General features: G+C 37.5%; 1 non-coding gene across 1 annotated transcript; it reads right to left on the bottom strand.

Annotated features, from left to right (window-relative positions):
• Nucleotides 1-50,061: 50,061 nt before the first annotated feature.
• On the bottom strand, nt 50,062-50,168 carry LOC133820545 (small nucleolar RNA R71). Its single transcript, XR_009886952.1, has one exon. It is a non-coding gene; the product is annotated as a small nucleolar RNA R71 (small nucleolar RNA).
• Between the last annotated feature and the right edge of the window lie 21,921 nt (nt 50,169-72,089).

The following is a 72,089-nucleotide window of genomic DNA, read 5'->3' as shown; positions in this document are numbered from 1 at the left end:
GTATTTTGTGTTCACTAATTACGTGCTTAATATTTTATGGAAATGCTGAGCTTATTTATGTAAGATTGTTATTCCCCAAATTTGATCTTTATGTGTCTTCAATGTAGACTCTTTATTATTTTTTTTCCAAATCTTGTTTCTCTTTCTTGATGCACCGTCAAATATGCATGCAGGTTTCTTCTCCCAGTCCAGCAACACTTATAGTTATCAACGACATTGCTGCATATTTCTTTGGGTTCTTTTTTGGAAGAACCCCATTGATCAAATCATCTCCAAAAAAAACTTAGGAGAGATTCATTGATGCTTCTGTTACAACTGTCATATCTGCATTTTTGGTAAGCTTATTTTTCCTATGCGATGCACATTTAGCATTCTTGTGCATATTCCTGAGATTTAGGAACTGTAGCATTACAAAGTTAAATTTAGTTTCCTACTCAGTTATAAAGTGATGGCTGTGGTCCAGCCTCGGTCACCATCTTATTTGTTAAGGATTGTCTATGTGTAGATCCACACTATAGTTTGGTTGGTAATGGGCTCGATATAAGTATCTGCTGGCCCTAATTTCTACTGTTATCACACAGCCATATCACATTCTGTTTTACCTAAACTTTGTTAACCTAATACTATACTCAATTGTTCTTTATGTACATAAAGTCCTAAGTCCTCTAATACATAACAGTCGTGTATCCATATATACACTAGTCATGTTATCTTGCTTGTATGACTCAAGTAGCGTGTATTAATTATGCAGTTTTGAACTCACAAATAAGAAAGATTGGTTGATGCATGCCAAAACCTGCAGCTTACTATGTATATTAATATCTTCCAACCACCTAATCAGACGCTGAAAGGTTGTCTCAATTTATTTCTAATTCAATTATTATTTTCTTTCTTCAATATAATAATAAGGGTATGGCCCATGTTATTGTCATTGTAAGAATGAGAGTGTTATTAGTGTTTACATCTACATAGTACACCATTGTCATTAATTTCCCAGATCACATTGTTGGAATATCTAACTTAATTAGTATTCAAGTTGGCTAATCTTAATATAATCTCCTAATTTTTATTTATTTTTTACTGAAGACCTTAGATTAAAAGTCAGTGAATGTATGCCATTTGTGATAACAAATCTTGCCCCACGTGGCTTTAAATGAAACTTTAGTCTACCAATAATTATACCACAAGTTAAATTATATATATATATATAGAGAGAGAGAGAGAGAGAGAGATCCAATTAAGGTAAAGTCAACCGTTGTATAGAAAATACCACATTAGCCTTACAATTAATCATCTTCTCATCTCACCAAACTCAAAAGTTTATCATCAAGACATATTACATGTCTTGTAAATTTTGTATTACAAGAGAAAAACCATTAGTGAAGCTTCTCTTTAGCTTCTAATAAGTTTAAAGCTATCAACCAAAGGACTCAGAATGACCTGCACAGGAGAAAAAACCAGCTTTCATTAGTACAAGTTCAAAGATGAGTAGATATGCATATAGTAGTGGAGGGGACAAGGACATTTTAGAAATTTATTTAGCTACTATGTATAATTTGTTGACTTAGCTACCAACATCTGAAATATCATAGAATGAGTGATCACAGAGACAGTGGTTTCTGAGCATTGAAATCTATAAGATTGTTTAGTTTTCTTTGTTCAAAAAAAAAAACAGAATAAGAGCTGAACTAAAGGAGGTTATTATATTTTTTAATTAATGATCATTTGAGTATGTAAATAATATCTATGTCTTTGTTCATGTAATTTTTATTTTGATCTTATAAGCATGTTGTTCTTTCAATATGAGATAATTGTGACATGACTTTTTGATTTATTGGGTTCTCTACACAAGTTTCTAAATTTCTTTAACTCTTTCAGAAATTCAGAATTGGAGGGAACTTTATTTGCAGCAGTTTGCAAGAGGTATGTTTTCTTTTATTTTTGTTAAAATACTTTGCAAAATGTTAGAGGAGTTTGAATATCTTAGATATTCATCCATAGTGAAGTAGGTTATGAGATTATTATTATTGTGTGCTGCGGTGATAACGGAAGGTTGAGAACTTGTGTGTATTAGTGAAGTAGGTCCTGAGAAATTTGTGTGCTGCGGCAAGATAAGGAAGAAAACTTGTGTGTTGATTGAATATTTTGAATTGATAATGATTGATGGTTGGTTAATAAATATGGCTGGAATGTTTTCTGATTTTCTGTTAGTTATTTGATGTTTATCTAATAAACTTCAAAAACCATAGAAATTTGAAAGTAGAATCGAAACCCATGTGGGGAAATATATTAGAATAATTATAGAAATAGCTTCTTGCAATTCAAAAATATATTAGAATAATTGTTCGAATATCAGGAGAAATACCACCATGAACACAAAGTACCTGGAGAGAAAAATAATATATATTATTACATAACTGAAGCACCCAGGCATCTATGCAACCAAATAACATATGATAAGTGCGTGTATAAACTATGCATATATAACAGGAAATATTAGAATGTGACATCATGTGAGTGTGTGTAAAGCAAGAGAACCTTACAGTGCCATCTATGATTGCTGAAAGTGTCAAATAATCAAAAACATATGTACAATACCGCCATGCATTAGCATTTCCATACTTCCTCTGGCACTCGTCATAAAAACCATACACCTAGCAGAGATGACATGATCCATAAAAAAAAAAATCAGTGATAAGAACTCCTAAAAGCTTCTAAACTGGTATTCGGAGACATTAGCATCTCTATTTTAGTCATAAAATATCAAGAGAGAAAAATAACAGTTGATAAACTTTATTTTAACACACCCAGCTGCCTAAGCTATCAAGTTGAAACAGTTGAGAAACTGTTGAAGTGTGACTAACAGTAAAGTCTTCCATTTTTTGTGCACAAAGCAAAACTTTTTTAATGAACAAAAGGACAATAGGAAAACTCAGAAGATAATTGATAATTGTTGAACACTAAATCCTTCCAGCTAAGACAATAAAACAAGAAAGGAAAGTCGTTGAACTCCTTAACCATCAACCCACGAATAGAAGCTAAAAGCTTGGCTCTACAATAAAACGTAGCTTTATCCGGATAATGTGAATTACAAATATGAAACACAACTGGCAGACAAATTTAGTCATCAATCAACTAAATACAAAGTGAACTTGAAAAATCTTAAGGTGAACTAAAACCATAATCCATAACTACTTAAAACAACTCCTTTTATACTTTGCATCTTTGTTATTACAATAATAAAATACATTTAATCACATTGTAGAAAAATCGGCAAAAATAAAAATAAAATAATCACATTTAAATATGATATAGGAAAACATGGCTACCTTTACTTATCAAAACAAAGATTTTGTTTCCAGCAAGTTTTGCAATGTATTGCGTTCAACAATAAGGGGTAATAATCATATCAAATGGAAACAAATTGAACCAACCTTTCCAATCAAAGAAGGACCCATAATAGCATTCACATTCTCAACATCCTACATGTACCACAGAAACGAGCAGATTAAATACACATAAAAAAAAACTATCAAATAGATCAGTTAAGTATGCAGTGAAACTAGGAAAGTGTTCGTCACCTTAACCACGCCTTTTCCAAGGTAGTCTTATCCTCCATCCCTTAGCTCAAGAGTCTCGTACACTCCTAGTTAAACAAAAAAGGAACACAAAATAGCTGAATCCCAATCCTAAGAAACGTTTATCTGAACAATAGAGCCAATAAAATTAATTTTACAAACAGAGCATATCAACAGATTTAGTTCCAACAACAATTAATTTAATACAAATAGCATATCAAACATAAAAATATAGAAAATAAAAATAAAATACCTCACTTTTCTCCTGTGTTCTAATAGTTTTCCCTCCCTTAGTTCATAAAATAGAAATATCGTATGAACTAAACTTGTAAGAAGAATCATATTAACAATACTAAATACAAAAATAATTCATAGAAAAAAAATAGTTACTATCACTGAGTGATCTAGGTGTGTAGGACCATATGGCTTAGTGTACAACAGGAATTATTTGTTCATTTTTTGTCTCTTTCCCTTAGTTGCCTAAAAGCAAGGCAACACAGAAAGTAGGATCAATAGGAAACTTCAGAGGCTTTTGATGTTTTTTACTTTTTTTTTTATCTGTTTTTACTTTTAGAGATTTAGAATCTGATATAGAAAACAACACAATCTGAATGGTCTAAGGGAAAACAAAACTGACCTCATAATATGGTATCAAAGTCTTCTCAGCTAAAGTCCAAAATTAAAATCAAGATGTCAACAAATTTGAGCAACCTTTTTATTTTTTTTATTTTTTTTTATATGGTCCCTCATCTATGATATTGATCAACAGCTGTGTTTGCATTACTCAAGTCTAAAATTCTCCCTGTAATACCATACAAGTAACAAACATCAATCAATATATCTTCATCTAATGCTTAGAAAAGAAATTATGCATTACTTAAAAGTTATCGAACAATTTTTTTGAAGTTCTCACCTGGTTGTTTTGTAAATGTATCCCATATACTAACTCCTTTATTTCCCTCATCAGAAGCTCCCTCAAACTACCATATTGAAATAGATATCAAATTCTTGAACTGACAATACTCTTTATATATATATATATAAATATATATAATATTTCTTTGAGATGAGGATTGGAAATGTCAGAATTATCTCAAGTTTAGCAATAAGACTAAATAAACAGCTTAAATTCATTTCTGAACTCAAAATCAAGTAATTTTAAAAATCAAATCATATAGTATATTTTGGTTGATACAATTTTGTATTTACCATTACATAGACTTATCAAAAAATTTCTTTTTGTTGGTTAGAACAGGACAACTAAATTGGTGATCATGTTGGATAAAAATTGGCTACGCTTCAATAGGTAATAAGAATTAGGGATTTAATTAGTGCTAGCTTAGTAAAATTAGTAACTTACTGTATTTGTTACTATTATATTATAAATATGAACTTGTCTTTGAATTGTAGAGCCTCGGATGAGTATAGAGAAGGCGCTAAGAATTTTGTAGAAATGTCAGAAAAGCTAGCTGGTTATCCAGAAAAGTTATTGTGTCCATGCAAAGTTTGTCAAAACTTAAGTCACCAATATATTAAGATTTTGTATGAACACTTAGTCATTTATGGGATTGATCCAACATACAAAATCTGGTTTCATCATGGGGAAGAATTATCAAGAGATGATGATGTAGAGACAATGGAAACATTTGATTCTTACAACTTGTTTAGGGCTACAAATATTGATGGTTGTGATTTTGAAAGTCATCTAGAAGGTCATGATGACACTTTTATGGAAAAAATAGAAGATGCAGACACTCCATTATATCCACAATGCACTAAATATACTAAGTTATCATCAATTGTTGCATTGTATAAGGTTAAAACTACCAATGGATGGTCTGACAAAAGTTTTGATGAATTGTTAAGACTTTTGAATGATATGTTTCCTTTAGATAATATGATCCCCAAGTCTATGTATGAGGTTCGAAAATTTCTTCGATTATTTGATTTAGGATATGAAAAGATTCATGCGTGTGTTAATGATTGTTGTTTGTTTAGAAAAGATAAAGAAAACTTGCAAGAATGTCCAACATGTGGAACTTCACATTGGATGTCAGATAAGCTAACTAAAAAGGTTCGTCATGGTGTCCCAACAAAAGTTTTGAGGTACTTTCCTATAATCCCTAGGTTGAAACGGATGTTCATGTCTAAAAGAATTTCAAAGGAATTAAGATGGCATCACAACAATAAAAGTTGCGATGGAAAAATGCGTCACCCAGTGGATTCAGCAGCATGGGAGCTAGTCAATGATAAATGGCCATCATTTTCAAATGAAGAGAGAAATATTAGACTTGGCCTTTCCATAGATGGATTTAACCCATTTAGTAATTTAAGTTCTAAGTATAGTGTTTGGCCTGTTTTGTTGGTCATGTACAACTTACCCCCATGGTTGTGCATGAAACAGGAGAATATTTTATTATCAATGTTAATTCCAGGACCTAAACAGCCTGGGAATGATATTGATATATACTTAGAACCCCTCGTAGAGGACTTGAAATTATTATGGAATGAGGGTGTTGATGCTCATGATGCATTGGACAATACAAATTTCAAGTTGCGGGCTATTTTGATGTGGACAATCCAAGATTTTCCAGCATACGGGAACCTTGATGGTTGTAAAAATAAGGGATGTTTTAGTTGTCCCCTATGTGGTTATGGTACTCATTCAGAGTGGCTAAAACATAGTGGGAAGTTTTCATATCGAGGTCATCAGAAATTTCTTAAAGAAGACCATCCATTTCGGAGTAAAAGAAGTTGGTTTGATGGAGAAGTTGAGCATGGAAATCCCCCAAGAATCATGAATAGGACTACAATTGCTGAACACCTTAAAGATTTTGTGAATGTTTGGGGAAAATCCACTTCAAAGAAAAGGAAACAAAATGATTCAAAAGAAATGTGGAAAAAATGATCCATATTTTTTCAGTTACCTTATTGGAAGGTTAGCACATTCTTACTACTCTAAAAAAAAATTTGTGTAAATTATTGTTTTTGGAGGAATTTCATTAGTTATTTCTTTTGCAATTTTTTTAGGAATTGTATGTTCGTCACAATTTGGATGTGATGCACATAGAGAAAAATGTTTGTGAAAGCATCTGTAATACATTGCTAGATGTTGCTGGAAAAAGTAAAGATGGACTAAAAGCTCGCTTGGATTTGCAACATATGGGTATTAGGAGTGCATTACACCCATAAGAGAAGGGGACTAGAACCTATCTTCCTGCAGCTTTACACACACTATCAAAGCTTGAGAAAGAATTATTTTGTAAAAGGTTGTTCTCATTGAAAGTACCTGATGGATATAGTTCAAATATTCGAAATTGTGTTTCAATGGAACAATGCAAGCTCATGGGCCTTAAGTCACACGATTTCCACATTTTGATGCAACAATTACTACCGGTGGCTATAAAAGGATTGATGCCATTGGGTCCAAGAGATGCTATAATAAGATTATGCACGTTCTTTAATCGAATATGTCAATGTGTTCTTGATAGAGAAAGCATAATGACATTAGAAAATGATGTTATTGAAACTTTATGCTTACTAGAGAGATTCTTTCCACCATCATTTTTTGATGTCATGATTCACTTAGTGGTTCATATCGGACGAGAAGCACGACTATGTGGACCAGTCCAATTTCGATGAATGTATCCATTTGAGAGGTGAATCACTAAGACTTAATTGTTTTGTTTATTCTTATTAGTTTATGTGAACATTCTATTAATGATGAGCAATTGTGTGATTAATAGACGCATGAAGATATTGAAAGATTATGTCAGAAATCGAGCAAGGCCTGAAGGTTGTATTGCAGAGTGTTATCTTGCAGAGTGTTATCTTGCAGATGAGTGTGTGAGCTTTTGTAATGAATTCACTGACCATTCAATTGAACTAAACACAAAAGAAGGTCGAAATGAAGAGTGGTCAAATGATGTGATACTTGAAGGTCGTCCAATTTCTAGGAGGAAAGAAATTATATTGACAGATGAGTTGTTAGAAATTGCACATCGATACATTTTGTTAAATACATCTGTTGTGGAGCCTTTTCTAGAGTAAGTGTCTGATATTAGAAATTATTTTTTTTTTATTAAAAATGTAGTAATACTAACTCATTGGTCCTATAAATTAGGATTCACTTAGAGGAGTTGAAAAAAACAAACAAAATATATGAGAGAAATAGTGGATTACTTTGGAAGAAACATATACAAACTTTTTCAACATGGATGAAGGAAAAGGTAAATTAATGCAAACTAACTGGTTCATATCAGTTGTTTTAAATATCATTAAGAAAATTAACAATGTCATACTATTATTTGTATAGGTTCCTATGCATTCCTCAACTTGTGATGAAACTGATTTGTTGAAATGGCTAGCATATGGACCCAAAAAACATGCTGCTTCTTACACTGGATATATTATCAATGGTCAAAGATTCCATGTACATGACATTGAGAAGTCCACACAGAATAGTGGTGTCTCAATTGAAGCTACAACTATGTGTAGATCTAGTGCCAAAGATGTATCTCAAGTTCCTAATTTAGTTTCATACTATGGGGTTATAAGGGAAATAATCTTGTTAGATTACTATATAGTTCAGATTCCAATTTTCAAATGTGATTGGGCAAATGTCCCTAACGGTGTTAGGGTGGAGGATATTCTTACTTTAGTTAATCTACACAAAAGTCAATGGTCTGTTGGTAGAGACCCTTTTATTTTAGCCTCACAAGCTAAACAAGTCTTCTACTCAAGAGAACATGATTCTTCCAATTGGTATGTGGTGATTAGGGCACCCCCTAGAGGTTTTTATGACATGGAAAATTATGATGAGCAGGAATTCATGCCTGTAATGTCTAAAGTTACTGAATCTAGGTTATATAATGTAGTGGAAGATGAACAATATGTTAGAGATGATTGTGAGGGTATATTAGTTTGATTATTGTTGTGTTTTTTGTAAATTGTAGAAGATGTTGCACTTGACATTCAAAGTTGTAATCAATGGAAATTTCAGTTTATACTTTAGCTCATTAATTGGTTGTTTCTTATTTGTGTATTTTTAGCGAAGAACTCTTGAAAACATATGTCTTTGATGCCAAGAATGACTGTTTATTTCTTTCTTTCTGACTTTTATTATATGTTTTTTTTTGTGATAATTGATAATATGTTGTTATATATGATTTTTGCAACTCATCAAAAATCTTACTAATTATAGAAACGGTTGATCAGAAACTAGTCAAAGAGTTTGCCAAGTACAAGATATGTCACCTCCATCTACAAAAGGAAAGAGGCCAAAACACATACCTACAGGAAAATTAGTTAAACTCCTCAATGAAAAGAGGAAGAGCTTTAGACTAAATTTGGAAATGGATAAGGTTGTTGAAGAGAGATATACTAAGGTTGTGTCTCCAAAGAAAAATACACATAGAATGATTGTAAGAAATGACTCTTCTGATGAAGAAGAAGTATCCATCTCCCCTGTGACAAGGAGATCTCTTAAAAATCTATTTGAGGTTGAACAACCAATAGACTCTCTTGAAAAAATAGTGAGACCACCTACTAATGACCTAATTTCTCCATTCTTAGCTTCAATGACAGCCACTAGGGGATCTATTAAAAGAGTGGTTGAAGTAGAAATTAGTCCTTCAAATGACCATGCCATCTCACCAACAGCCACAAGAAAATCACAACGCCTACAAATCCCAGAAAACCCAAATGAAACAATTGTTGAAAACTTGCCAGACACAATTGTTGAAAACTTGCCTGACGAACAAGAACTACCTGAAGAAGTTGTTGCACCTATTACCTAAAAGAGAACTAGAGGCCCTAGTAAAATGAAGTCTATTGCAATAGATAGTGATGGTCATTTGGAAGTTAAGTTTAACTCAAAGGGACAACCAATAGGTGCAACATCAATATCTTTGTCTTCATTTTTGGGTGCACTTGTTAGAGAAATTGTACCAGTAACAATAAAAGATTGGAGGAAGATTCCTCTAGGAATGAAAGAGGTCTTATGGAAATCTACTCAGGTATATATACTCAGGTTTTATGCATTGAACATGAAATTTGTTGAAATTCATTTACATTAATACTAACCTATTATTAATTTTACTAGGCAAGATATAAGGTTGACAAAGATTGGCAAAAGAACTATATATTCAAAAGTATGGCAGATCTTTGGAGAGCTTCGAAATCAAGGCTAGTTACTAAAATAACAAATGCACCAAATGAAGAAGCAAGATTGAAACTAAAGCCTGATAATATTAAATCTATGATTGAGTGGAAAAGTTTTGTTAAGGAAAAAAATAGTGTTGAGTTTAAGGTATTTTATTCTTAACATCTTATAACCAAATATATTTATGATTAAAATTTATAGTTTAATGTCTCTATTAACTTTATATTCTTAGGCTACAAGCGAGAAATTCAAAAAAATACGGACAAAGCAACTACCCCACACTTGTAGTCGCAAAGGTTATGCAAGATTGATTGATGAATTGGTAAAGCCAAACATATTTACAGTTGTTTTATTATAGAATTTGGTTTAGATATTTTTTTAATTTATTTTCTTATTTTGATAGATGAACCATAGAGAAACCAATACACCACCTTCTAGAGTTGATGTTTGGACCAAAGCACATAAGAAGAAAAATGGTGAACTAGTAAATTCAGAAGTGGCTGAAGCTTTTGTATACACCTTGCCCTTTCAAAATCATGTGACTTTAGTTTTAACTTACTCATTTGTTTGAATACATTTATTGATACTATTTATTTTTGAAGGATTTGGTTGAAGAATATAAGAAAGATCCTGCTATGTCTTCAACTACAAGTGTTAATGAAGACATCCTCACAAAAGTCCTTGGTCCTGAAAAAAATTCATACATGAGAGCTTTCGGAAGAGGAGTTACTCGGTCAAAGTTGCAAATTGTGTCAGAAAGAGATGACCATTTGATGAAGATAGAAGGTCAATGCAAAGATTTGAAAGACAAAATGCAACACATGGAGCAACTCATTGTTTCTTTAATGAAAAATCAAGTAAGTATTTTGATGCTGAAACTATATTTTCATGTGGCTGAATTGCAATAATAACTAAGATTCATGTTTAATTTTTTGGTTAGTCTTTACTTTTGTATTTTTTTTTAATTTTGATGTTGAATTCATGTCTTTCTATCTTACTTGTAAATAGAATACATCTACTCAGAGCGAGGAGCAATCAAATGTCAATGTTCAATCAAATTCTCATGTTCATTCCACTCAGGTAATTATGATACTAATTATATGAAAATGATAAAATCTAAAACATATAATATTCAATATAAAATCATTTACTGCTGCTGAATTTGTTATATTGATATATTGTTAGAGTGTCAAGAACCACACATTTGGCTCAAAATGCAAAATATTAGATTGGATTGGATCTGGAGAAATTATTGCAGAAGGTTATTTTATCTCAAGTGACCCAAAGGATGAGGTTCACCATGTTCCTCTTGGGCCTAGTGCTATGAAAGTGGGGATAGATCTTGTGAGAAAGAATGATGCATTTCTGTGGAGGCCTTCAACAATTATGTCTACTATAGAAGATGCTGTAGGTAGTAAAATTGCATGGCCAGCTAATAAAGTTATAATTAGGTAATTAACGTTTTTTATGTACTCTTTTAGTTTACTATAACTTTAAGTTGAAGCATTACTTATTTAAATTTTGTTGTAGCTAAACAAATGGACTCGCAACAAAGACAAGTGCACAAAGGATGATGAATTGAAGGATGGAGCAAGTTTCACGCATGGTTTACTTTTGTGTATCTTGTAATGTTTCTATTTTTCATTTTTGAAGTAAAAATTGTTCAAGATTATAAAACTTTATTATGTTATGCTTTCAAACTTAAGATAGAACTAAGATCTCATGAAGTAGACACATTCATGGTTTGAATTAGTTATTGTTTAATGTAATACTTATGGTTTATCAATCTATTGAGAATTACATTTTATGATTAATTTTGAATTTTTTTTATCAAAATACAATAATGAAAATCTTTTAATTAAAAAAAAACCATATAAGTATACTTATCAAAATAAAATTTAAAATTTTATAACTATATGTTATGATTTAAAAAAATATTATAAGCGTAAAAAATCGTTATGGTTTATATAATATAACAAACTAAAAATGTTATCAAAATAATCAAATGTAACAGTTGAAAAGTGTTAGGAAAAAAGTACAAGATTAAACTTCAAATTTATAATCAAAAACTCTATCTAAATGTTATTATTTGAATATTATAGCACCTAAAAATGTGTTATTGAATAGTTTAAGATAACACCGAACATAACATTCAAAAACTGTTATAGAAAAGACTGGACTTTTAATAATATGGGCTACGTTAGCATTTTCAGAAGTTCTATCAATAGTCCCGGTTAGCAGTTTTTAAGTGTTATGAATACTGTTTTTTCTTGTAGTGAATCCCCTAGCGATAACCTAGTCACAACCATAAACGGTGTTTCAATGAGTTCAAGTTCCAAAACCAATCTCGCGCTCTCGGGACCTCCAATTCCACCAAACAGGGTGGTGTAATCATCCCCTGAGCCCTCAGGCCAAAACCCCAAAAAGGCACCAAAAAATCAAGTTTTGAAGACTATGTAGTGCTACAATGCTACCTATTGGGTGCTACAGCGCTATAGTCAGCACTTCAACCCCCCCAAAAAGATAGCCTAGCACTGTAGCACTACCAACCTAGCATTACAGCGCTGATACCAGAATTTTGAATTTCTGGGTTTCTCTCCTCGTGTTCTTCGAGCTTCAAAGTTCCAAATTCGACCCCAACAGGTCCCTAGCCCCTCAAATCAACATTGTAATCACCCAAACATATGACCCAATAGCTTAGCTACATTAAAACAGCAAAAAATACCCAAAATCCCCATAGGAACTCATAATCCAAGTCTTCAGTTTGTAAAACTCAAGAACACCAAGAACAGAGTAAGAACTCAGGAATTCAAATCTTAAATTACCTTTGATTATGTTGTTTCTCGCTAAATCCTCCAACTAATAAGCTTCTAATCCTTCTTAGAATCGATATAACTCGATCCTTGCTTGAATCCAAGTCCTAAAACTCGAGTTTCCTTCTAAAATGCTAACGAATGTCAAAAAGAGAACGAGAAAGAGAGAGAACGTACTGAATGTTCTTTTATGTTGCTGAAAAGTTACCTCAAGCTTAAGTAACCTCAAGCAAATCCTAATTCTCGAGGTCCCAAAAACGCCCCTAGGGTAAAATAGTCAAAATTCCCAGAATTCCCTCCTAATCTCACTAACTCCCAATATATCATCAAATAATCATTCTCATTATCCAATAACCCAGTAATGTGCTAAATACCAATATACCCCTTGACTCACTCTGAGTTAGGTATTGATCCCGTTGTGACTTTCCCACTAGCTTGCTCTCTAGGATCATCTTGTGCTAAGTAACTCAAATATATCCACATAATAATGTGGTCTCACACACATATATCACATATCTGCCAAATATACTCATAAATGGCCAAATTACAACAATTGTCCAATTAATCAGAAATGGGCTCACATGCATATTTAATACACCAAAACATGCATATCAAGTCATATTATAATATAACTCACATAATCACATAATTTCCATAATTTGCCATCCTGGCCCCCTAATCAAGGCCCTAAGCCTTATTAGGAAATTTGGGACGTTACAACTACTGCAGACAGATACTTGCTACTAATCAAAGTAGCACAAGTATTTTGAAGACAAGAATGGAAGATGAGAAGCAGATATTTGAAAGAGTGTACATCTGCTTGAAGGCCTGCAAAGATGGTTTTCTCAAGGGTTGCAGACCCTTAATCGGTTTGGATGGATGCTTTTCGAAAGGTTACTGCAAAGGGATATTACTAGCTTCCATTAGTATTGATGGAGATAACAACATGTTTCCAATAGCTTATGTAGTGTGTGAGGAAGAGAACACAAAAAATAGTCTTGGTTTTGTCAGTTACTGAAAGAAGACCTCAATGTTGAAGATCCTAGCCACTTTACAATGATAAGTGACAAACAATCAAGCCTTGAGAATGCAATCGCCTCAGTTTGGGAAGAAGCTCTAGCAAGAAACTATGTAAGACGCTTGCATAACAACTTCAAGAAGAAGTCATCTGGTTCGCTAATGAAACAGTTATTGTGGGTTGTAGCAAGTGTAACGCCCTACTACCTTAGAGTCGTTACTAAGTGAGTTTAAAAGTGAAATTAATTCACTATTCGAGGTCTTAAAACAAAAGTGTAATTAAATCATAATCAGAGTCATAAACTTGAAAATTAGCCTTTCATTGAAAATTATAAGACATATAACATTTGGGATCCCAAAATCATTGTTTAGAAATATTTACAACTCAAAATTTAGTTAGAGTTAACTAAACGACAAAATTCAGGTTTTGTACAATCATCTCCCAAAAACACCCCTGGCCAAGGCAGCCAGGCAGACCGAACATGTACGCGCCGCTCGTCTCGCTCGCCATACTCAGGGTTGATCGACTCTCCCTTTGCATTTACCTGCACCATAGAGCACCCGTGAGCCGAAGCCCAGCATGAAAACCCTCAAAAGCAGATAATAAACACATATCAAACACTTAATATGTAATCAAGCCAACACCAGGTCATACAAGTACGGCCATGCCATCCCAGGCACTTTACCAGGCCCTGGGTTCATAGTCTAAACCGTAAGGATATCCCAGGTATCCCTTGGGGTCTCACCCTGGCAACTTGCACTCCACATGTTAAACGCTGCACCCGGCCCCTTGCCGTTCTCGGCCTTCGTCGTTCCCGACCTTCACCATTCCATCATTAATATACACATTAATTAACTAAACAGACATTTAAACACATATAAAATCAATCAAAGGGTCGTGCCCCGCAACACAATCATATAGGGTCGAGCCCTGCAACACTAGCTCTATGGGAACCGTAATTTTCTTACCTGCGTCCCGAGCTTTCTAAGTACCAATGACCCGAGCATAGTTCCCTAGTCCGAGCCTCGCTGAAACCCTAGTCACAACACACCAACAATATCCATCCATCAAGTTCCAATCTATTAAATAGCTTCGAGCCATAATTCTAATCTCCGGGATCTTGAATTTTATCATTCCGGGTGATAAAATCCATCCCGAGCCTTAGCAATTAAGTTCCCAATTCAAAACCCACAGGTCACCCTGCACCTTGGGCTAGGGCCGCGGCCCAACCCCTCAAGGGTCGCGGCTAGCCTTGAAACAGAGGCTAACACCTCCCTGGAGACACACACGAGCCGTGGCATGCTTGGCCAAGCGCCGCGGCGCACCTCGAGCTTGATGGCCTCCCCAAGCCGTGGCATGCCCCTTCTAGGGCCGCGGCCCTCGCCCCCAGACCCAGAATAACACCATTTTTCCCTGCATTTCCTTCAAGCCAACACTTCCAAAATCACTTCAACCCAACACTTAAACTCAGAATTAAGCTTGAACCTCCTTACCACACCATCTAAGCTTCACAACAAGTTCAAACAGCCATAAAACTCAGCCCTCAACCAAACTTAACTCAAGATTCTAGGGCACATGCAGCTCATAGTCCCTGCTATAATTCAACTAAAACTCAAGGGGTTTTAAGGTTAGACTCCTTACCTCAATTGATGATTTCTAGCTTTCTCTTGCTCCTCAACCTTCAAAGCTCACCCACTTCAAGCTCCAAGCCTTAGATTTCTGGTTAGAGTCTCCCAAACTCATACACCAAAGGAAGAAATGCTGAACCGACCTAGAGAGAAATACTGAGAGTTGTTTCCTTTACTTAATTCCAACAGTTTCTTAAGTTATCTAAATCTAATATTATTCTTACAAAATGACCAAGCTGCCCCCTTAAGCTTAGCCTCTATCCTTAATTGACCCAAGGGCAATTTAGTCATCTACTAAGTCCCGCTAAGCCCTCGAGGCCAAAATAATAATTTTTCCCAATATTCCCTCCTAGACATTCTAACCTCAAATATATCTCCAAATGTTTATTTCCATAACCCGATAACCCCATAAAATGTCTAATACCCAAAATACCCCTCGACTCGACCCAAGTCAAATTCTCAACCCCGTTGTGACTTTCTAGCTAACAGCTCCCAAGGACTGTATCGGATTGTGCTATGTAGATATATCACAAATATATCGCATTTATGACAATTATCACATTTATGCCCTCAACGGGCTAAAATTATAGGCATGCCCCTAATATCCGAACGGGACCCACATGCATATTTAATTCAACTAGACATGCATTTCTAATCACATATTCACATAAATTCACATATTATATCAATAAATCACTTATTGCCCTCCAGGAACGCTAATCAAGGCCTTAAGCCTTATTAGCAAATTTGGGTCGTTACAGCAAGGGCAATGTAACGTCCTAAATTACGTAATAAGGCTTAGGGCCATGATTAGGGGGCTAGGATGGCAAATTATATAAATTTATTGAATATATGTGTTTATGTGACATACATGTGCATCATTATATGGTTTTGTGAGTTATATTATAATATGAATAGATATGCATTTTCAAGTGTATTAAATATGCATGTGGGCCATTTCTTATTAGAAGGGTAATTTTCGTAATTTGGCCCGTTATGGGTATATTTCGAATATATGCGTATATATGTGATATATGTGTGAGACCACATTATTATGTGGATACATTTGGGTTACTCGACATGAGGCGATCCTAGGGAGCAAGTTAGCGAGAAAGTCACGACGGGACCAAATAGCCGACTCGGGGTGAGTCAGGGGGTATTTTGGGTATTTAGTACAATACCGAGAATTATCTGGTAATGGGAAATTGTATAGTAACTATTTGAGGATATGTTCAACGTTAATGATATTAGGAGGGAATTCTGGGAATTTTGACCATTTTACCCTCGGGGACGTTTTTGGTACTCCGAACCTCGGGATTTACTTAGAGTTACTTGAACTCTAAGTAACCTCACAGACACAAAACACTCAGTAAACACTCTCAGATTCCTCTCTCTCTCTCTCTCTCTCTCTCACTCACTCTCTCTCTCCCACTCGTTCTCCTCTCTCTCTCTCATCTTTGTTGGTGAATCTCTTAGGAAACTAAGGGAATTAAAGGCTGAAAAGTTGGGTAATTGAAGGCTTAAGTCTAGAGATTGCTTGGTTGCATCTAGGAGGTCTTGAATCACAGCTAAGGTAAGCTTTAATCCCTATTTTAATTCAATTTTCTTTTGGATTTATAAGTGTTCTTGAGCTTGTGGCTCAAGGTAGGTGGTTTGAAGATTTGTGGGGGGATTTTATTGAACTTAAGGTTGGGTTTTGTTGCTGATAGTATGTTGATGTTGTTATGGGATTGAATTGTGGTTTTGGGGATTGTTTGGGATGATTTTTTAGTAAGAATTGGCTTGAGGAGAAAGCTAGAAATCTGGGTTCGTAGGGTCTCCCTGCGACCCTGTTCTTGGGGCACCGTGACCCGCGTGAACCTAGGGCCTGAGGTTTTCGATTCTACATAGGCGTGCCGCGAACCTTCAGGGGACGAGTCGCATCGCATGTCGCTGGAGTTTGAAGGAGGGGATCTCTGACTTGAGGCACACCGCGACCCATAAGGGGGTGTCGCGGCGCACATAGGTAGAATTGGCCAAAAGGGTTTTGAGTGACATGAACTCAAACCTAAGGGCTCGGGATCGATTCTACTACCCAATTTAGTAGAATTCGACATCCCAGAGGCTAGGACTCGGTCTAGAAGCCTTTATTCGCTCGTTATTGACGAGATTTTTGTATTATGGTTGTGACTAGGTTATCGTTAGGGACTCAGAACTGGGATCATGCTCAAGGGTCGTTCTTATTATACATTGCACTCGGACCTAAGGTAAGAAAATTGCACCCAATACGTGATATATGTGATTAGGGCTTGGCCCAGTTGTTAAATATAATTAAGAATAGAGCTCGGGCCCCTGAGAATGAACATAATTAAGATTAGGCTTGTGATTGTTGATTAAGCATGCTTGAATGCTCTGTATCCGGATAATTGTTAAATGATACATGCTTGTTGCATTATCTGCGTGATTAGGACTCGACCCCGTTAAGGAACATGGTTATTACTGTGTTTGTATTTAATTGGCTGAGATATATGATTAATATTTATGCATATTTGTATTGTCTAAAGTATGCTTATTTGTATCTGTATCTATATCTGTTTGTCTGGTTGTCTAAATATCCGGTTAAGGCATTAACTTATTAGTCAAGGGCGACAATAGCGCACTGTGCGCTGGTCGAGAGGCTTAGGCCTAATCAAGGATGTACTATTATGTTGGCCGACCCTATGGTCGTTTGGAAAGAAACAAAGCACTTGGCTAGCGCTATGGCTAGTTACTCAAAGCTAAGGGCAAAGGGCCCCAAGTGACTCTATGGTCACATAGCTAGGGCATAGGGCCCTGGGTTGACTCTATGATCACCTATTCAGGGCAGCGAGCCCCAGAATGATCCTATAATCAATTATTTGTAATTGTATGCATGCATGAGTAGGTTATTACTGTTGGGCATGCTAGATATGCATCTGGAATCTGTATTTACTGTTCATGCACATGTTTAAGTTTTCTTGTTGAGCCTTGGCTTTAGGGTGTTGTGTGGTGCAGGTAAAGGGAAAGGGAAGCTGGACCAGCCATGACTTGGAGAGCTTAGGTGGTGGCGTGTACGTATACGGCTGCTCGACCACCACGGTCAGGGATATCTTGGGGGAACTAGGGTTGTATCCCTTATTTTGCCGCCTAGGTCGGCTTGGCTTGTAACTTTTGAACTGTATTACCCTTTTAACGTTATTTTGGGATCCCATGTATGAACGTAATTATTTTAAATGAAAAGTCACCATTTCCTTTTGACCAAAATTTTTTACCTTAACCATTGTCACTAACCTTAGATACGCGTTTAAAACCAAGGGACTTGATTAGCAAGTTTGGCACTATGTAAAGTACACAGTGTAATGGTCCTGGATTAGGAGGACGTTACAGGCAACCACTCTTGAATAATTCAAAAGAAGAATGCAAGACATACAAAATGTCAATCAACGTGCCTATGATTGGTTAGCTGGTAAGTTACCTAGTCTATGGTCAAAATCCCATTTTTCAACACATGTTAAATGTGACATGTTAGTTAACAATCTATGTGAAAGCTTCAATGTTGCAATCATTAGTGCTAAGGATAAACCTATTGTGACATTATTGGAGAAGATTAGATAATTGTTGACATGTAGATTTTATGAAGAAAAAAAAAAAGAGTATTTCCAAGTGGAATCAACCAGTTGGTGCTAGAATTTTGGAAATCATAGAGAAACAGAAACAAGTTTCAAGGAATAGTTTTGTTACTAGGGCTGACAATTTTAATTTTGAAGTTAGACAAGGAGGGAATAATGTGGTTTCGGTAGTAAATCTACAGAATATGACTTGCACTTGTACGAGGTTTAAATTAACTAGGATAACCTATGGACATGTGTTGGCATGTATTTGGAGTATGAAAAGATATGTCATGGATTTTGTTCATGACTACTGCAAGAAAGAGGCATTTCAGAGAACATATGCAGGGGCAGTAGCCCCAATGCCAAGCACAGACAGCTGGCTTGAAATAGGCCTGAACCATATTCAACCTTCAAGTGCAAATAACCTCCCAGGAAGACCTAGGAAAAATAGGAGAAGGGATGTTGATGAGCCTCCTCCAACAACTAAGTTAATAATATACAGGGGAGCAAGTTAGATGTAGCAATTGCAAGCAAGTGGGGCATTTTAGGACAAAATCTAAAAATCCAACTGTTGAGCGGATTATTTAGTGCCTTAGATGCTATATTTTGTTTGCCATTTGTCCTGATTTTCATTTACTTATATATGCATTTTTTTAACTTACAGGCTCCATCTAAGAAAAAAGGTGGCAGGCCACCAAGTAAGAACCCATCTAAAAAAACCAAAAGAATAAGATAAATAAGGGGAAAACAAAATAAAAGAGAATCAACTGTTGCGAGAACTACTCCAGGAATTGCTTAAGGACCTGATCCAAGAGGTAGAGGTCGACCTAGAAGATCCGCAGCAAGTTCTTCTACAATAACTAATTCAGAACCAGGTCCAAGCGACTAGATTAATGTTATGTTATGCTATCTTGTATCATTTTGAATTTGCAATAGGGGTACTTTTTGATGAAAAAATTATTAACCTTAGGTGTTGATTGTTAGATTTATTTTGTTGTAACCCAAAAGCTTTTGATGTATAGGTGTAATTGCTGAACTCACTAACTTATATATTTTGATGTAACTCTTGCTGAAGTTATTGCAATATGGGAAAACAATAGAGTTATGTTGCTCAATAAAAAAAGAAAATGAAAAGTTGCATTGAATGTTGTTGTCTTCCATTCATTTGTTTTTCAAAAATCTCAACCATAGTCACATTCAGGATTCATAAACAAAATTGTTAAGCCAAGCTTCATTAATAATTTCACAAAATCACATACCAAAGTCCCATTATCAACCAATACATAAAATAAATTACAACTACATAAATTATGATTTGATTCAAGTTGTAAGCCCACGAGTGTTCAACCACATGCTCATCTCTAAATCTGCTTTCACCACTATTGTCACCCTCCCTTGCATTTGTTATGTCAGCACCATGCTTTGCTGCTGCTCATTACCCGTCCATGATCTGGAACCTGCAGCTATCGAAGAAATTTCCCTCTCTAATTCTGGCAGTAATACCATTCCGCATTCACAAAATCAGTGGTCAACCCATTCAAAATAATCGCAACCCTCGTCCACCTATTTCAAACCCAATTAAGTATTACTTATACTAACCCAAGAAAAACAATGGATCGCGAATAAATAGTATACAAAAAAATTAGGGCATACAAAAACAACTCAACTGACCCCTAACACAAGCTAGAAATCTTCTTCCTCGGTTCCTCAACGTTCGCGAAATCCTCATCACAAGGAGTTTCGAAGGATTACAAAAGAAATGGAAGTGTCCAATCGACTGCTCCTCAATCTGCTTCGTCATGTCCGACCAATTTTTCTCTCTCATGGATTATGTCTGGGTCAAGCTTCCTTCCTTCGACAATGGCAATCCTCGACTTGGTTTTTACCACTAAACTTTTACTTCTAATAACAATAATAATAAGTTTAATTTGAAAATAAAATTAACTAAGATTATTTTTCTTGGAGTTTTTTTATTTAATTTGGGGATGTTACACATAATCAAGTTATGTGTCATGGCATCCACCACGTGAAGTAATATATAAACGGCATGTGGGGTTATGGTTCCATACTGGCACTTAACGTCCAAAAGTGAACGACTGTAAGGAAAATTTTACAGTCGAGGTTATTGCCGTCAAATTTTTTTATTGGGGTTATTAGTGGGTCAACTCGAAAAGATTAGAGGATTTTGCTGCAAATATCCTTATTATAATTATAATTGTTTTAACATAGAAATACTTTTATTTTATTTATAAGAATTATAATTGCTGTAATTTGTTTTTGATTTTTCAGATAGCCTTTCGGTCTTTTAGACAAAAGTTCTTGTTTTTTTTTGTGGGACTTAGTTGGGCTCAAGTGTGCAAATTTCGAATTTAAGTCATATTTTTTTACTCTCGTTCTTTAGTTTTGGCAATCAATAACAAGTATTATTATCTTAATGAATTATATGTTTTTTTATTTTATGATAGTAGGGCTTTATTGTTTAATTTTTTTTTGGATAATCATCTTGATAATAAAGTGGTCCATAATCTTTGTTGTTGGGAATAAATTTTACATTATCATAAATATTTTCATGTATGTTTCATATATTTAACAAATTAACATATAAAACAAACTAGAAACATGTTTATAATGAATTTCATTAAGTAAATCAAATAACAGAGTTTAAGAATCTTACTTTTATGCAACAGATATTGAAACTCCTTCCTTCACTCTCTCTAACCATTGCTCCTTTCTATTGCAGAGTAATGACAAGAGAGTGAACTGGTGATAACAAAAATATAATGCGAGTATACACAATTGATTCGAGTAATATAGATAGTAAATAAGAATCGTTCCCACGGAAACTATCACTCAAGTACCAATAACCAATTCTAACTTTCTAATTAGTTGTCAAAAATAGAGTGATTTTTAACCTAAAACTTAAAATTGAAATAAATTGTGCAATTATAAAAGTTGATTCAATAATTAAAAACCTAGGGTATTAGGTTCATCAACTTTTTAACCTGTTAATCTTACTAATCAGCGCAAATAATTCTTCAATTTCTATCCTAACAGTGGGTTAACTAAAACAATAATTCTTTTTCAAGATAAAAAGATCTCAACCTATATGCAAACTTTCTACATATCTGTGATAAGTTTTAACATATAGCAATCATGAAACATAGAAACCCTAAATGCTACACAAACCCTATAGTTATTATCGTCCTATATGCAATTTATGTCTATATGATTATAGAATATTCAACTCTCCCCTCTTGGATCTCGAATCAAAATCATAAATCATGTAAATAGTGATCAATTATCCACACACATTAAGCACATATCATATAGATAAAGGATAGAAGAAGAAGAAATTATATAAACTTCATAGAAAATTAGCAAATATCCAAGTGACTACATTAAACCCTAGAACAGATGTTTAGTTCATTTCAGACATGACTAAAATCATAAAATAATTGTTCAATAACATAAAATTAAACTATTAAAAACTAAGAGAAAATTTAAGAAAAATAGATCAATAATGATAAACAAATGCTGATCCCAAATCCAAGAACTCCTTTTACAAATGACCTAAAAATCGTATTTAAACACATTTTTTTTCAAATTTTAGTGAGACGGGTCACGACTGGCCTATTCATGAGTTGCGACCCACCTCTTTTTCTGCCAAATCCTTTCACCTCTAGAAACTCAAGCACCGCGACTTGATAGACCAAGTCACGACCCACCTGTCCTTAATTCCCTTCACTGATTCGCCTCTGTCTTCATGCAAGTCGTGACTCCTTGTTCCAAATTTCTTGATTTCACTTTTTTTCACCTTCGTTTCGCACCAGATTCATCAAAATATTCCCGACTCTCTCAAATTAACACAAAATGGCTAAAGACTCCCAAAATACCATTTTCATCATCAAATCTGCTCATTTCCTCTCCATTCACCAATTCATAGCAAAAACCTGAAAAACAAAACAAAAACAAGCATAATATCGTACAAAACTCAAAATTTAACTCGAAACTAAGACTAAAACACACTCTAAAACTACCCTAAACTAGACTTATCAACTGGATCTTCAAACTACACAGTCTTGCGCCAAAGGTTTAGAAACTTATCCAAATCCAAAAATCCCAGGTCTGAAAATGCAAATCAAAATTGAATTCCAAGCCTCCTAGAGCCTCCCAACATGTTTCTGCCAGCAAATTCTATACTACAATCCCCTAGAAACCTCAATTCCATCAGCACTTGCCTTTACCTCACCTCAACCAAGAATATCAATGTTCAAATTAAAAACAGAGCTACAAATCCTTACCTCCTTGATTTCGAATCTCCCAGCAAGTAAGTGATGATCTTGGCAGCTCCATCCCTCCCTTAGGACCTTGAATATCCTCATTTCTCACCAAAATCCTTCAATTAGCTTATCTTGTGTTTGAGACCTTAGCACAAGTTTTTGAGATAGCTAATAGGAATGAAGGGTGCCCAAACGTGGGTGCCAGGTTGCTTCTGCTGCATCTATCCATTGGGTCAAAATGATCATATTACCCATTTCTTCCAAATTTTTACCAAATCCCTTTAAGGGTGATATGGTCATTTAGCCTAAATTCCAGATCTCAAGTTACACTCCTAATTCCCAATCAAATTATTAACCTAAAAATAGAATTATTTCCTCCAATAATGTTCCACTAACTCCCGACCTAGGCAAAATACCCCTTGGCTCACCCCAAGCCGGGTATAAATCCCCGTTGTGACTTTTTCTCCAAATCGCTCTAAAGGATCGACTTAAGTCTGTCATCTTAAATATATCCACATAATAATGTGGTTCCAATCATATAACACATATAATTACAGTTATACCCTTAACGGGTCAAAATTACGAAAATGCCATTTTTCATAAAAACTGGCCCACAATTACATTCAATACACATAAGCATGCATAAATAGTTATATCTTAATATAACTCATATATTTCACATAATCACACATATATACAATTAAATCCACTTATATATATCCATTTATGCCCTCTTAGCATGCTAATCGAGGCACTAAGCCCTATTAGCAAATTCGGGACGTTACATAACATTTTGGCCCCTCAAAAGTGTTGGTTTGAATCCTCTAAGAAGGAAACTTTTGAACTTCACTTTAAAAAAACGTGCCCCACCTACCATACTCGAGTGTGGACACATGTCCCTAGGGGATTGCATACCGAGAGTACTCGAGTACTCTTATCTCTGCGCACGTCTTTTCCTATTCCTTTTTTTGCCACCCATTCTTGAGATTATACTTGGTCCATCGGATCACGTTTTAACCCAAATCAAGGGCTCAGACTTCCCTTTGAATACCACATTTTTGCCTATTTAAACCCCTTCTTCACCTTCACTTTTGCTTTTCAATTTTTTTGTTTTTGAAAGAGAGAAACACAAACCAGAGGCCTGACCTTTACATGTTATTCGAGAAGAAAAAACCAGACATCTCAAAAATTCCTCAATTCCCCACTCGATCCCTCTTTGAAGGCGAGTTTCCGAGGATCTCCCTCAAGCAAAGAACACAACAATAAACAGACAAAACTCAAAACCTAAGCAACCAACACAACTGAATCAAGCCGAAAACAATAATTCACGCCTCAAGCTAGGATGACTAACCTAAACTGATTTTGATTTTTTTTTCTTCTAATGATAATACACTCCCCTAAACTTATTTCTGTGTATTTTCAATTGGAGTGTAGTTCATTTTCAATATACCTTTTTTTCTCTCAATTTTTCTTCTTCTATTGACACAAATTTCTAAATATAAACCTCATTACAAATCATCTCCCAATCACTTTTCATATGCTCATGGTATATTAAAGGAAAGGAAAAATAACAAAGTTTCAAATAAGCTCAAAATAAGGGTCAAACAAAAAGAATCAAATTACGCTCAAAATTGGGTAACTAGGGATTTAATAAATCAAGGTTGGTTTGAAAGGCTCAAACGTTCCAAAGAATTGCCGGAATCATCTTCCTAAACAAGCATCATCTCGGATTTCGTCTCAAATAGCAAGCAAATAAGTTCTAGGATAACAACATTTTCATAATTTTTGTTCAAAATTCAGCAAGCATAAAAATTGTTCAATTACACAAAATTTATTAAAAATCATGATTAAGCTCTCAATTATTTAAGTGGACAAAGTAAAAATGGAAATAAATATTCAACCAAGTACACAGATTTGTTGAGCTTCATTCCCATTCATTTTATACAACACATCTATCAGCCATATTATCATTGGCTAATCATTGTCAACTTGATTCAACTAACACTCTAAACAACCTAGACAAAACATAAAAAACACAATAACATAATATGTGCAAAAAAAACAAATCTATTCCCCCAAACTTAACCTAAACATTGCCCCCAATGTTTAAATAAAACCTAAGGAAAAGAAACTGACCTGACAAACTCAAATTACTCACGACGAAGGACCCTTGCCACCATCTTCCTCGGGTAGATAAAATGTGGTAACAGATATGAATTGAACGTGGTAATTTATGAGCTTGGCCCAAAGTAGCATTGCAACATGTCCCCCCTTCTCTGAAACTCATTGCGTTGCAGCTCATCATGCAAGCGTCGCAGCCCTATTCTCTTTTTTTTTTTCACTTTTTTCATGATTCAATAATACAAATTTAATACTAAACGACAGAAATTAAAACTAAACCTAAATAAATACTAAAATTAAAGTGTTCATAATCCAAAACTTAAATAAAAATGCAAATAAAAGATTGTAATGCCTCCAAATGCGCTGTTGTTAACGTCATTTAGCTGGACGCTAAACTTCCTCTGCAAAATCAACTCAGATCCAAACCATCACTCATGTCCTTGAGAGTCATAGTATCATGAGAAGATTCTCATTTCTTGATATTGCATATTTTGGAACTTTCCACCACTCATGAAACAATCGAGCTTTCTCACTAAAGATCATTTTCACTTTCTGATGAACTGCTCGCTTTCCACCTTTAACCATAGATTTCTTCTTAGTAACTTCCATCTTATCACCCTCACTTTCCACCACATAAACTCTACAACAAATTCCAACCTCCATTGCTGCAAAAACATTAAATTTTGCCTCTTCTTTTTGCACTCCCAACTTCAACTTGCTTTTTTACACATCTATTAAGGCCCTACCAGTTGCTAAAAATGGCCTTCCAAGAATAATTGGAATATTTTCATCTTCCTCCAATTCAAGAATAATAAAATCTGCAGGAAAGATGAATTTGTTTACCTTTACTAGAACATCCTCAATAATACCCTTAGGATGCTTTACTGAGCAATCAGCCATTTGCAAAGACACGGTAGTAGGTCGAGCTTCTCCCAATTTTAACTTTCTAAAAATAGATAGAGGCATTAAATTTATACTAGCCCCCAAATCACATACCTTGGTTTCTATTGAACCCCCTATAGAGCATGGAATATTAAAACTACCAGGATCTTTAAGCTTGGGAGGTAGCTTCTATTAAAGTATCGCACTTCACTCCTTAGTAAGTGTCCATGTCTCATAATCCTCAAGTTTCCTTTTCTTCATCAATATTTCTTTCATAAACTCTACATAACTCAGCATTTGTTCAAGTGTTTCGAAAAACGGTATGTTGATGTGAAGCTTCCGAAAGACATCTAAAAACTTAAAAAATTGCTTGTCTAATACCTTCTTTTGAACCTTTGAGGATATCAAATCTTAATGTAATGCTCTATGTTAGGATTGATGCCCTAAAAGCATGTAAAGATATTTTATTGGTTTTAAATAAAAGTACAATTTTATTATATTTGAATGTTATAATTATTGTTTGAATTAATTATATAATAATATCAAGAAAATTCCCTATTCATTTATGAGAATATGATCTTGTATTAGTACGAGAGAATTAAGATCATATATAATGAATAAAATAGTCAATAACATATTAAAGTATGAAATCTTTAATGAATGGTTACTAGTACGGTTTGCTAAGCATACGAGATGCGAGTAATCTAGATTCAGATTACTGATATGGATAGACATCTTAGTAAAGGTATTGTATATAATAGAGATTATATATGACAGGACCGATGAGAATTAATTATCTTTATAAACTTGTCGTTTGACGCAAAGATTTAATTCTTATCATAATAGATGATCATTTGTAGATCAGTCTAAATCTTGAGTATTCATGAACTCATGTTTATGTTTATTGGATCTTTTGATTCACTCATTAAGGTCTCTTAGAATAATGAGGCTGATGACTTTTGTTTTAGAGATTCAATATCATGAATGGCTGGGAACATGGATTACAATAATGAAATCCATGCTTTCCTAACGGATCGAATAATGGTTCCCTTAAGGGTTAATTCTGGAACTAAATAATTATTGAGATCAAATCTATAATTACACTATAGATTAATTATTCGCTAGTGAATTAATGGTACTTAAGGATCAAGAGGGAATTAGAAAGGTAAAACGATAATTTTGACCAGCTCTAATTAACGAATCAATAATGGAGGACAAAACTACATATATTGATTATATCAATGGACTACAATAGAAAACACTGTAAATATAATTCTATAAATACTTAGAGTGCAATTCTATATTTATAGTGGAGTAATCATGGAATTAATAAATAAGATTATTAGATTAAAGAGTTTAATTAATAATCTAGTTTATTTGAGCTTCGTATTATAGGTCTATGGTCCCCAGATCACCTCTGACCTACACTATCAAGGGTAAGGATGTCAAAAGAAAGATTTGTAAAGAGAGTGGACTAAATTGCAAAGGAATTAATTTTCCCGCGCAAGAAAATAATTATGTGATCATTATGGGCAATTGATTAATTGTGAATTAATTAATTATTTAACTATATAGTTTTTATTTTGAAAAACTATAAGTTAAAATTAATATTAATCTTGTTTGGAATCTTATGAAGAGATAGAATAATAAATATCTTATTTACAATATGATATTTATTTATTTAATTTGAAAATGATATTTTAAGATAAAGTTAACTTTGAATTAACTAATATTTATGTTGGGATAAATATATTATCTTAAAGATTGATTAACAAACAAATGAGAAAATTAGGGAAACCCTGATTAGGTTGGGCGACAAACACTGTGTAACACAGTGTGTGGCGCCTAACTTAGAGATTTTTATCTCTGAGATTTGAATTTTGAATTTCAAATAATTTTTTTAATCATTTATTTAATTATTCTTTTTAAATATGATTTAAATAAATAATTAAATATAAATATCTGATCAGTTTTAATTTGAATTATATTTTTAATAAAATAAATATTATCTAATTAGATTTGTTACACCCAGATTTCGAGCTATGTTAATTATGACCTCGAAAGTTGGATTCGCAAATCAGTGGACTCATAAGGTTGGAAACATGCTCCAGGATTGTATGTCGAGCTTGCAGGATATAGACGACCTCGAGTATGGTGACCTCGAAGTAATCATGATCTCGGAAGATAGTTCCGAGAACACACTCATCTTCAGGGACGACTTCGGATCAGGGGTCCCGAGCTCAACGCACGTACGATCACGAAAGCCATGTGGCCTCGGGAGATTTTTCTAGCTCGATAAATGACGGGAAACCTGGGAGGCTAAAGCCTTAGAGATACACGATAACCACCTTGAATATCTACAAGTGTTATAAATATGAGATGTAATCCTCATTTATTATTGTAAATCCCCTAGAATCATGAGATATTATTTGGTCAGTTATACGTCCCCTGATCTTCAAGAGACGTTTCCTTTTATATCTGGTTATGGGCATTTAAAGCCATTAATTTTGCTTATACAAAAAGAGTAACTACCCAAAATATGTGGGATAGTATTCTTTAGCCTTCTCTATAAATAGAGAGGCCATGCACCATTGTAAAGGACCGAAATTCTGATTCTGGAGAGGAAACTCTGAAGAATTCATTCCTGAAGAATTCTCAGAGATAATCTTGAGTATTAATAACAGAGACTCGTGGACTAGGCAGATTTAACTGCTGAACCACGTAAAAATTGTGTGTTTACATTGTTTTATTTCAATTGGCCATTTTCAGTTATTGTTTACGTGCTCTTCTTTCACTGTTTGACGAAAAATGGCGTCAACAGTTTGGTGCTTTCATTGAGAGCCTTAAGCATTCATCCCTGAGAAAATCATGGCCACAAACAATCAGAACACCCCTGAAGGAAATTACCCAAGACGTCCTGGAAAACAACCAATGGAGAACCCGGACGTTGAGGAGAGGAGTGTGTCTTCTGATTCCCGGGGACCACCGCCTCCACCAAGGAATGAGGATATGTACTACAATCCTGAGCGTTACGTTCCTATTGTAGAACTGGAAAACCAGCAGTTGAAACAGCTGTTGGCAGAGGCCAACAAACGGAATGAGGAGTTGACTAGGATAGCCGCAGAGGCGCAGGTGGCTCAGCCCCCGTGTAGAGTCCAAGAACTTTACTTAGCTAATTGTTTAGTAGTATTATAGTATGTTTAGTGTTATCTTTGTTACTATGGATTTTTGGTTCAGACCGGGAGTTATTTGGACACTCATAGTAGTACTTATAGATTTTCTAAGTTTAACCTATAGTTTAAGAATATTAAGTATAACCTAAGGTATGATTAATGTGACTGATATTAAGGATTATATTATTATATTATAAGGTTTAGACATCAACCAATAGGATTTTAAGCACATGTTTTGAATGGTAATTAAGGATTAAGTATTTTTGAGGATTAAATTAAATAAGGGTAAAGTTTGAATGTTATAGGGTTAGTCAGCAGCTTTGAGTACGTTGAGGGCTTAGTCAAGGCTGTTTACTCCATTCAAACTCAGCTAAAAATGTGTAAATTCGTGTTTAAATATTCAGCGTATGCCGATATATCGCAGCTATAGGGGGCGATATATCGCAGCACGTAGATACGGAAAACACGAATCGATGCACGGTCGCCTCGGGAACAAAGGTCCAGGCGATATATCGCCTATAGGGGGCGATATATCACCTCCACCAGCATGTTTTCAAATACTTTTGAATTCTTTTCCTTTCAGCCATTCAAACTCCTTCAACAGTCCAGCATCTTCTGAACGAGTCTTCAGCCTCTGCTGAACTATTATTCAAATGATTTTCACCTAAAAATTCATTATCTTTATTCAAGTAAAATCAAGATATTTTCATTCCCAAACTCTATAAATAGGACCTAGTACCCAGCCATTATTCACCATTTGCTCTAAGTTCAGAAGCTGCTAGTGTTAAGTGAGTGTGAGAGTGTAAACACCTGGTTTGGGGAAAAACTATAAGCTTAAACATCATAAGCTTATCAAACACTTTGGGAAGTGAGTTCTATAGTATTTCGATGGAGGTTAGAGTGATCTTGTAATCTTTGAGGTAAACCCAAAACTCTAGTTCCTTTCTGTATTTTATGTTATTTCCTTTCTCAAAACCTTCTACTCAGTCCCCTAACCTTATTCTTATTTTGGTTAGGGAATCCAAGCTCTTAAGCATATAAGTCGGTAAGTATGTTTTTATGGTTTAGTCTTTCCATCTCTTTCATTTCATCTCCTTTCTTTAGACTCACTCTTTCTTATGGTTTTAGGAGTGTTCCAAAAGTCCCAACTCAGTCCATAATCCCGGTAACTTTGGTAAGGAAAATAGGCTAGAATATATATGTTTATGTTTATGTTATCTTTTGTGTTATGATATGATATGGGTATGTTATGAATATGTTGTGCATGTGTATGTTGTAGGCTTGGGCATATGCCCTATTTGACTGACAAGACCCCAAAAAGATTGTGGGCATAAGCCTATTTAGCTGGTAGGACCCCACTAATCTCATGGGCATAAGCTTGTTTAGTCTATGGGACCCCAAGTAATAATGGCCATTATAATAAGTGAATTATGTGTTATGATATGTCTTTACGTTATTATGAAATTATGTTTATGTTTATGACTATGTGTTAGATTTTCCTTGCTGGGCATTAGGCTCACTCCTTTCTGTTTATGTGCAGGAAAATAAGCTTTAGAGGCGGTAAGATTCGTGACGCTTGGAGGATGTGTATCGATGGTGAATGGAGTCAAGAGGCCGAGCGTTATTCGATTCGAGGATGTAGTCTCCTTTTAAATTTTTATGATTTTATGTGTACATCCAGTACCAAATATGTAATGTCTTTTATTTTTAAATCATCTTTTGTTTTAAAAACAATGGGATCCCATAATCCTTCTTAGTATTCTATTTGTTTGTAAATAACTCTCATTTTGCAAGTTACTCAATAAATTATGGTATTTTCGTAAAAATGTAAGTTTTAGGTATAGTTTCGTTAATGGTCCAAATAGTCTAGAGTAGTGGGTCATTACACCCCCGCCTCCGCGCGAGATCCAAGTCCCTCCTCCAAGGGACGTGCATGTTCCTCCCCGGAGGCCCCGTGGGCATCCGCGAAAGGATGCTGCCACAAGAAGGCCGACTCAACCCTCGGCGCCAGCAGAGCCATCTGCTCCTCCTAGGCCCCAGAGGAATACCCGAGCTCGGGTCCCGCCTAACCCGCCTGTGGAAGTGCCTGCGGGAACTGAGAATAACTGAACCCCTGCAAAGGCTCGGACTCAGGTGCCTGGGAGCGCACCGAACACGACTGACCCATCTCGGGCAAATTCTGGACCCTCTAGGCTGCGACAAGGGTGGTAGCCACCGTCGCCTATACGGTTCCCTCTGTCACCCATAAGATATCCTTCGCCACCCCACAGAAACGCTCAGCCTGTTCGAGATCAGGATCAAGGGCGTGCAAGGGATGGACAAGGAAACGGGGAGACTTTCCAAGAGCGGAGAGGCGCTCCATCTGAGAGAAGTCAGACGTCTCGGTCTCGCACCGTGGAGACAAGGCGACGTGGAAAGAATCCATCGCGAAACAACCGAGCAATGAGTCTCAACAGTGACGAATCCAGAGAGACCAGGTCCGTCAACAAACACGACCGAGGTTGTAAGAATAATGGAAGTCGCAAGAAACGTCCCGACCTGCGCAATCATCTAAATCAAAGTCGGGGGAATGGAGATCAAACAAATCCGGACCTGAGGGATCACTTGAATAGGCGTAGAGATCCCTCACGGAGATGCGAGCCTGGAATTACGATCAATGACAGTCAATTCCAGACAGCACCTCCTACTGACCCAGTCCAAGAAAGAATCGATCAGCTCGAAAGAGCCTTTAGGCTTTTGAAGAATGAACGGGGAAATGGTCGATACGAGGACTCTGATGAGGAGCTCGAGCCATTTGCTCCCCATATTTCTGACACTCAATTTCCTCAAGGGTTTCGCATTCCTCACGTCCCTACGTTTGAAGGAAAGAACGACCCGTGTAGTCACCTGAGCACGTTCAACACGATCATGAGAGCCAGTAATGTGGGTTACGAGCTCAGGTGCATGTTGTTTCCAACATCATTGGCAGGTCCTGCCAAAAGTTGGTTCGAAAAGTACAAGAGACACTCGATAACCTCATGGGAGCAGTTGTCCAAAGACTTTAAGAAGCATTTCAGAGCAATGGTAGGGGTCAGACCAGAAGCATCCACCTTAACTAACGTCCGGCAGCAACCGGGTGAAACATTGAAGAGTTACTTGACAAGATTTAATCTGGAAGTAGCCCGGGCTCAGGATGTGGATGACAGTGGACACCTAATGGCTATCCGAGCTGGTGTTTTACCCGAAAGTGCCCTTTGGGATGACATGCAAGGGAAACCGGTGAGGTCGATAACTGAGTTTAACAGACGTGCGCAGAGATTTGTCAATGTAGAGGAGGCAAGGTCTACGCTCAAAGCGACCTCGCAGACCGAAACTACAACGATAAACATCAACTCTGCCTCAACCTCGGCTGACCCAGCAGCTCCACAGCCTACCTCGGAGAATCCCTCCAAGAGGAAAAAGAACGAAGGAAACAATCCCGAAGTTGAGGGAGGAAAGAAAAAGAAAGGAGAGAGGTATTTCTCCGTCTATAAAGTGCACACCGAGCTCAACAAGTCTCGAGAAAACATATACCTGGCTAATGAAAACCAGGTCCCCTTCAGGCGTCCGGACCCAATGAGAAATCAAAAATCCAAGAGGGATTCCAGTAAGTATTGCCGGTTCCACAGAGACACCGGGCACACAACTGATGAATGTCGACAACTGAAGGACGAGATCGAAGGGTTGATCTCGAGAGGTTACTTCCGGCAGTATGTCAAAAACCAAAATATTGGTCAGACGACCGCAAGCCAGAGAGTAGTCGCGCCTCCGACGACACAAAATAATAACTCTCGATCTCGGGAAGAGGACAGCCCTCCCCCCCCCCCCCCCCGATAGATGGAGAGGACGTAATAACCATCTCGGGAGGGCCTCATCTCGCAGGAGGAGGCAGGAATGCCCAAAAGAGATATGTTAACGAGCTTAAGACAGGGGACGGGTCTCCTTATGAACCTGAACCTAGGGCACCTAAAAGCCAGAGGATTGAATCACAACCCATAACCTTCACTGAGGAGGACGCCTCCCATGTTCAGTTCCCACATCATGATCCGCTGGTTATTACTCTTCAGCTCGCCAACAAAAGAGTCCACCGAGTTCTCATAGATAATGGGAGCTCAGTCAACATCCTTTACAAAGCGACCCTCAAGAAAATGGGACTCTCCCTTCGCGACCTGAAGGCATGTGCAACTACTTTGTACGGCTTTTCAGGAGAAGGAACTGCCTGTACGGGATCCATTGAGCTCCCTGTGACCTTGGGATACTACCCAGTCTCAGTGACCAAGATAATGGAGTTTGTGGTAGTAGATTTACCATCTGCCTACAATGTGCTGCTCGGGAGACCCGCCCTGGTCGGGCTGGGGGCAGTTTCATCTGTAAGGCATCTGGCCCTTAAGTTCCCGAACCCTAGCGAAATCGGGACATTAAAAGGAGACCAACTGGCAGGGAGGGAATGCTATAGCATCTCCTTGAGGGGAAAGAAGCAAACGAGCGCTCAGGCACTCGTTATCATACAAAATAAAGATGGAACGGTCTTTGAAATCGACGAGGAGATTGATCTGAGGATTGAGGAGAAAGTTGACCTCGAACCTCTAGAGGAGCTCGAAGAAATTCAGCTCGAGGAAGCTGAACCCTTGAGAAAGGTGAAGGTCGGAAAACACCTCCCAGATGAGACAAAATAGCAATTAATTTGCTTCCTGAAGAAAAACCAGGATGTCTTCGCATGGTCGCATTCCGACATGGTGGGGATAAGCCCGAATGTAGCAAGCCATGCTCTAAACATAGACAAAAGTTTTCCCCCAAAGCAACAAAAGCAAAGGCAGCTGGATGAAAACAGGAAGAAAGCACTGAAGGAGGAGGTTGACAGGTTAAAGGCAAACCATTTCATTAGGGACGCCTTTTACCCTGACTGGGTAGCCAATCCGGTGTTGGTCCCAAAGCCCAATGGGACGTGGAGAACCTGTATTGACTACTCAGATCTCAACAAAGCTTGCCCAAAAGATTGTTTTTCGTTACCAAGGATTGACCAGCTCGTGGATGCCACAGCGGGGCATGGCCTGATGTCGTTCATGGATGCCTATTCTGGATATAACCAGATTCCCATGCACGCCCCAGACCAAGAACATACAAGCTTCATCACGGATAAAGGGCTATATTGTTATAATGTCATGCCATTCGGGCTCAAGAATGCTGGAGCCACATACCAGCGGCTCGTAAACATGATGTTTTCGGAAAAAATTGGGAACAACATGGAGGTTTATGTTGATGACATGCTTGTCAAGTCTCAACTTAACAAGAACCATGTTGATGACCTCAAAGAGTGCTTCGGCGTGCTCAAGAAGTATAACATGAAGCTAAATCCTCAGAAGTGCACTTTTGGGGTATCTTCGGGAAAGTTTCTGGGCTTTATTGTAAACTCTCGTGGAATTGAGGCTAACCCCGACAAGATCAAGGCCCTAATTGATATGCCCTCACCTCGAAGGCATAAGGATGTCCAAAGTCTGACTGGCAGGATGGCGGCCCTAAGCAGATTCATCTCGAAATCTACAGATCGTGGTCTTCCATTTTTCAACTTATTGAGAGGAGGTAAGAAGTTTGAATGGATGGAGGAATGCGAACTGGCCTTTCAGGAGCTCAAAAAGCACCTTGCTGAACCACCCATCCTGTCAAAACTTGAAACGGGGGAAATACTGTACCTATACCTTTCAACTACCGAACACGCAATAAGCGCAGTGCTCGTCCGAGAAGAAGAGAGGGTGCAGAGACCCGTTTACTACATCAGTAAAAGATTACTGGGGGCAAAGTCAAGATATCCACTGATGGAGAAACTCGCGCTCAGTCTAATCCATTCATCCCGTAAGCTCCGCCCCTACTTTCAGGCACATCCCATTCATGTGCTGACTGATCAGCGACTTAGACAAGTCTTATCTAAACCAGAGGCTTCTGGTCGACTTCTTAAATGGGTTGTTGAGCTCGGACAGTTCGAGATCACCTACCACCCGAGAATGACCATTAAAGCACAGGCGTTGGCGGACTTTATAGTGGAATGTACTGGTATAGCCGACGACGAGGTAATAACCACGGCCCACGAGCTATGGAAACTTTACGTCGATGGCTCGTCAAATGAAAACGGAGCAGGGGCAGGGCTTATTCTGATCACCCCCGCAGGGAGTAAATTTCACTCTGCTTTAAGATTTGGCTTTAAAGCATCGAATAATGAGGCCGAGTACGAGGCTCTACTCGCGGGACTACGAATAGCAAAAGAGCTCAAGGCTAAAGCTATACATTGCTATAGTGACTCCCAGCTCGTAGTTAATCAAATTTTGGGAGAATACCAGGCTCGTGGCACAAGAATGGTAGCTTATCTAGAGAAGGCAAAATCCACATTAGAGTATTTTGAGTTTTATGCAATCGAACAGGTTCCCCGAGAACGAAACTCAAATGCAGATGCCTTAGCTCGACTCGCCACCTCCGCCGAAAATGAAGAGCTGAATGTTATACCCATAGAACACCTATCAACACCCAGCATTAGTGAGCCGGAAGAGGAAGATGTGTGTATGATCGATACAGAACCAACCTGGATGACCCCGATAGTTGATTACCTCGAAAACGGAATTCTTCCAAAAGAATGGAATCAGGCTCGAAAGTTGATGTATCAACTTCCTCGGTACACCATTTTAGACGAAAAACTATACAGAAGGGGATATTCCATTGCTTAGGTGTGTAACCCCCCCCCCCCCCCCGAAGCTAAGAAAATCATTGAAGAAATTCATGAAGGGTTCTGCGGAGACCACACCGGGGGGCATAGCCTGTCCAAGAAGATCATACGCCAGGGATATTTCTGGCCAACCATTAAAACGGATTCTTTCGAGTATGTGAAGAAGTGCAACAAATGCTAGAGATTCACCACAATACCCCGAGCCCCACCATCTGAGCTGACCATGTTGACATCCCCATGGCCTTTTGCAGTATGGGGCATCGACCTCATAGGCTCTCTCCCGACTGGCAAAGGCGGAGTAAAATATGTTGTAGTCGCCGTGGATTACTTCACAAAATGGACGGAGGCTGAACCATTGGCGACCATAAATTCAAAAAATATCCTTGATTTCGTGGTAAAGAACATCGTATGCCGATACGGAGTACCGAGGAAGATCGTATCCGATAACGAAACCCAGTTCGATTGCGATTTGTTCACCAACTTTTGTGAATAAAACGGCATAATAAAGAGTTTTTCATCAGTGGCTCACCCTCAAGCGAATGGTCAGGTCGAAGCCGTTAACAAAACTCTCAAGAGTTCACTAAAGAAAAATTTGGAGGAAGCAAAGGGACGATGGCCCGAGGAATTGCCTCAAGTCCTTTGGGGGTATAGGACCACAGCTCGAACATCAACAGGACATACGCCGTTCTCTCTAGCATACGGCTGCGAGGTAATGTTGCCTATCGAGGTTGAAATCCCGACGATCCGAACTCAAATTTACGATCAGAATTCAAATCACACTCAGCTCGAAGAAACCCTAGACTTGATCGAAGAAAAAAAAGAAGAGGCTCAGCTGAGAAATGCCGATTACCAGCAACGCACTATCAGATATTTCAACAAGAGGGTTCAAGATTGAAAGTTCGGATTGGGAGATCTGGTGTTGAAGCACGTATTCTTAGCAACCCGAGATCCAGCAGCTGGAGTGCTCGGGCCGAACTGGGAAGGACCATACCAGATAGAGTCAGTAATCCGACCTAGCGTATACAAACTTGCGAGATTGGACGGGAGCCTACTACCACGAGCATGGAATGGCGAACACCTTAGACCTTACTATCAGTAGTATAGGAAGTGTGTTGCCTGTAACCATGATTTTCTATATGTATTAGCTTGTCTGTTTTTGAATTCCATCAAAGAAAAGATCTATTTTTTTCAATATGTAATCTCTTTTTGTTTTTTTTATTTTTGCAATCTCTCTTAATTTAATAACCTATGGTCACACTCGTAGGATATTAAGGGGGCATCATTGGTATATACACCATCAGCTTAAAAAATAAAAAATATATACAAAGTATTTGGATATAACCAAGTACGCGAGTTTAGATAGTTCGGACATAACCGAATTATCAAAAAGTATTTGGATATAACCAAGTACGCAAGCTTAGATAGTTCGGACATAACCGAACCATCAAAAACCTAAAACATTTGGAGTTAACCAGATGTGCAAACTTAACAGGTTTGGAACAAACCGGCCAAAAAATTGATCGATGATAAGTAGGAACCTAAACCTACTTCGAGATAAGTCGAGATCGAGGCTGGAATATCTTAAAGAAAAATAGTTTCGAACTCTTAACCTCGGAACAAAAACTGAGGATGAGGAAAAGTGACTAAACAAAAAAGATATAACCAAATCATATACGTTACATACCATATAATTACTTCCGGGTTCATGGTTAAAGTAATATCCGACCTTGATAAATAACGAGGTCGAAAGCGGATAATTCGAACAAACTATGCATGAATGCATCGAGTTTCGAGCCTAAAATCCAAACTATGTTTGTATGAATAAATAAACATAACTGATTCATCAACAAAAAATGTACAAAATATTTCGAGCCAAGAAATGTAAAGCATGTAAAAGAATAGTTAAAGAAATTGTATCAGCCCCGTGGGCATAAATTAAAATAATTACAAAATAGGGGGACGCAGCCCCAATAAATGATCTCCCCGAGGTCAGATTCAAGGAAGAGGAGTCTCCTTGGCCTTCTCAGCCTCAGCAGCACCAGAGTTATCAAGATGAATAGCATGACTATCCTCCTGGGCCCCCTCCGAAGTGGCCTCCTAAGCAGCTTTTTCCTTCTCGAGCTGGGCAGCTTCTTCCTCCTCGAGCCGAGCATTCCACCTCTCAAGAAGAGTCGCCTCGTGAAGACCTAAGAAGCTGGTGTCCAAATCTTCATTGTAGGCCCACATCCGGTACATGGCCGAGTCGACCGCCTTCTCTTTCTTCTCTTTGTACTCGGCAAGGAGACGAGCTTTTGCATCCTCCATGATGTCGAAGGTGGCGGCCTTGTCCTCTTCAAGCTTCTTATTGGTCTCCTGAAGCTGGGTGATCTCTTTTTTATGCTCCTCGAGCTTAGTGGCCATACCCTCACGCTCCTTAACTCCCGCCTCGAGTTTCGCATTCGCTGCCTTCAGATCATCGCTCGCCTTGAGGTGAAGATCTTTCGCCTCTTGAGCATGAATCTTGCTCGAATGGATCTGATGGTTTAACTGGTAATTAAGCTGAGCAGTGAAGGCAAGAGCCTGGAAAGGAAATAAACCACCATTTGCTCCAGGTTAGTATGATTACAAGTAGAAAATGAAGGAGTATAGAAGAATACTTACCGCGGCGGTGTGCTCGATACTCTTCTCATAAAGAGCAGTGCAGTCTCGGGTATCATTTAAGCACTGCCACTGGGGAGCTTCGAGGCTGCCATAGCTCTGGCCGATCCGGGACATGACATCCGAGACCAGCATGGGACCCAGCAGCATTGTCCACCGCATATGCATCCATATGGGTGGAGATTGATAGCTTCTGAACTCGGGAAGCAGAAGGCCTTTTGGAAAGCGGAGCAGAGGATGATTGACCCACCACAGGAGGTTGGGGCTCAACCATGATGGGGGCACCAACCAGCGTAGTCGGTGCCACCGCAGAGGCGACGGCCTGCGAGGATGGCGCCGTCGTGGAAGTGCTAGCCTGAGTAGTCGACGCAGCAACAGAGCTCGGAACCGGCGGAGCAAGGGGAGGTGTTTTCTTGGACCTCTTAGAGCCTTTGCCCGGCTGGCCTGTCTTCAGCGACCCCGCCCTAGGGCGTTTGCTCCTCTTGGCACCAGCGGTGTCGATGAGGGTGTCAAGGTAGGAGTCCATCTCGCCTGCACAAGTCACAACACGGTGAGTAAAGTGAAGCACACAAGTTGTTTCAGTATCACAGATATAGAGTGATGATAGAAGAAACCTAACTGGAACTCTCCCCCGAGCTCGAGCTTGGGGACCATGAAATTCCCCGTCTTCAGAGGAGGCGGGGGGAGTGCCTTCCCTATAAGTAGGTGATAACCTCGAGAGGTCCCTATAATCATTGGTCCCATACTGCACAGCTATCCCATTCCACACCTCATCCATGGTGTACATGGTGTCGTGTTTCCCGAGCCCACTATCAAACCTATGGACACAGTCATCTACCCAACTCCATATGTAGAAGTGGTATCTATCATGTGGGCACGAGACTAACCTATTGGGCCTGTGTTTTAGTAAAGTGGGGGACCACATTCTCGAAGTAGGGAGGACTTTACCTTCATCTGAATCCAAGCTCGAAGCCTCATCATTGGCCTCATTCCCAGATCGCGGACTCCTCAGTCGAACTGGGAGTGATGGCCTCGTTTCTCTCCTATGAGGAAGGGCGCCTGTGGGCAGTGGCACCTCCTCCCAATGTTCATATTTTTTATTGGACCAGTCAGAGGTTGACTGACCCTCTCCCAACAGCCCACAAGCTCGGAGCTTGCCCTCATGTAATAGGTACGAGAGAGACCTCCTACCATAAGGGAGTTGGAGCAAGGCCTCTCTGTGCCCCTTCATTGCTTCATCAGGGGTGGGACGCTGAAAATTAGCTGAAAGGCGAGACACATTTCAACTAAATATGGATTTAAGAACTAAAGTCTCGAGCACAGAAATAAAGGTAACGAGAATACTTACGAATCCGCTTGAACGAATAATGTCGAGATGGGGACGGACCATCTGTCCAGAAGAAGGCTCTTTTGAAATCAGGCGGGTGGTTGGGAAGATCCTCAAAAACCTTCGTCTCCTTGGGGTAGCTCGAGAGGTAGTAAAAGCCATCCCCTCCCCGAGCTCGGGAGGGGTTACTTTTTAAACAAAAGAGATATAAAATCTCTGGAGGTGAAGGTCCTTTCCACCCCAGCTCGTGGTACAAGGACCTCAGGGCAGACAGCACCCTGTACGAATTGGTGTTGAGTTGGAACGGAGCCAACCCAACGAAATCAGTAAAGTCTTTGAAAAAAGACTTCAAGGGCAGCAGTGCTCCTGCCCTCATGTGCTCCTGGCTCCATGACGCATATTTCACTGTGGCGTCACGGCCGCCAGGGGCGAAGCAGCTCCGTTCATGACCAATCGGAGCTCGACACTTCAAGGTGCCCGACAAACCAAGGCCATGGAAAGCCAGGATTTCAGTTATTTGACTGATTGTGGTAACCGAGCTCCAGTAGAGCTCGGCCTCGAACATCTCTCTCCTCGGATATAAGGAGGAAGGTTCCCCCATTAGTGAAAATTTGAGCTCTCCGAGGGGGTATGCGACAGTAACCTTTAAAGCAGGATCGAGAGGAATCGGCCTAGGGCCTGAATTAGATTCCGGATAGATGGCCTCCCGAAGAACTCTCCTCTTCCCCTCTATGACTTCGTCTATCTGACGGCGGTAATGAGCTCGAATGTCCTCTTGCTCGCGCGCAAGCTCGTATTCTCTTATCCGACGTTGATTCCGGGCGAACAGCGATTCTGGGCTCGGAGATTTTGGCTCGTAAGGGATTGCCAGCGATGACCCCCACCGTCTTTCCAGATTCTGTGACATCTAACGAGAAAGAAAAAATGGTGAGGGCCATGCATGCAAGAATCACGAGCTCGATGGAATGAGCTCGGAGATTTAGGAACAAGTCAAACTAAATATTAAGACCCTTGTTGAGGAGTCAGGGAGCGTGTTCCACGAAAAAGAAAAGGAGCGTGGATAATTTTTTGAAAATCCTGAGATTCAAGGGAAAGAAGAGTGGCGGTTAACCAGGAAAGGCGTCTTTGGGTTTCGTGCATTTATCAAGGCCCATGTTTTTATCCGAAAACTTAGTGTACAAGAAACGTTGCCTAAAAATTTCAAAACCCAGAAAGTAAGAACCTCATTCAAACATCAAAACTGGGTATAAACCAGAGATGTAAATCCAGGATGGAAGTCTAAAAAGTATAAGAGCGTATCTGATCAAAACCTCCTATCGTATTATGCTAAGGATGTAAACCAGTATATACACGTACACAGCAAGAACAGCGTGAATAAAAACTGACAAAATGGAAAACAAAAATTGCATACTTACACAGTAACGGTGATTGCAGAGAGATTGTTGATTGAAGAAGAGGTTGTAAATAAGAACTAACTGACTCGAACAGACCAGGATTTCTTTGTTTCTTTGGCCGAGAAAACATGCACAGAATGGAAGCTTTTTATGAGGAGGTCTCTGGTTTCTTTTTTCTTCTTTTCTTGCTCTTGGTGAACAAAGGTAAAAGTGAAGGTGAAGAGTGGAGTCTTGTATATATAGGTGGGAAAAGGGAGTTAATCTGGAACGTTGAACAAAATCCTTGCAAAATCCAATGGTCAGGGATCAAGGACAAGATAGCGCCGAAAAGGTGTCAGACGGACGATCGTGGGCGTGTTTCCAAGGTACTCAAGTACCAAAAATGAGCAATACCCAATTGACGCGTGTCCATTTTCAAGAGTGTACGACGATACAGTTCTCAAAGAAAGTAGTTCAAAAGTTTCCTTCTCTCAGGATTTGAACAAATACTTTTGAGGGGGCAAGATGTTACACCCAGATTTCGAGCTATGCAGATTATGACCTCGAAAGTTGGATTCGCAAATAATCGGACTCATAAGGATGAAATCATGCTCCAGGATTGTATGTCGAGCTTACAGGATGTAGACGACCTTGAGTATGGTAACCTCGAAGTATTCATGATCTCGAAAGATAGCTCCGGGAACACCCTCATCTTCAGGGACGACTTCAGATCAGGGGTCCCGAGCTCGACGCACGTACGATCTCAAAAGTCATGTGGCCTCGGGAGATGTTTCTAGCTCGATAGATGACGGAAAACCTGGGAGGCTAAAGCCTTAGAGATACGCGATAACCACCTTGAATATCTACAAGTGTTATAAATATGAGATGTAATCCTCATTTATAATTGTAAATCCCCTAGAATCATGGGATATTATTTGGTCAGCTATACGTCCCCTGATCTTCAGGAGACGTTTCCTTTTATATCTGGTTATGGGCATTTAAAGCCATTAATTTTGCTTATACAAAAAGAGTAACTACCCAAAATATGTGGGATAGTATTCTTTAGCCTTCTCTATAAATAGAGAGGCCATGCACCATTGTAAAGGACCGAAAATTCTGATTCTGGAGAGAAAACTCTGAAGAATTCATTCCTGAAGAATTCTCAGAGATAATCTTGAGTATTAATAACAGAGACTCATGGACTAGGCAGATTTAACTGCTGAACCACGTAAAAATCGTGTGTTTACATTGTTTTATTTCAATTGGCCATTTTCAGTTATTGTTTACGTGCTCTTCTTTCACTGTTTGACGAAAAACGATGTCAACAAGATTAAATATCTTTATATAAGTCTGATAGTACGTGACTTTTAATACAAGCTTTATTATTATTTTGAGAATAAAAATATAGACTCTCTCTCTCTCTCTAAAGCGATAGTTTTCTAAAAACTTGAAAACTATTCTAAACCTTCTCTCAGTCAAACCTCTATAGATCTCATGTGTTGAGTACATCTAGAGAGTCACATAAATCAACATTTTGAATCATATGTGCCCACACACGTCCTTGTGTGTTTGAGGATTGGTCTAGAAGATTAGGGTGTGAGCTTTCAGATTGCTGGATTGGAAGATTGTTGATTTAATACAAAATTATTCAAGGACAATTAATAGGCTACATGAGGTAATCTCTTATATGTTTTGTATGTAATTTAATATTTATATAATTGTATGATCCTGGATGGTACTAATATTTATTAATATGGGTCCATATATTTCGTTGCTTACCTTTGATTTGATCATTTAATACCAACAATTGGAACAAAAGCAGTCTACATATATATATTAAATACTGTGTGGGTTTCTTGCATTTGATATATGTATGTTGATGTGTATATTGAATGAATGGATATGTTTTTTTAATGTATGGTTGAATGATGGATCGTTAATTATATGGTGTTGTTGGGCTATGAATTTTATTATTTTCCTAGATCTTGTGTAAGCCATAAAGGGCATAGGTTTTTTGTAAATTTTATTTGTGAAATATGTATTTTAAAATTATGTACACAAGAGATGAGAAGGACCCAAGCCCAGTCGCATGCACCAACCTTGGGACAGACCTGAGCCCTAGTCGTGCCCAAGCCCCGCGGCTCCCTGCACACACCCTGCGTGCACGCCCAGGCTCCCGAGCCCCTGCTTCTGCACGCACACGCCCAGCGCACCCCTCCCGCGCCCCTGCGCCCTGGTCTCCTACCGCGTGAGTCCCTGTAGTGCACCTAGCGCTGAGCCCCTGCTACAGCCATGCTCCAAAGCGTAAGGCTCAATGGTGCTGCCGGCCCTAGGATGAGATTGGTGCCCAAACCCTAGTTCCTAATTTTGCGCATAAATCTTTTATTTAATTATTTTTTAAATTATTTGAATTTAAAAGTTTGATTTTCTTATTTTATTTTATTAGAAAATAAAATATCTTTTAGTTGAATAAGATATTTTAATATCTTAACTTTAAATAATTATTTGAATTTGATATTTTAATTATTTAAATTCAACTAAATTAAAAAAATGACAAAATAGTTATTTAATTAAAAGTTAGTTTTGATTAAATAAATTAATTAGAAACTTTGTTTCTAATTAATAGGTTGGGCATAACAAAGTTCCTAAAGATTAGCAAGAAAGCCTAAAGGAGAGGAGGAGCATTCTTGGAGAGTCTTGAAAGCTACATGGGCTTAGATTGCAATTTTATTTCTAATTTTTCAAGGGTTGTAAAATTTAGAAATACCTAATAGTACTCGGTTCATCATTTATTGTTTATTTATTTATTTATTGTATTTATTTAAATAAATGTTTATTGATGTTTGATTGATAACATGATCATGCATTAGTCAATTACATGCCATTCATGAAACCCCACACAGTTTCTCATTAATCATGCATCTTTTAGAAACATGATTATCTAAGATTGTCCTATTTTTTTATATGAATTGTTTTGGAGAAATAAATTGCATGTAAACTACTAAGTATTAAATGAGTTAAAACTTGGTAACGCACACCATAATAAATGCAATAAATTTTATAGGTCTTTAAGATAACCAACTTTATGTAAAAAAATATTTTAGTAAAGTTAGATTAATGTAATAGATAATTATCTAGATCACATTAATTATAGAAACATGCTCTTTTATAATTATAAATGTATTTTGTAATTAATTATATTCATAGGGTTATTAATAAACTAGTAATTAATTTGGAATTAATTGATTAGTTTAATAAAATGCATTTAATCTAAAATAGTAAGTGGGAGAATGTGAACATCTCAATGTGACATATAGTCTCCATTATTAGTACAACACCGTGATATATGAATAAGGCTTCGAGGTTGTTTTGTTTTCGTCCCCCTAAGGAAGGTTTCTAGACATATTAATACCAAGGTTGGCTTCTTACGAAGATAGGAAGGAGTGATGTATTTTAGGCTTGACCGACCCTAAGGCGACACTCTCTAAGTTAAGTCATGAATTCTAAAATAATGGGTTACACTTACAAATATGCAATTAAGCTTTTGCAGTGGATAATTGCATCTTGACCAAACCAGTGGTACTTTATATTTAAAAGAGAAAATAAAGAGTTATTTTAAGTTTTAAATTATAAAGATAAGATTGTCTTATAAGCTATCTGAATTTAACTTGATCGACCCTAAGGTGGCACTTTATTTGTTGGGTAGTTTTATCGTGGAAAAGTAAATGTTAATTTATGTGTTTTAATTGTTGCATTCATGCATCATATTTACTTTCCAAAACATTGATATTTTTTCAAATGATAATATTATTGTATTTTATTTATTTTAGTAATGTCGAACGGTGGCAATCCAATAACTGTTTTACTATCACTTGAAAAACTTAATGGTGATAATTTTATAAGATGGAAATCAAATCTAAATCTTATGTTAATATGTGAGAACCACAAATTTTTCCCAACTGAGGAATGTCCTGAAGAGCATGTTGTCATCGCCCCGAAGAATGTTCGGGACCAGTATGATGCCTAGATTCAATCCAATAATAAGGCAAAGTATTACATGGTTGTGAGCATGAATGATGTTCTGAGAACAAAGCATGAACCCATGGAAACTGCGTTTGAGATAATAGATTCTCTGCGAGCCATGTTTGGGCAACAATCTGATCAAAATAGACATGAGGCTACTAGAACCTACATGACTACTGAGATGAAGAAATGTGTTTCTGTATGTGAACATGTCTTACACATGATTAATGTGATGCATGAAGCATAAATACATGGGGCCATCATGGATGAGCATACACAAGTAAGCATCATACTGGAATCACTCACTCCTGCCTTTTCTGCATTCACAACCTACTATATTATGAATAAGTTGGAATTCAACATGACCCAACTGTTGAATGAACTGTAGACATTTGAGTCTCTTAACAAATCCATTACCAAAGAGACTGAGGCAAATATGGTAGAGGAGAAACCTTCAAACTCTGAGGAGATATCCAAGAACAAAAAGAAGAACAATGATAAGGACAAAGGAAAGGGCAAGAAGTCCAAGAAAAGCAAGAAGGCACCAAAAGCCAAGAAGAACAAGAATGAAAACAACTCCAAGAAGAAAGAACCAAAAGGAAAATGTTTCCACTTGGAGTTGAAGGTTACTGGAAGAGAAATTGTAAGAAATATCTCTTTGAGCTAAAAAGAAAGGTAAATATGATTTGCTTGTATTTGAAGCTTGTGTAGTGGAAAATGATATGTTATCCTGGGTTTTAGATTCAGGAGCCACTAACCATGTTTGTTCTTCTATGCAGATACTTGAGTCATCAAGGGAGCTGGCAGATGGCGAGGTGACCATTCGAGTTGGAAGTGGAGCGCTCATTTCAGCAAGAGCAAAGGGAACAGTCCATTTAATTTTTGGGAACAATTATTTAGTTTTGAACAATGTTTATTTTATTCCTGGATTTTCTAGAAATTTAGTTTCTTTATCTATGTTGCATGAACATTTTTGTATATTTCTTTTAGTAATAATGTGATTGTTATTTCGAAGAATGGTTTTAAAATATGTCAAGCAAAACATAACAACAGACTGTATATGCTCAAACCAAATGAACGAACTCAATAATTCAGAATTATTTAAATTAGCAAAACTGCAAGGTAACAAAAGACAAAAAGTTTCAAATGAGGATGACACATATCTTTGGTATCTTAGACTTAGTCATATAGGTCTAAATAGGATAAACCGGTTAACAAAAGATGGACCTTTGAGAGAACTAAGAGTTGGAACTCTTTCGGTTTGTGAATCTTGTGTAGAAGGAAAAATGACCAAACATCCTTCCTCAGCAAAAGGTAATAGAGCCAAAGAAACTTTGGAACTTGTACACAGCGATGTCTGTGGTCCAATCAATGTACAAGCAAGAGATGGGTATGAGTACTTTGTCACTTTTATTGATGATTACTCAAGATATGGTCATACTTACTTAATGCTTAGGAAATATGAAACATTTGGTAAGTTTCAAGAACTCAAAACTGAGGCTGAGAAGCAGTTAGGTAAGACTCTTAAGACACTTTGATCTGATCGAGGTGGAGAATATTTGGATTTAGAATTCAAAGATTTCTTGTTGGAGCATGGTATTCTATCCCAACTCACAGCACCAGGAACGCCATAGCAAAATGTTTTTGAAAGAAGAAACAAAACCTTGTTGGACATGGTTAGGTCTATGTTAAGCTACTCTTCACTTCCTCTCTCATTCTGGGGATACACACTTCAAACGGCGACTTACATTTTGAATGTAGTCCCATCTAAGACTCTAGTGCACCAAAAAAAATAGTTATTAAAATTTTTATGTTTTATTTTATTTAATTGTTAAGTGTTGTGAATTAATTTATTTATTTGTTTGATTTAAATTAAATTGTTATAATTGTTTGGTAGAATTTTGTGAATTTATTTGCTAATGTTATTTGTTTTAATTTTAAAAAAAATGTGATTATTTGAGTTTTGGTTGAATGCACTAACGTGCATGGTAGGTAGTGATGTACCCTAGTTATTAAGTGTGTGCTAGTGCATGGTAGCATGGTGCACATGTGTAGAAATTTCTACACACTTATAGATTCATTTATTTGGAATCAATTAATTAAAAATAAAAAAAATAAAAAATAAAAAAAGAAGAAAAGGGAAATAAGAGAGCCTTGGACGTGTGTGGAGTAGTGGGAAATAAAGGGGATTATTCCATTTATTTATTTATTTTTAGAAAATAAATTAAATTGGAAGACAATGGTTATTTTGGGTAAGGGGATTAGTGACATTCCCTTTTAGATAGGTGATTAGTGCTCAAAAATATCATTTTATTAGTCTTTAAGTTAAAATTAATTAAGTTTTAATTAATATTTTCATGGATTTATTGTTATATATTTTATATTTGAAAATATTAATTTTAATTTAATTTGTGTTTAATTTTTAGGAAATAAAATGTATTTTGACACAAAGAAAAAGAAAGAAGAAAGAAAGAATTAAAAATGAAGAAATCCTCAAGAAAATGGCATTTTTGATAAAAAAAATTAGGCCCAAAATGGAGCCCAGGCCCAAACTTTCAGCAGCCCAGCCATCCCCAAGCCGAGCCACACAGAGCCAAGCCGAGTACACCTGATGCTGCCTACAGTCCACCTGACGCGTCTGCCCCGTAGGTCCCACGCCTGCCACGACCTGACCGTCTGCGCCTGCCGAGCCAGTCAAATGTTGCCACGTCGCCCGGATGTTCCCCACGGCCCAACACCACCTCTGTCGAGCCAATCAGCAAATGACGCGTGTCAAACGTGTCTCCCTCATTATTGCAGCATGTCTCCCACTTCCATCACCTTTTGTAGCCATTTTCTCCACTTCCTAATGCACGTAAATACACATTTTGGGTCCTATTTTCACTATAAATAAAGGACCAAATGTAGGGAAAAAAGGGGATCAGATGGTGGAATTAAGTGTGGAGAGTATAGTGAGAGAGAAAAGCATTCTTGTTCTTATTTTTCTTTCATTTCTTTTACATTACTTTGAGTGAAAACAATGTCTATTTTAGGTTAAATTCTCTTATGGAAAGGCTAGAATGAAGTTCATGTTTCACATTATATTTTTAATATATTGATTATTTAATTTGTTCGTCATTTCTATATCTTTGTTACAATTAAATTTATTTTCTTCTAATTTTTATTCTAAATTTATTAGTGTCTTTTACATAAGTCTAGTCATGCTCTTCTTATGTAATTTAGGCTTTTAATTTAATTTAGGATATTTGTTATATTATATGCTTTTTCCTGCATTTTTCCATTGATATTTTGTCACTCTAAGGTATATAATATGATAGGTTTTTAAAATTAAAAGTTAGTATAATTTAATTAAAGAACATATTTTAAGGTGAGCTTTATTATATATATTTTCCAACTATAATTAATGGTGTAGAATTATAGTTGAGTATAATGAATCAATTTTATTAAAATATATATATGTTTGCATGAATGAAACTTATGTCTTCCATATTTTCTTTCTGATTCTAATTCCTCGATTTTGTTTATTTAATGTTTATATTCTTTTTCAAAGTTATATCATTTCAAAGTTTATTATTTCTGATTTACTAATCTTTCTTTTTACTTGTATTTTACCTCTCTGTGGATACGACATAGCCCGATTACTACTACGACCACTTAGGAGTTATTGGGCGATATCAATTTTTGGCACCGTTGTCGGGGAGGTAATTCTACAATTAAAGGTTTGCATAGTAAATTAATTTTTTTTTCTATTTAAAAAAAATAGTACAATTTTTTAATTTCTCTTTTATTTTATCTTTCCTTAGTAATTTTTTTTATTTATTCATTTCTTTTTTTATTATTTTATTTTTAGGTTTAGAATTTTATTTTCTAGATTTAGTTTTTTTCTGAAAAAATAAAGCATAAAATTGTAAATCATAAAAAGTAAAAAAAAAAGTATTGAGAACATTTGTGTAATTGTGGAAATTAGTAAAAACCAAATTTGTTCTGTCTTAGAAAAATTGGTTCTTAAATAAGGTCTGTGTTAGCGTTACCCTCCAACCTTTTCTAAGAACCTCAAGGAGTTCTAGAAAAGCTCTTGGGCCTAAAGTGGTACCTTGGCAGCCTTTCCAATTGTCCTGGGAACATTTTGGTGTATACTTATTACATTATTACACACTTGCGCTTGTAATACTTACAAAATAAAAAATATTTATGCCACGAAACAGAGACGCACTAGGGAGATTTGTGAGACAACAAGTAGAAACTTTAGAAAACTCTCCTAGTTCGTCGTTTTCTTCCATTCGTTCAAACACTCCCGATTCACCGAGACTTCCTTAACTACCCATGATGGCTCATCAAGATGAAGTCCAACCAAGAACGCTACAGGATTATTTACATCCTACGCATACAGCCACACCTTCATGCATAATGTATCCCAACAATATGCCAAATTTCGATTTCAAACCCGACATGATTAACCTCTTACCAACCTTCCATGGGTTGGAAAATGAGAGTCCGTACATGCATATACGGGAATTCGAAGAGGTGGTGGCTACATTCAACAATCGAGCTGATGTCACCAACATTGTGAGATTGAAATTATTTACTTTCTCGCTCAAAGATAAAGCAAAAAGCTAGTTGTATTCCTTAAGGCCTAGATCTATCGGAACATGGGACGAAATGACAAAAGCATTCTTTGCCAAATATTTCCCACCCCATAAGACTAGCAGCCTTAAGAGGCAAATCTCTACCTTCATCCAGAAAGACCATGAAACTTTCCATCAGGTCTGGGAGAGGTTTAGAGATTTGATAAAGCAATGCCCACATCATGGATACGAAAGCTGGCGTCTGATAAGTTATTTCTATGACGGTCTCACAACCGGACAAAGACAATTCGTACAAATGATGTGCAATGGCGAATTCCTTCAAAAAGATCCCGATGAAGCTTTCGAGTACCTCGACGATCTTGCTGAAAAGTCCTACACATGGAATGGACCGAGTCCTATGGACAAGCCACAATCAGCTGGAATCTACCAATTAAAGGAAGATGACAACGTCAAAAGCCAAATTGAAGGTAGAGGAATCCACATGGCTGCAAAGGTAGAGACACGAGATCCATGCTTCATCTGTGGAGGGGTGGAACATCAACCGCAAGAGTGCCCAACTCTTGGTGAGTTAAGAGGAGGAAATGAGGAACAATGCAATGCTTTAGGGGATTACAAGAAGCCTTATAACCCTTTCTCAAACACTTACAATCCTGGTTGGCGCAACCATCCAAATTTCAGCTGGAAGGATTCAAACCAAGCATCTGGGAGCCAATGGAGGTCTGAGCAGCAACAACCGCCAAAAGCATACATTGCTCCTCAAAATAACATGCAGTCAAGTAATTCTCTAAAGAATACTTTGCAAATGCTTGCGCAAACTCAAATAGCCTCAACTCAAGAGCTCAAATCTTGTTTCACACAAATGGTAGAGGAAATGAAAGACATGAAAATCCAAATGACAAAGCTAAACACTACTTTGGCGATTCAAGAGCATGGTAGACTTCCCGCTCAACCTCTAATCCATCAAAAAGGGCAACACATGGCATAAACTTCCTCCTCTGGAGATACAAATTTCAAAGAGGTTAATTCCATCTCTACTCGAAGTGGTTAAAGTACGGTTTCACCGTTAACTAAGACAACAAGTACGTCAATACCCACTCCAGATGATGATGTGCCAATAAGCATTCCAGTTAAGGCACCCTTTCCTCAAGCTTTGAAATCCACTGGAAAGGTACTGGAAAATCATGGTGAAATCCTAGACCTTTTAACACAAGTGAAGATCAACTTGCCATTGTTGCATGTGATCAAACAAGTGCCTGATTATGCCAAGGTTATCAAGGATTTGTGCACCGTTAAAAGAAAGCACCATGTCAAGAAAACTGCATTCTTGGCGGAACAAGCTAGCGTGGTAATTGACTGCAAGACATCGCCTAAGTACAAAGATCCTGGTTGTCCCACCATCTCATGTCAAATTGGGGAGCAGGAATTTGGTCAAGCCCTTCTAGACTTAGGAGCAAGTGTAAATCTCATGCCATATGCAATATACTTGCAATTAGGTCTAGGAGAGCTCAAGCCCACATCTGTGGTGCTACAATTGGCTGATCGATCAATTAAGAAACCTCGGGGAATAGTAGAAGACGTTCTGATTCAAATTGAAAAATTCTATTACCCTGTTGATTTTCTCATCTTGGACACTCAATCTGAAGTGAGTATAGAGTCCAAAATTCCCATCATTCTCAGTAAACCTTTCCTCGCAACAGCAAATGCACTCATTAACTGTAGGAATGGTCTCATGAAAAACTCTTTCGGGAACATGACTCTAGAAGTCAATGTTTTCCACATCGGCAAACAACCACCTGACAACGATGAGTGTTTTCAATCCTATCTGATCGATACACTTATTTCGGAAGAGGTTGAATCAAAATACACATCTAATCATTTTAATCACCTCTTCCAAATTTCATAAAGTTCTGAGCCCGATGAGTCTGCAATCAACCCTGAAATCGTCAAACACTCACAGGCTAGAAGAACCATGTTTTGGAATCCAATCTTTGAGGAACTCCCTCAAGATCGAGAAACACCAGAACCATCCATTGAACAAGCTCCTCAACCAAAGTTGGCCGAACTTCCTGACGATCTTAAGCATGTTTTCCTAGGAGCTGACAACACTTTTCCTGTCATAATATCTTCCAAGATCAATGCCACACAAGAGTGCCAACTCATTAATGTGTTTCAAGAACAAAGAGATGCATTAGGATGGATGATAGCTGACATCAAAGGTATTAGTCCATTAATTTGCTCCCATCACATTCAATTGGAAGACGGGGCTATACCACGTCATGACCCTCAAAGAAGATTGAACCCAACGATGAAGGAAGTAGTAAAGACTGAAGTCACTTCTTGATTCTGGCATAATCTATCCTGTTGTTGATAGTAAATGGGTCAGGCCAACTCAGGTTGTTCCCAAGAAATCTGGGGTAACAGTGGTACAAAATGAAAAAGATGAACTTGTTCCTACCAAGGTCACAACTGGGTGGTGCATGTGCATTGATTATAGAAAATTAAATGCAGCCACCCGCAAAGACCATTTTCCACTTCCATTCATCGATCAAATATTGGAACGTGTCGCAGGTCATCCTTTCTATAGTTTTCTCGATGGTTATTTAGGGTATTACCAAATCGAGATTGCCTTAGAAGATCAGGATAAGACCACATTGACTTGTCCTTTTGGTACTTTTGCCTTTCAACGCATGTCATTTGGCATGTGCAATGCTCCAGTCACTTTCCAGTGATGCATGATGAGCATATTTAGTGATATGATCGAGAAATGTATGGAAGTATTCATGGATGATTTGATAGTCTTTGGAGATTCCTTTGAATCAAGCCTTCTCAATTTAGAGTTTGTGCTTAAACATTGCAAAGAGAAAGGCTTGGTACTCAACTGGGAAAAGTGTCATTTCATGGTGCCATCAGGCATAGTCTTGGGGCATGTCGTGTCAGAACGAGGAATTGAGGTCGATCAATCAAAGATTGAACTCATATCAAAACTACCTACCCCCAAGACTATTAAAGACATTCGATCTTTTCTTGGGCATGCAGGATTCTATAGGAGGTTCATACAAAAAATTTCGACAATTTCTCGCCCTTTGTCAAACCTCCTAGCAAAAGATGTTGTGTTCAGTTGGACACCTGAGTGTGAGGAATCTTTCTGAACGCTCGTTGCAAAACTCACTTCCGCCCCTATCATTCAGCCACCAGATTGGAACTTACAGTTCGAAGTCATGTGTGATGCTAGCAATTATGCTATAGGGGTCGTCCTAGGTCAAAGAAGGGAAGGGAAGCCCTTCGTTGTTTATTACGCAAGTAGAACTCTTAACAGTGCTCAAATGAACTATTCTACCACTGAAAAAGAGCTACTTGCTGTAGTATTCGCACTTGACAAGTTTCGTTCCTACCTGATTGGTTCACCTATTACAGTCTTTACGGACCATTCCACCTTAAAATACCTCATTTCCAAAAAGGATGCTAAGGCGCGTTTAATTAGGTGGATCCTTCCGTTACAGGAATTTGGTCTGACCATAAAAGACAAGAAAGGAGTTGAAAACGTGGTAGCGGACCACTTATCTCATCTTGAATTTTCTGATTCCGCTGATGGCCCAGCCATTCGAGATGACTTCCCTGATGAACATCTCTTCGCAGTCACTAAGTTGCCATGGTACGCTCATATCGTTAATTACTTAGTAACTGGCGAACTTCCAACTACATGGAGTGCACAAGATAAACGTAAATTTTTGGTCGAGGTTCGTAACTTCTATTGGGACGATCCATATCTATTTAAGTATTGCCCCGACCAAATTATGAGATGTTGCATTCCAGATGATGAAATTTTTAGTGTTCTGAACTTTTGTCATAATGAAGCTTGTGGTGGTCATTTTTCTATGAAAAAGACTGGTGCAAAAATCTTACAATGTGGTCTTTATTGGCCCACTTTGTTCAAAGACACTAATAATTTCTGCCGATCATGTGAAAGGTGTCAGAAATTAGGTGCTCTGTCCCGACGACATATGATGCCACTAAACCCAATTCTTGTAATAGAAATATTCGATTGTTGGGGGATATACTTTATGGGACCATTTTCACCTTCTTCTGGCTACCTTTACATTCTCCTCGCCATAGACTATGTCTCAAAATGGGTTGAAGTTGTGCCTTGTCAAAATAATGATAACATAACTGTTGTGAAATTCTTAAAGGAAAATGGGTTATCTAGGTTTGGTACACCACGCGCTATCATAAGTGATCAAGGCACCCATTTTTGCAACTATTCTTTCGAGACCTTAATGCAAAAATATGGTGTAATTCATAAGGTTGCATTGCCTTATCACCCATAGAAAAATGGCCAAGCTGAGTTAGCCAACCGAGAAATTAAGCAAATTTTAGAAAAGATGGTTAATCCTGACCGCAAAGATTGGTCCTCAAGACTTCTCGATGCTCTCTGGGCATAGCGCACTGCTTACAAAACTCAACTCGGTATGTCTCCTTATAGGCTAGTCTATGGTAAAGCCTGCCACCTTCCTGTTGAGCTGGAACACAAAGCTTATTGGACAGTTAAAAGCCTATTTTGATCTCAAGGCGGTAGGACTCAATCGTAAGCTTCAGTTGTCAGAAATTGAAGAATTAAGAAACGATGCTTATGACAACTCTAAGATCTAAAAGGCTAAAATGAAAGCGGCCCATGACAAGCAGATCCTAAGAAAAGAATTTGAGCCAAACCAACGAGTGCATCTTCATGACTCTCGTTTGCATATCCACCCTGGAAAGCTGAGATCAAGGTGGACTGGCCCATATGTTGTGAAAACCGCCTTTCCCAATGATGCTATTGAGGTCATAGACCCAACTGATGGGAGAGAATTCAAAGTAAATGGCCAGCGACTGAAACACTACATAGAGAGGGTGACCCAGCCTGAAGAAGTCACTCTCATGGAACCGGTTTACCAAGTCTGAGTAGTGTTCCAAATTGTTTGTACATAGGTTTGTTTTCTGTTTATTTCCCTTTTGTCATTTTCTTTTATTTGTTATCATTTTGTGTTTTCAGTTTTTATGTTTTAGAGAATCAATATTCGCTCTATCACTCGACGCTCGCTATCTAGGTGTTCTCTTTCCCTGCTCTTTTACAATTATTATCTTTTGAGACATTGAGGACACTGTCAGATTTTGGTTGGGGGTGGTGAGCATATTCATGCACATTCATGTTGATTTTTGTCATATTAATATTTTTGTCAAATTTTTTAAAAATTACTTATTTATTTTTGCAAAATGTTACTTTTGAGTCAATTTTTGTTATATGTATTACTAAGAGTTTATCTAGAGTTACCTAATGCACATGTCAAACATTGTGGTAAGATGGTTGATTAGCACGTATTTGCTTAGAAATTTGCCTTGTTTAAGAATTCATTATTTTCTGTGAGAGGTGAGACTTGAGAAAACAACTTTTAAAACTTTTATTGATTCTTAGAAATGGTTATAATTATTTGGACAAGGTATTGTGGTATGAATGGATGATGTTTAAGGGATAATATTTTCTATAGACAAATCTTATTAGAGAGCCTTTTATTATGTTGTTCATGAAAAAAAGAAAATGAAAAAAAAGGAAGAAGAAAAGAAAAAAGAAGAAAAAAAATAGAAAAAAAGGAGAAAGACACAAGAGCAATATTTCTATCATTTTCAATTATGTTGTCTCTTGTGTCCAAGAAAAAAAATGTGTGTTTATTAATTTCATGTTTTATTTTATGACTCTTTGAATAAATGTAAAGATTGTCTATTTAACTTAAAATCCTGAAAAACTGATTTTGTGGTATCCTTTATGGTGGTTGTCCAAATAGTTTATTTCCTATCTTCGTTTCAATAATTATTTAAGAGTACGTCCTAAATATATACCCATTTGATGAGTGCTTACTTCTTTTCCAACTCCATGAGCGAAACTCTTAAACTTTAAAAAAATTCAATTATATAAGAGGTTAATGGAGTTGAGACTTTTACTTGGCATAATTTCGAAGGCTTTATGTGCTATGGTTTGCGGTAAGAAGGTTCAAGTTTGCTGCACACACTCACAACTCTAGATTTATTCAAGGTAATTTTTTATAACTCTTGTTGACTTGTTACTAACATTTTGTGTTAATACTTAAGTTCTTTTATAATTTTTGACCGGAAATATATCATGTTGACATTTAGCATTTCGCTTGAATTGCTAGATACTAGCAATGAGCTGGTTGGGGATTGTGATTAGTGCTCAAAAATATCATTTTATTAGTCTTTAAGTTAAAATTAATTAAGTTTTAATTAATATTTTCATGGATTTATTGTTATATATTTTATATTTGAAAATATTAATTTTAATTTAATTTATGTTTAATTTTTAGGAAATAAAATATATTTTCACACAAAGAAAAAAAAAAGAAGAAAGAAAGAATTAAAAATGAAGAAATCCTCAAGAAATGGCATTTTTGATAAAAAAATTAGGCCCAAAATGGAGCCCAGGCCCAAACTTTCAGCAGCCCAGCCATCCCCAAGCCGAGCCGCACGGAACCAAGCCGAGTCCACCTGACGCCGCCTGCAGTCCACCTGACGCGTCTACCCTGCAGGTCCCACGCCTGCCACTACCTAACTGCCTGCGCCTGCCGAGCCAGTCAAATGTTGCCACGTCGCCCGGATGTTCCCCACGGCCCAACACCACCTCTGTCGAGCCAATCAGCAAACGACGTGTGTCAAACGTGTCTCCCTCATTATTGCAGTATGTCTCCCACTTCCATCACCTTTTGTAGCCATTTTCTCCACTTCCTAATGCACGTAAATACACATTTTGGGTCCTATTTTCACTATAAATAAAGGACCAAATGTAGGGAAAAAAGGGGATCAGATGGTGGAATTAAGTGTGGAGAGTATAGTGAGAGAGAAAAGCATTCTTGTTCTTATTTTTCTTTCATTTCTTTTACATTACTTTGAGTGAAAACAATGTCTATTTTAGGTTAAATTCTCTTATGGAAAGGCTAGAGTGAAGTTCATGTTTCACTTTATATTTTTAATATATTGATTCTTTAATTTGTTCATCATTTCTATATCTTTGTTATAATTAAATTTATTTTCTTCTAATTTTTATTCTAAATTTATTAGTGTCTTTTACATAAGCCTAGTCATGCTCTTCTTATGTAATTTAGGCTTTTAATTTAATTTAGGATATTTGTTATATTATATGCTTTTTCCTACATTCTGTCATTGGTATTTTGTCGCTCTAAGGTATATAATATGATAGGTTTTTAAAATTAAAAGTTAGTATATTTTAATTAAAGAACATATTTTAAGGTGAGCTTTATTATATATATTTTCCAACTATAATTAATGGTGTAGAATTATAGTTGAGTATAATGAATCAATTTTATTAAAATATATATATATATATGTTTGCATGAATGAAACTTATGCCTTTCATATTTTCTTTCTGATTCTAATTCCTCGATTTTGTTTATTTAATGTTTATATTCTTTTTCAAAGTTACATCATTTCAAAGTTTATTATTTCTGATTTACTAATCTTTCTTTTTACTTGTATTTTACCTCTCTGTGGATACGACATAGCCCGATTACTACTGCGACCACTTAGGAGTTATTGGACGATATCAATAGGTCCTTTATTTTAGAAGTGATTTTTGACATAATTAGGATAAATCATAAGGGGAAACTTACCAAGTATTTTATTGGGGCTTTATGGGGGAATTAAAATAAAAAGAGAAGAGGAGAATAAGAAGTCATTCTACACCTTGGGGCTGCCGACTTTTAGAGAGAGAGAGAGAGACGTGAAAGAGAGAGAAGGAGAAGAAGAAAGGAAGAAAGAAGAAGAAGAAGAAGAAGAAGGTCTTAGGTATGGTTTTCTTATGGTTCCTTATTATTTTGAGTCTAAGGTTTCTCTTCCCCGTCATCTTAAGTTTTTCTATGCTCTTCTTCTTCATGGGTTTCAAAAATCCTATGGTATTCAAGGGTGATTATCATTTGGGTGTTGATCAAATTGTGTTCTTGATTTTACAATCAAGAGAGGTATTGAATCTCTAACCCTAATTCTATGATGTTTTCTTTGGTTCATGGATTTATGGATATTTTTATATATATATTGATGCCTGGGAAAATTGATCTAGGCGTGGGCATGGGTTCATGGTGTTGGTTTGATTATTATGGTTGTATATTCATAATATGTGTAATGAGATGATTATTGAAATGAGGTGTTAATGATATGTTGTTCAAAGTTTTCTATGGTTTAATGATAGGAATGTTTTGGTTTAAAGATTTTTATGTGAAAACATGCAAGGGTTTTAAATTGTGATCTATAAGAAAATAATGATGAATTTTTTTTAACATGAAAGGATTTTCGGCCTAATGGTGAATTTCAAAGTATGATGGTTATTCTTCTTATGTCTTATGCCAATATAAATTTTAGAAACATGATAGAATATTGTAAGATTTTTAAATTAATATATGGTGGTTTTATTACCTTGGAATACTTGCATGATAGTAAATAAATCAAGAGTATATTTAAGACAAGATCAAAGATGATTATTTGTTATGACTTGTGAATATATTTCAAGTGGTTGAAGAATTTTTGTATGCTAATGGTAACATTTAAAATAAATAAAAAGGGTGTAGAAATATGCTATGGTTTGCATTTAAATTTTGTTAATTAAACATGCATGATTAATTTTGATTTGGTAAAGCATGATGAAAGTGATGAATATTATGATTTTAGGGTACTTGCTGATTTTGTGTATAAAAGGTGTCCAAATGGTGAGAAAATGTTTTTGAATGCTTAGATAAATTTTTTTAATTGCTTTGATGTATTAAGAAATTAAATGGAAAATTTTAAGATGCCTTGAATGATATTTTTGAGCAAATAAAATTCCTACAGTTTTTTTTTATAATTTGATGAAAATATGAGTTTTTAAAAATAAAGATTTTGATTTTTGAGGATATAATTAGTTGCTGAAATTTTAATAAAAATGTGGGGTTGTGTTTTTAAATAAAGGAATTTTGTGTATATGTTGAAATAAATCAATCTAAACTATGAAACTAATTAAAGTGGTGTTTTTAATATAACCATGAGGATTCATTTTAATAAATGTGTTTTTTTCTTCATTTTAATTAAGAAAAATGTTGAATTTAGTTCACTTGTGATTTTTAAGTAAATTAAATTATGGCTGAAATTTTAGTAAATATTTATAAAAATAATCATTTGATTTTTCATATATGAATTTATTCTATTTAAATTTAATCTTTAAAAAAATAACATAAGTAAAAATATATTTTTCCACATCTAAAATAGATTTTTCTCACATTAAATTTATAAATTTGATAATTGAACTATAAGGTTATTTTTAGTAAAACATGTTAAATTATAAGTATTTTACATAATTGTTAGTCTTTGTTATTTTATGGAAATTAAAAGTGATTAATGGAATAATTATATTTTTTTTAAATGGTTGATTAAATTATTTTTATAAAATAAAAATAATGCTTTGGAGGATTAATCAACTTGAGAATTTTAAAGAGATAAATAATGGTAATCAAAGCATGTTACAATTTTGTTATTTTCATAACGATAGAAGTACGACGCGTAGAATTATCGTTTTTAATGCAACTTTTACACAACGTTCTCACGTATGCATGTCGCATGCAATTTCACTATTACGTTAAAAAATATGTCTATTATGCAACCATATAGTTTTTATAGCAAAACCATGCATGTAATATAGGTAGAATGTGCATTATTCTTTTATGACCTTATGTGTAAATATGCCTTGTTTGGATATTGTGAATAACCTTCAACATGTGTGCATGGCCCAAGCACACATGGGATTATATGAGTGGGCAAAATAGAGTTTATGTGATGCTAAGGAAGGTTATTTTGATTATGGTATAGGCTCGTTGTGAAGTTGTCATTTTACCTTGCTTGGACCTAAGATAAGGAAGTTAGATATAATTCTATTTGTTTATGCTATGAAAGGTAAGATTAGCTTGTATGAGGATAAAATGATATATATATTGATGTACCATGTATGAAATGCTATTTTGATATGATATGATGAATGTAAGAAACCATGTATTTTCCTTGGCTTTGATATGACTTGATTGCATGTATTTTTGTATGTTGTACGATATGTAGTGGTTGTTAGCGTGTTGAACGTGACACAACAAAGGGGTTACTAAGGATCTAAGATGTAACCCGAGTTATATGGAATGGTTGTTAGCGTGTTGAACGCGACACAACAAAGGGGTTACTAAGGATATAAAGACGTAACCCGAGTTACTAAGGATATAAAGACGTAACTCATAGGGCGGACGAGCCGAGGTTATTCAAGGACCAGAGATCATGTTTACCTCAAAGGGTGACATGGACAAGTTAGGGGGCCATGTTCACAAGGATATGATGTTTATGTGATGATGTTGTGATGATGATGATTTTTCATATGATGCCAATGTTGTTATGATTATGTTTATGTTTACAATGTTGATGCTATTATGATAATGATGCTATGATGTGTGACGATGTATGATGCGATTATGATTTGTTGTGATTTACGTGTGTGCTGTTTGAACTTCCTTACTGAGCTTTTAGCTCACCCCTTACTTTCCCTTCCAGGTAGCAAATAGGTTTCTCTATGGCACGCATGGTGATGTGGGGAGTTATATCGTCGTGGTGTGTATGGCGTGGGGGCATCCTATGGATGAGAAACGATCAGTTTAAACGCCATTTTCTAAAACAATGTTATGTTAATTTGAACATTCTAAACTTATCAGTGGGACTTGAACTTTGGTTGTTTTAAGAACTTTCCATGAAAACTACTATTTTTCTTTTTAAACTATTGGGCCCAACTTGCATGTTTTTAGCAAGACCCCACTGAGATTTCATAATAAATGTATTTTCTCTTATAAACCAACGAATATGTGAATGTTTTACAAAGCACTAGACTAGGGCGTTTTACAAGACCATTAGCAAAACGCCACTGGAACTGTGGAATGGAAACAAGCCTAATTTGCACAATTTTCGCATTTGGGGATGTCTTGCTCATGTTCTTAAACATAAATCAGGGAAACTTGAATCAAGGTCGGAAGTGTCCATTTTTGTTGGCTACACTCTAGAGACAAGAGGCGGTTATTTCTATAGTCCCAAAGATCAAAAGGTATTTGTTTCCATAAATTCAACCTTCTTTGAACATGACTATATAAATAACTATAAACCTCGGAGCAAGGTAGTATTGGAGGAACTCACGGCTGATAAGATTCCATCACCATCATCTTCATCATTAAATGATAAATGACAAACCGAGGAAACCATGATTCCTAGAAAAGAAACCCCGGTGCAACGTCGTAGTGGGAGGATTGTGAGACAACATGTTCGCTACGATGAAGCACATGTCCTTGTTTCTTATATAGACAAGGACAATCCATTAACCTATAAAGAGGCAATGGATGATCCTAAAAAGGAGAAATGGCAAGAAGCCATGAACCAAGAAATGGAATCGATGTATTCCAATTCTGTCTGGGAACTTGTGGATCCACCTAAAGATGTCAGGCCCATAGGGTGTAAGTGGATATACAAGAAGAAAAGATGTGTAGATGGGAAAGTAAAGACTTTCAAAGCGAGGATAGTAGCCAAAGGTTACACTCAAAGAGAAGGTATTGATTATGAAAAAACATTTTCTCTTGTGGCCATGCTCAAATCCACTGGCATCCTCTTATCCATAGCGGCTGTCAATGATTATAAGATATGGCAAATGGACGTCAAGACAACCTTTCTGAATGGCTATCTTGATGAAAATATCTATATGGTACAGCCATAAGGGCTTATAAAGAAAGGGGAAGATCAAAAGGTATGCAAGTTTCTAAAATTCATTTAGGGATTAAAGCAAGCATCTAGATCTTGGAATATCTCTTTTGATGAAACAATTAAAACATATGTGTAACGTCCCAAATTATCTAATAAGGCTTAGGGCCTTGATTAGGGGGCCACGATGGCAAACTATGGAAAATTATGTGTTTATGTGATATGTATGGGTGTTATTATGTGGTTATGTGAGTTATATTATAATATGACTTGATATGCATGTTCAGGTGTATTAAATATGCATGTGGGCCCGTTTCTTATCATAAGGACAATTTTCATAATTTGGTCTATTATGGGTATATTTGGCATATATGTGATAAATGTGTGAGACCACATTATTATGTGGATATATTTGGGTTACTCGGCACGAGGCGATCCTAAGGAGCAAGTTAGAAGTAAAGTCACAACGGGACCAATACTTGACTCGGGGTGAGTCAAGGGGTATTTTGGGTATTTAGTACATTACCGAAATATTGGGTAATGGGAATGAAAATTCGAGGATTTATTTGGAGTTAGCGAGACCAGGAGGGAATTCTGAGGATTTTGACTATTTTACCCCCGGAGACGAGCATTGGGATTTGCTTAAGGTTACTTAAGCCCTAAGTAACCTGTCATAAACATAAGTACGTTCAACATTCATGTTCTCTCACTCCCGTGCTCTCATTTGACATCGTTTGCATTTTCGAAGGAAACTCGAGTTTTAGGGCTCGGATTCAAGCAAGGTTAGAGTCATAACAATTCTAGGGAAGATTAGAAGCTTGATAACTTGAGGATTTAGCTAGAAAACAACATAATCAAAGGTAATTTAAGCTTTGAATTTCTGAGTTTCCATTTTCTTAAGTTTCTTAAGTTTTGAATTGGATTTCACAGTTTAATGAGTTTTTGATCCATCGGAAATGCGGGTTTTGTTGGTTGGGAGGTTCTAAGGATGTTGTGAGGTTGAATGGTGAGTTTGGTACGGATTTTGGGTGATCTTTTAGAAGATTTTGCACTGAGAAAGCTGGGTTCGCGGGGTTGCACCATGACCCTCCTGAACCCAGGGGCCTGGATGGTTCTCTAAACCGCTATTACGCCATGGCGCATGTGGGCTGTGCCGCAGCCCATGTCTAGTGTGTTTTGCGGCTGGGCTCTCTGGTTGTGAGAGCCTCGACTCTAAATGGTGGGGCATCGCGACCCTAATTGGGTGCGTCGCGACGCAAATGGGGGTTTTTGGCCAATGAGTGTTTTGAGTGCAGGAACTCAAACTTTAGGGCTCATGATCTACTATCCGATTTAGTAGAATTCGACGTCCAAGAGGCTAGGACTTGGTTCGGAAGCCTGTGTTTGCTCGTTATTGACGGGATTCTATACTTGGTTGTGACTATGTTATTGCTAGGGGCTTGAGATCAGGATCGTGCTCGAAAGTCGTTCTTATTTTACATTACATGTGGACCTAAGGTAAGAAAACTTCACCCATTACGTGATATACATGATTAGGGCTTGGCCCAAATGTTGAATATAATTTTGATTGGGCGTGGGCCCCTGTAAATGTGCATGATTATGCATGTGAATGGTTGATTAAGCATGTTGAATGCTCTGTATCTGGATATTTGTTATATTATGAATGCCTATTAGCATTATATAATTGAGAAAAAGCATTGACTTATGAGTCAAGGTCGGCAATAGCGCTGAGCGCTGGTCAAAAAGCATTGACATATGAGTCAAGGTTGGCAATAGCGCTGAGCGCTGGTCAAAAAGCATTGACGTATGAGTCAAGGTTGACAATAGCGCTGAGTGCTGGTCAAAAAACATTGACTTATGAGTCAAGGATGACAATAGCACATTGAGCGTTGGTCGTATTAATTAGGCCTAATCAGGAGCGCACTATATGCTTGTCCAACCCAATGGTCGTGGAAAATTCAGCGCCAGGTATACTGGGCCGGCTCTAAGGCTGATTATATAGAGGATAGGGCAATGGACCCCGGGGTGACTTATCAGTCCCATATCCTACGATATGGCCTCGGGATGACTTATTAGTCATCTAGTTAGGGCAGCGGGTCCTATGTGACATTGTAGTCACTTGTTGGCATAGAATGCATGCATGAGTAGGGTTATTACTGCTAGGCATGCTTATTATGATTCTATGATATATTATTTACTGTTTATGATCATGTTTAAGTTTTCTTCTTGGGCCTTAGCTCACGGATGCTATGTGGTACAGGTAAGGGGAAAGGAAAGCTGGACCAGCCATGAGTTGGAGAACTCAGGTGGCGACGTGTACATATGCAGTCGCTTGACCACCATGGCCAAGGTTTCTAGATGAACTAGGGTTAAACCCTATTTTTGCAGCTTAGGTGGGCGGGTTATAACTTTTGAATTGTAATTACCCTTTTGAGACTGCAAACAACTTTGTAAATGTTTATTATGGGATCCCATGTACAAATTAAAGTTTAAGGAAATATCCATTCCTTTTGACCGAAATTTTTAACCCTAGACCATTAATATGTTTAGTACACAGCTATGGTCAAATGACTCGTTTAGCGAGCCTAGCACTATTTAAAATATACAATGTAACGGTCTTGGCTAACCAGGGCGTTACAATATTGCTTCGAATAGAATGTTGACGAAGCATGTGTGTATGAATACATCAAAGGAAAAGTGGTGGTTTTCTTAGTTCTTTACATTGATGACATTTTGCTCACTGGGAACAATGTAGAGACATTGTCAAACGTGAAGAATTGATTAGCCAAAAAGTTCCAAATGAAAGATTTGGGTGAGGCAAGCTATGTTCTAGGAATCCAAATCCTAAGGGATAGGAAGAACAAGCTCTTGGCACTTTCTCAGGCTAATTATATAGATAAGGTGCTTGAAAGATTCTTCATGGAGAATTCCAAGAAAGGTCAGATACCGACCAAACATGGAATTGCTCTCTCCAAGGAACAATGTCCTAAGACACCTTAGGAGGAAGAGGATATGAGAAAGTATCCCTATGCTTCAACAGTTGGGAGTTTAATGTATGTTATGTTGTGTACTAGGCCCGACATATGTTATGCAGTTGGGATTGTAAGTCGTTATCAATCAAATCCTATTTTGGAACACTGGATTGCAGTAAAGCACATTCTCAAGTATCTTAGGAGAACGAGAGATTATATGCTTGTATATTCAGGGAGTGAGATGAACCCCACTGGATACACTGATTCTGATTTCCAATTGAACAAGGACAATCGAAAGTCGACATTTGGGTCAGTGTTCACTCTTGGTTGAGTAGCTGTTGTCTAGAGAAGCATTAAACAATATAGCACAGTTGACTCAACCATGGAAACCGAATACATAGCAACTTGTGAAGCAACTAAGGAGGTAGTTTGGTTGACGAAGTTCTACACCGATCTGGAAGTTGTTCCAGACATGGATAAGCCACTAATCCTATACTGTGACAACAGTGGAGTAGCAGCTAATTCCAAAGAATCGAGAAGTCATAAGAGAGAAAAGCATATAGAAAGGAAATACCATCTGGTAGGAGAGATTGTACACACTACAATAATTTTGACATTCAATGACTCCCTACAATGTCTTACATTATGAGGGATTTTAAATGTCTTATGTTGGGAGACATTGAAATTTTTTATTAATTACTAAAATTATAAGACATTAAAAGTGTAGGGAGACGTTGAAAATTGGGGGTCTAAACACGTATCTGTGGGAACATCCAACGTCTCCCACTGGAAGACGTGCCACGTGTCCCACGTCTTTCAGTGGGAGACGTTGGATGTATATGACTTCCAATGTCTCCCACTGGAAGACGTGCCACGTGTCCCACGTCTTCCAGTGGTAGACGTTGGAAGTCATATACATCCAACGTCTCCCACTGAAAGACGTGGGACACGTGGCACGTCTTCCAGTGGAAGACGTTAGATGTCCCCACTAGTATTAACCCCCTCTTTCCTTCCCTCTCTCAGACACACACACACAAACCAGAGGCATTCAAGGCGATTTTTGCGATTTCTAGGGCACAAAAGGCAAGGTTTTCTCTCTATTTTCATGGTTTTACTTAGTTTTTTTTTTTAAACAAAAATCTTAGGTTATGCATAAAAATGAATAGTAAATGCGATTTTGTGTTTGTTTTACATTATTATGAACTTTTCCCATAGATTGTAGGATTTTCTTAGATTTTCCATAGTTAGTTTCTAAGAAAATTTATAATTTGTTGACAATGTAGAAATTATTTTAAATTTACATATCACATTATATAGACTTCATTAAATCTATATGTTTATGATTATTTTTTATTATTATTATTTATTTCAAAATTTAGCTATATTTGTTTATATATCTAAAAAAAATTTATTTAAATTCTAGCTATTTTGATTATATATAGTTATATTAAAATAAATTTATTAGATAATTTTAAAAATATAAATATATGAAAAGTTTTATGTTTTTGGTGATTATTGAGTTTTTAGGTTATGAAAAGTTTTATTGATTTTTTGTTTAGGTTAATTAGTGGCTCATTGGAGTTTTTATTTTTATTTTTTTAGCAATCATTTACTTATTAGATATTTAGTGATATTTATTTAGTAATCTTTTAAATATTAATTAATTTAATTTCGTAGGTTGTGATTTTGTTGGTGAGATTTTAGAGGGTATTTTTTGCATCAAAATTTCTATATCAAGCACGCATTTGAGGTAATTAAGTTTCTAAAATTACAATAATAAGCTATATATTGCTAGATATTTAGTGATATTTTATTTATTATTTATTAATTTATTTTTATTGGTTTGTGGACTTAATAGAAAATTCGATTACTACGTTGTTGACGCAGTTTTTCGCCAACAAGTAATTATACGAATAAGTAGGATGGATTAGTGCAAATTGGTAAATCGTAATATGAAAAGAATTGTAATCTAGATTTTGGGAAACTAATAGCAATAGAAAGATGGTCTCTCCTCTTTTTAGGTGGTTCGAAGGTTAAAGTCCCTCTAGTCCACCAGTCGATATTATTGATATCTCTTGACTATTTCTTACAGAGTACTTCTTTACAAAAAATATCCCAACCCCTTGCACTATCCAGGGTCTTGGTATTTATAGGAAGATGATATCTGGGTATGTATTGGGGTCATCCCGTGACCTCTTCATCCATCAAATCATTTAAGTGACATCGATGATTAATTCCTAAACCTTACAGTGAAGTGTGGTATAATCAATAGGTAAGGAGGGATAATGGGCCGCATGGCCCAAATCAGGCGTGGGATGTCTAAACACCCACGTTTATACTGCGTGTCCAAGAATTCAGGAATAGAATAGACACGTGACGCCTGGGATATGCACATTTATATTGCGTGGTTGACTTTACAAGGATTCAAGGGTGTCAGGCCTCTGATGCACTACGAGCTTAATGTGGTGCTAGCTCGTAGTTCTCATCATGTCGACGCAATGGCCCCAAGGAGTAGCAAAATGATTAACCAGCTCAGGCTGGTTAAATTAGGGGATGGTAGCAAACAGCTCTGGGTGGACGGTTGACACGTTGCAGTCCGAGTTAAGCCCTTTCTTAGCTCGCCAATATGCGCGGATATTTAGGGCGTACATTTACCCCCCTAAGCCTCTGCTCGTGACTTACGACGTCACCTCTGATCTTCACATCGGGGGCTTTTAAACTTCTTTTTAAACTCTTCATGTCCTGCCCACTATATTGGTACTGGACACGTGGAACGTCGCGGTTGGCGACTGTTCGAATTCTGAGAATTGCATTAAATGGCCTAGCCACCTTTCTGCTGTCGTTTCGCCTCCCGAGTTATGACCCTCGTATCTCGCACTAATTGGATTGGACAGTCCTTGTTTCCTCATGCCTCTTACGTATATATAAGGAGGGCAATCTTCAGTACTAGTCACTCTTCGCTTGAATTTTTTTCCTCATTTTCTCTTTTTTTTAGTTTCAAAAGTTCTTCTTCTGATCATAATCCCAGAGATCTCCACGCTCTTGCCACAAGAGTCTCTCAAAGGTCCAGCTTTAAGGCTTCAACCAGGTCTCCTACCCCCTACGTTTTCTGCAACTTTCATCCGGAAAAATACACTGTAAGTTTCTTGTCCGTTTGCATGTTTCAATTTCCCTATTTCTTTGATGGGCAAACTTATTTCTTAGCTGTAAACAATAGGTTGTTTTTGGCTGGTCTCTTGGTGCGTAGGTTCCGATTCTAGGCATATTGATTACACTTAGAAACATGTATAGGAATGTGATGTTCATAACTAGGGGACTTCTGGGTTATTTTCTGGGTAAATTTTTGAAATGCCTATTTGGAGTATGGAAGGTGAGAGGTTTTTAGGGTGCAAAACCGGGTAGCTTAAGGGTCACGCTTCCTAGGTGGTTTTGCTCGCAAAACTTCCCTTCAAAGGCAAGCAATAATCTGCCCTTCCTGACACAAAGATCCCTGGAGATAAGGGATCCGTTGGAAACGTGGGCGCGTGACTAAGGCAACGCATGGCTTCACACACCACGGGCTGAGATTACCTTAGCCCGTGTATGAAAACCATTTCTTCTTGCGTTGTTATCCCTTTTCTATTTTTAGGTCGCCTATTTAAGTTTTTCCTCGTTCTTGTTCATTAGGTGACCAGATGGGACCCAAAAAGAATGCGCCCAAGAAAAGCATGGCTGGCTCGTCGTCCCAGCAGTCCTGCAAGGGGAAAGAGGTTGAAGTGGAGTCTCTCATCCCCCAATTCGGTCCCATGATGGAGGAGGAGGTCGAGGTGGGACCAGACGCTTTCTTCAAGGCAAAGAGGATAGTCTCGAAGATCACGACCTAGGGGAGGGTCAACAAGATTCTGCTATCCCACAACATCGAAGTTGGGACAGGCGCTCTTGTAGCCCATCCTCCCCTGGAGGGCGAGAGGAGTTGCACGCCTCTTGATGAGGAGTTCGCAGCCTGGAGTGACGAACACCTCAAGGCCAGGGCCTTCCTACCTCTGGACCAGTACTTCGCAGATTTCCTAAACTACGTGAAGCTGGCCCCCTTCCAACTGCCCCCGAACTCCTACCGTCTGCTGGCGGGGCTGAGGTACCTCTTCCTGAAGCAGGAGTGGGAGGTCCCTACTCCAGCGGACATCCTTTACTTCTTCTGCCTCAAAGCCATCCCGGATCAACGGGGACAAGGAGACAGGTTCTACTACTTGACCCATTTCCCAAATTCTCTTGTATTCATCGAGCTGCCCAGCCACCCCAACGAATTCAAGGATCAGTTCTTCATGTCGACGGGGTTTCGCAACTGCGAGTACCACTACTTCAACTGTCCTCGTAAGCTTTCCATTCTCAGCTCGCGGTTAAAAAAACATTTTTTCTTTTCTTTTTTTTCTTACGTGTATACTGACTGGAGCAACGTCGTGCAGCCATCTTTGCGAGGACGGCCAAATTAGTGACCCTCGGGGGTCAATATGACACCTTGGCGAGGCTCCCATCGAGTGATAAGGACTACGGCCAGCTTGTGACTGACGAGATAATGCTGGTGTGTAAGTTGATTTCTTTAAGCCAGACTCTGGGCTTGAGGAGGATGCAGGCCAATCAACCAGCAGCCCACGTGATGGAGACCATCCCTGAGGTCAAGGTTGCGGCTGGCGACGGGGACGAGCAAGAAGATGAACTAGAGGTGCCCCTTGAGGGGAAGAGGAGAGCTCCGAAGGCTGCCCAGGATCCAAATTTGGACCGAGCTCAGCCAGGGGCAGCAGCCGGCCCCTCCAGCCAAGGTAACCCCTATCTCTTTCGGGACCTAGATAGGGCAGTCGCGAACCTTAGGTTAGTTAGGTTTAACCCACACCAGCTCGTGCACCGCCACCGAAACGACCCAGACCTCAATGTAACCCTACTCCAATGCGTAGACCAATTAGTACTGCATAATGACGTGGGTCGTCCTAGGGGTACTATAGTAGTAGACAATACGCTGTCTTTTAAGTCGGCCTTCTTTGAGGAGTACGAGACCAATCTTAGGTCGTGGCCCTCCCTCCTAGAGGGTATAGTTGCCCCTGGACTTAGGCAATATGTGGAGGAATCTAGCCCCTAGGTAGAGCCTAAGCCGACACCTCCCACAATCCAAGAAGTGGTTGTTTTAGATTCTCCTTCCCCTGTAGCAACTCTGAGGCCAAAGGTCATGGAGGTAGACTCTTCCTCTAGCTCGGAGGGTAGGAAAAAAATTTCTTTACTGTGTTATCGTTAATAATTCTCTTTTTGAAGAATGTGCATGTATCCTTAACGTATCTTTCATTCTTCTTTTCAGGCGAGGAGATGGTAGAGAGGGGAGGACCTGATATCTGCTCGATGTTCCCAAGAGGGAAGGCACTTGAGGGTCCCCTCGTCAAGAGGCTTCGACCTTCTTCTAAGAAAACGTCGCCCCTAGCTGCAGCCACTTCTCAATCCCCGGCTAAGGGGAAAAGCTCGGGCCTAGGAGCTGCTCCTGCTGCCGGAGCTACCGCGACATTTCCTCGCCCTCCTCCCCCTCCTCCTCCTCCTACTCAGGAATTAGTAGCACCGGTTGGTCCCCAAGCTCCGGTGGTGCCTGCTGCCACAGTTCGCATCCTCGTCAACTCTTAGGATCTGAAGCTGATTCCAAACACTTTTCGGGTGACTGTCTACGAGACGGCGAACTACTTAGTGGAGCACATCTACAAATCCAAGCCCACCGATCTGAGGGAAATCGAGGAGAGGAGCCCTGAGAATGTGATGGAATCTTCTCTCGGGATGAACCTCACAGTAAGTATTTATACCGACCACGTTTTACATCTTACTTTTCGGGAATGCGTCTAACTGTTCCTTTGCTTTTTGCAGGCGGTCTTGGCTCTCCACCGCAGCATCTCTTGGGCCAGGTCCAGGAATGAGGAGATTAAGGTCAAGCTGACCACAACCTAAGCTACTCTCGCCGCATCGAAGCAGAACGAGCAGACTGCCAGGGCTGCCTTGGCGGTGGCCCAAGTGAGTGAGCGGGAAGCGAAGTCTGCCCTCACTACTGCCCAAGCAGCCGAGCAGGAAGCGAAAGCTGCCCTCACCGCAGCTCAGACAAGCGAGAGCTACTTCGGCAGCTCTACAGGTCGAGGTTGTGGGGGCCAAGGCAAAGCTGTTGGAAGCCGAGGCGGTCGTCCGGGAGGAGAAGGAGGTGTTAGCATTCTCCATGGAGAGTATGATGTACCACTGCTGGGCCTTCAACTAGGATGACAACTTATCCTTCATGACCCCCGAGGCATGGGGACACTACTTGGAGAAGTTCAAGGCTCGGCTACAATCGGAGTTGCCAGCGGTGACTGAGACCGGGGAGACCTCTGTTGCTAGCAAGCAGGATGCTGAGGAGGTGACGTCCTCGGAGCGACCTGGGAGGGCCTAGGATTTTTCTTTTTTACTTTTATCTTTTGTAATTATTTATTACGAGGTTTTTCTCCTCGAGACAATTTTATGGTTTTAGTTATTTCATCACTTATTTTTCTTCTTAATATGATGTGTTTGGTAAAAACTTAGTTCATGCTAGTTTATTGACTTTCTTTAAGACTGCAAAGCACTGCCAGTCAATTTTAACCAACTTCTAAGTTTTAAGACCTGGTCATATCCAGGACATTTAATTTAAAAACTTAGTTTGCGTTAATTTTATTGATACCTCGTGTCTTTTAGGAAAAACATTGATTAATCAATTTAACCAACTTCTAAGTTTTAGGACCTGGTTGTATCCAGGACATTTAATTTAAAAACTTAGTTTGCGTTAATTTTATTGATACCCGTGTCTTTTAGGAAAAACACTGATTAATCAATTTAACCAACTTCTAAGTTTTGGGACCTGGTTGTATCCAGGACATTTAATTTAAAAACTTAGTTTGCATTAATTTTATTGATACCTCGTGTCTTTTAGGAAAAATACTGATTAATCAATTTAACCAACTTCTAAGTTTTGGGACCTGGTTGTATCCAGGACATTTAATTTAAAATTGATACCTCGTGTCTTTTAGGAAAAACACTGATTAATCAATTTAACCAACTTCTAAGTTTTGGGACCTGGTTGTATCCAAGAAATTTAATTTAAAAACTTAGTTCGCGTTAATTTTATTGATACCTCGTGTCTTTTAGGAAAAACACTGATTAATCAATTTAACCAACTTCTAAGTTTTGGGACCTGGTTGTATCCAGGACATTTAATTTAAAAACTTAGTTTGCGTTAATTTTATTGATACCTCGTGTCTTTTAGGAAAAACACTGATTAATCAATTTAACCAACTTCTAAGTTTTGGGACCTGGTTGTATCCAAGACATTTAATTTAAAAACTTAGTTCGCGTTTATTTTATTGATACCTCG

Source organism: Humulus lupulus, chromosome 2 (assembly GCF_963169125.1).
Source record: "Humulus lupulus chromosome 2, drHumLupu1.1, whole genome shotgun sequence".
NCBI lineage: Eukaryota > Viridiplantae > Streptophyta > Magnoliopsida > Rosales > Cannabaceae > Humulus > Humulus lupulus.
This window is presented reverse-complemented; position numbering and strand designations above follow the sequence as displayed.